The sequence below is a fragment of the Neoarius graeffei genome, chromosome 18 (genome assembly GCF_027579695.1).
Source record: "Neoarius graeffei isolate fNeoGra1 chromosome 18, fNeoGra1.pri, whole genome shotgun sequence".
NCBI classification, from domain to species: Eukaryota; Metazoa; Chordata; class Actinopteri; order Siluriformes; family Ariidae; genus Neoarius; species Neoarius graeffei.
Window position 1 is genome coordinate 8,840,324 of NC_083586.1, and position 72,089 is coordinate 8,912,412.

The 72,089-nt window shown below is 42.0% G+C and overlaps 1 long non-coding RNA gene across 1 annotated transcript; it reads right to left on the minus strand.

Annotated features, from left to right (window-relative positions):
- Positions 1-31,108: 31,108 nt before the first annotated feature.
- Positions 31,109-31,450, minus strand: LOC132866839 (uncharacterized). The gene is made up of 3 exons (XR_009650632.1): positions 31,390-31,450; positions 31,248-31,277; positions 31,109-31,137 (listed from the first exon to the last, which is right to left on the minus strand). It is a non-coding gene; the product is annotated as an uncharacterized LOC132866839 (long non-coding RNA).
- Positions 31,451-72,089: the final 40,639 nt, after the last annotated feature.

Sequence of the window (72,089 nt, forward strand, 5' to 3'; positions counted from 1 at the left end):
GGATGTATGGATGCTGTCAGTCCCCACTCTCTTGCTCACTCGAGTTTGTTGACAGTGTAGTGGCTGGCTGCTTTATGTCCTGGGGCTCCCTCATGCCTGTGTTACCTTCTGGCTCTCTCCTTTTAGTTATGCTGTCATAGTTAGTTGCCGGAGTCCCTGCTTGTACTCGGTGCAATATGTATACTGTTCCTACTTATTCAGGTGACATTGGGAATACCTAATCACCTGTGTTTTCTTTCCCTCCCCCCCACCCCAAATCTGTCCCTCTGAGTTACATGGAGTCAACAGGAAATCTTTTGGTGGAGAGGGTGGAGACCTCAACTGGCTATCGTAGCCTGCAGGGAATCGGCCGTCAGACATTCTGTCGCATGTCCCAGACCCGGTGAAATGTAACTGAATTGTCTTGGCCAGCCCTAAGGGTCCCATCTGCATCTCATCATTGCTTAGGAGTGTGCTCCCATCACCCAATCAAGCATCCAGCCAGAGCAGGTCATGATATATTTTACCATATTAACATGCCATTGTTGTCTGTTATGCCTGATGTAAAGACTCTCGTCTCTGCGAGCCTACCACACAGATTTAATACTTGTCATTTTTAGGGCATACCTAACAACGTGTTTTCTTTCTCTCTCTCTCTTCCCCCCCAATCTGTCCCTCTGAGTTACATGTTGATCCTGGGATTGAGATGCTGGCCTCTTCTGCCCCTCGGACCTGCTTGATCCATCCTGGTGCCCTGTGTCTGGTCGGAGTTTTATCACACCGCTCCTGTGAAGGACGGCCCCATGAGGACAGTTGAGGGTTATACCTGTTAAAACTGTTAATATTATAGTCAGGCTGTCTGTTGTTGCCCAAATGAGGATGGGTTCCCTTTTGAGTCTGGTTCCTCTCGAGGTTTCTTCCTCATGTCGTCTGAGGGAGTTTTTCCTTGCCACCGTCACCACAGGCTTGCTCATTGGGGATAGATTAGGGATAAAATTAGCTCATGTTTTAAGTCGTTCAAATTCTGTAAAGCTGCTTTGCGACAATGTTTATTGTTAAAAGCGCTATACAAATAAACTTGATTTGATTTGATTTTTATTCCATCAAAAAGTGTCCTGTATGTATAATAATTAAATAATATTGGCTGGCTTTGAGTGCTCTATCAGATATATTCCATTCAGCTAACATGATACTGAATGACTCGAAGACTAGTTCAATATCATGCTAGTTAAATGGAATATATCTGATAAACCATGAAAAAAGCTAGCCATTATTATTATTATTATTATTATACATACACACTCTTCATATCAGCATTCTCAAAGGCCAATGCTAGCTTAATTGTGACTCTGTGCTGTTAGTGCAGCAATCTAGTTAGCTTCCAGCTGGCGTAGCATTAGCATTAGCAAAGGCCGATGCTACCTTACCCACGACTTGGTGCTGTTAGTGCGGCAGTCCAGTTAGCTTCTCGCCGGTGTAGCAGCAGCATGAGCAAAGGCCAACGCAAGCTTATCTGTGACTCAGTGCTGTTAGCACAACAGAAAGAAAGAAAGAAAGAAAGAAAGAAAGAAAGAAAGAAAGAAAGAAAGAAAGAAAGAAAGAAAGAAAGAAAGAAAGAAATATGCACATTAATCAAAATAATTTTAATCTTGAACCAGTTCAACATTTTGACAACATGCATCCAGTCAGCAGAAAAACACTGGGAGTGACATCATCGGAGGGAAGTATCTGGAATTATCATACATACAGGACACTTTTTCCATGGAATAAAATCATGTATTCTATTCTCTTCTAGTGGGTTTATTGATGGCATGCAATATTGTTTTTATATCGCTTATCCTAAGTGTATCACACCACCCTCCCCAATGGAGAATGAGCATGCAATATTGTTATAATATTGCACGTTGTCAAGACAACAGAGTGTCACATGTCAAAGCTCATGTGAAGATCCAATGACAAAACTTTTCTGCTGTGCATGTGCAGAATCATTTCTTTGTCACCCAGGAAAGAGAGAAGACAAGGCTAATCCAGTGCTAGGTTTAAGCACTAAATAAATCAAATGAAACTAAAGATGTGCTGAACAGCTGAAAGGCTACCAAAACAGGCTACCAAAACTATATTATATATTCTTCATGCATATTTACAAGAGAAAAACATACCAACGGACATAGAAAAACTGGCAAAGAGACACATCAGAGATGTAAAATTTCCGCCCTAGCGAGTGACTGTGACAGTTTGTAAAAAAACATGGCCGCGAGGTTGGCTTCATTAAAAGCAGAAGATTTTGAGAGAATTTTGGCTGCCAGGTGGATCTGTTGTGTGTAGTTGTTGATGTTGATTTTAAAAGTAACAAAGTAAATTACATAGGGATAATAATACAACCCCGATTCCAAAAAAGTTGGGACAAAGTACAAATTGTAAATAAAAATGGAATGCAATGATGTGGAAGTTTCAAAATTCCATATTTTATTCAGAATAGAACATAGATGAAATATCAAATATTTAAACTGAGAAAATGTATCATTTAAAGAGAAAAATTAGGTGATTTTTAAATTTCATGACAACAACACATCTCAAAAAAGTTGGGACAAGGCCATGTTTGCCACTGTGAGACATTCCCTTTTCTCTTTACAACAGTCTGTAAATGTCTGGGGACTGAGGAGACAAGTTGCTCAAGTTTAGGGATAGGAATGTTAACCCATTCTTGTCTAATGTAGGATTCTAGTTGCTCAACTGTCTTAGGTCTTTTTTGTCGTATCTTCCATTTTATGATGCGCCAAATGTTTTCTATGGGTGAAAGATCTGGACTGCAGGCTGGCCAGTTCAGTACCCAGACCCTTCTTCTACGCAGCCATGATGCTGTAATTGATGCAGTATGTGGTTTGGCATTGTCATGTTGGAAAATGCAAGGTCTTCCCTGAAAGAGACGTCATCTGGATGGGAGCATATGTTGCTCTAGAACCTGGATATACCTTTCAGCATTGATGGTGCCTTTGCAGATGTGTAAGCTGCCCATGCCACACGCACTAATGCAACCCCATACCATCAGAGATGCAGGCTTCTGAACTGAGCACTGATAACAACTTGGGTCATCCTTCTCCTCTTTAGTCCGAATGACATGGCGTCCCTGATTTCCATAAAGAACTTCAAATTTTGATTCGTCTGACCACAGAACCGTTTTCCACTTTGCCACAGTCCATTTTAAATGAGCCTTGGCCCAGAGAAGATGTCTGCACTTCTGGATCATGTTTAGATACAGCTTCTTCTTTGAACTATAGAGTTTTAGCTGGCAACGGCGGATGGCACGGTGAATTGTGTTCACAGATAATGTTCTCTGGAAATATTCCTGAGCCCATTTTGTGATTTCCAATACAGAAGCATGCCTGTATGTGATGCAGTGCCGTCTAAGGGCCCGAAGATCACAGGTACCCAGTATGGTTTTCCGGCCTTGACCCTTACGCACAGAGATTCTTCCAGATTCTCTGAATCTTTTGATGATATTATGTACTGTTGATGATGATATGTTCAAACTCTTTGCAATTTTACACTGTCGAACTCCTTTCTGATATTGCTCCACTATTTGTGGGTGCAGAATTAGGGGGATTGGTGATCCTCTTCCCATCTTTACTTCTGAGAGCTGCTGCCACTCCAAGATGCTCTTTTTATACCCAGTCATGTTAATGACCTATTGCCAATTGACCTAATGAGTTGCAATTTGGTCCTCCAGCTGTTCCTTTTTGTACCTTTAACTTTTCCAGCCTCTTATTGCCCCTGTCCCAACTTTTTTGAAATGTGTTGTTGTCATGAAATTTCAAATGAGCCAATATTTGGCATGAAATTTCAAAATGTCTCATTTTTGACATTTTATATGTTGTCTATGTTCTATTGTGAATGCAACATCAGTTTTTGAGATATGTAAATTATTGCATTCCGTTTTTATTTACAATTTGTACTTTATCCCAACTTTTTTGGAATCGGGGATGTAATAATAATAATAATAATAATAATAATAATAATAATAATTTTCGGCTTGACTGTGCTAGCATTGGCCTGTGCTAACAGTACACTAGCTAGAAGGTAACCGGACTTCATTTTCAGACTGGCATTTCAGACCACAACATTGTCTTGAATACCATACACAGATCTACATAGACATGTAGAGTGGTGCTTGAAAGTTTGCAAACCCTTTAGAATTTTCTATATTTCTGCATAAATATGACCTAAAACATCATCAGATTTTTACACAAGTCCTAAAAGTAGATAAAGAGAACCCAGTTAAACAAATGAGACAAAAATATTATACTTGGTCATTCATTTATTGAGGAAAATGATCCAATATTAGATTAGATTAGATTAGATTAGATTAGATAGAACTTTATTGATCCCTTTGGGAGGGTTCCCTTAGGGAAATTAAAATTCCAGCAGCATCATTACAGGATAAACAGAGAATAGAAAATAGAGAAAACTTCTAGATAAATTAAATTAAGTATTTACATACACAAATATAAAACAGAATAAGATATAGGAAAAGAAGAAAGAAAAAGGGGGAAAAAGTGCAGCAGGAGAGGTATTGCACATTATATTGCACATTTATCTTGCACATTGTCCAGTATTGCTTTTGGTCAGGCTAGGCTAGGCTAGGCTACTGCTCCTTCCCGTCCTCTGTCCTCCTGTTACCCCTACTCCCCCCCAGAGAGGAGTTGTACAGTCTGATGGTGTGAGGGACAAAGGAGTTTTTAAGTCTGTTAGTCCTGCACTTGGGAAGGAGCATTCTGTCACTGAACAGGCTCCTCTGGTTGCTGATGATGGTGTGCAGAGGGTGACTGGCATCATCCATGATGTTCAATAGATTGTCCATAGTCCTCTTCTCTGCCACCATCACCAGAGAGTCCAGCTTCATGCCAACCACAGAGCCGGCCCGATCACAAATTGGGTGTGTGATCCAATGTTGATCCAAATGATCCAATATTACATTACAGTGAGTGGCAAGAATTCATTGTTCCATCAATGATGGCAAGCTGTCCTGGCCCAGATGTAGCAAAACAGGCCCAAACCATGATACTACCACCACTATGTTTCACAGATGGGATAAGGTTCTTATGCTGGAATGCAGTGTTTTCCTTTCTCCAAACATAACGCTTCACATTTAAACCAAAAAGTTTTATTTTTGTCTCATCCATCCACAAAACATTTTTCCAATAGCCTTCTGGGTTGTCTATGTGATCTTTAGCAAACTGCAGACATGCAGCAATATTCTTTTTGAAGAGCAGTGGCTTTCTCCTTGCAACCCTGCCATGCACACCATTGTTGTTCAGTATTCTCCTGATGGTGGACTCATGAACATTAACATTAACCAATGTGAGAGAGGCCTTCAGTTGCTTAGAAGTTACCCTGGGGTCCTTTGTGACCTCGCCGACTATGACATACCTTGGTCTTGGAGTGATCTTTGTTGGTCGACCACTCCTGGGGAAGGTAACAATGGTCTTGATAATATTTTTAGTCACAGGCAAGTGTCATAGGCTAGGACATAGGCAGCTCTTTCTTACAGAACCTGTCAGTATGCTAATGGTTAACTGTCATGCCAAAGAAACAACCCAGCTCAGTCAAGACCAGTTGGTGCTAGCGGCTCCAGGAAGCATACTCCTTCCATCATAAAGTACACATCAACGAAAATGCTGCATTCACAGCATCAGTGGTGGTGAAAGGTGCACTCGTTTGGTGTGCTAAGTGTTTAAATAATTGTCCCCCTTCCCTATGCAAACGATTAGGTGCGTACACTTAAGGGACCCAGTTATGGTCTACATTTAACTTAATGGCAGTCTTAAATGTAAACCATACTCCTTTAGGTTTAGGGATGCCTGCATAATCAAATATCTTGTTTTACTGGTGAAGTTGAACCCAAATAATTGATGGAAATTTAGTCAATTTTCAGTCAGTTCTAAGTCAGTCATACTTATTTACAACCTTTGTCATTCCTGTTTGGTCCAGATATGTTCAACTGAACCCTTCCAACCCAATTCCTTGCCACTTTTGTGTGCCATAAAAAAAAACTTGTCAATTATCACTGACATTAGGCTAATCTCCGACCAGCATTTTATTTAGTTTATTTTTTTTGACAATTGTAAACACCGATTACATATTCAAACAGTCAAGCTTATGCTGTAAAACAATAATGTAAACAAGTGTTATTTATTTATATTCTTTGTTTTCCATTCCATAACAAATTCCTGTTTTTGTGTCTCACAGAAAGGCAGTCAACACTTTAAAAGCTAATGAAGGACAAACAGCAAAGTCCAGAAATTCCCACTAAATGAACATATAGGATGGGTGGCACGGTGGTGTAGTGGTAAGCACTGTCGCCTCACAGCGAGAAGGTCCTGGGTTCAAGCACAACGGCTGATGAGGGCCTTTCTGTGTGGAGTTTGCATGCTCTCCCCATGTCCATGCGGGTTTCCTCCGGATGCTCTGGTTTCCCCCAAAGGCATGCAGGTTAGGCTAATTGGTGGCTCTAAATTGACTGTAGATGTGAGTATGAATGGTTGTCTGTGTCTATGTGTCAGCCCTGCGATAACCTGGTGACTTGTCCAGGGTGTACCCTGCCTCTTGCCCATAGTTAGCTGGGATAGGCTCCAGCTTGCTGCGACCCTGTAGAACAGGATAAGCGGCTACAGATAATGGATAGATGGATGAACATGTAGGCCAAATTGGAAGTTCATGGATGCCAGTGATGTGCATGAAGGAGCATCTACCCCAAAAAAGGTTACATCTTTTTTTTTTTATTGAAACCAAATCTAGCATCTACAGTATAAAGAAATGGTCTGTCCTCCAATTTTGAAGGAGATGAAGCTCCAAGCCACTGTAAAGACCAGGCTGAACATTGCCCTCATTAATTATTATAAAAGCAGACTGTTCCTCTGATTGTTATGTTGAATAACAGATGAAATTATCTGCAATTGTCTCCAAGATCTTAAAGAGATCAGCAGCTCTTCACTACCAAGCACAGCCAGCCTGTCACTGGCTGTCACCAGTGAGAATAGCCATGGCTGGAGTTGTCTATGTTACTCTACCTGTATCTCATTTAGGGGATACAACGTTTTTACAAAAATAAAACTGTGCTCAACTGTTTTAATGTCATCTACTATGATCTTACCAGTTGATATTTCCAAGCCTATGGTTTTGGCCAGGCTGATCGTCATGCTTCATTTCACCATTGTACAAATAAGGCTTAAACAGGTGTGTTTCAGTTGTGAAGAGCAGCTCATCCCATCAAGTTCTCTGGAACAGATGCAGATTGTTTGACCCAGTTTTCAACAAATTGATCAAGGACAGTCTGATTTCATCATAATTAATGAAAGCATTGTTCGGTCGGGTCCTTAAATTGGGTACGCAGAACCTTTATTTTTAAATAAATTTCAGAGTGCATAGTATCTCCATCATTGACTCTTGTATGCTGCATAAATGGGAATTAAAAATATATATATTTTTGAGAGTTAAAATCGACCTCAACGTTGGCATTTGAGTTGCCCTGCTGAGCTAGCCATGCCTGAGTGTGTGACATCACAGCAGGAACCGGTTTTAAGGCCGAGGCCTTTTACAGCTATAGACCAAAGTCATATAAATAAAAATTTATGGTGAAAGTAAGAAATACCATTACCAACTTGCTCAACTAAGACTGATTTGACTTCATTGATTGTGGGTTGACTCTCATTAAAACAGGATAGGTGTTTGTAAGAATCTGAGCAGGTGGGTGGAGCACAGAAGCACAACAGGCCAGAACTGAGTTTGTAAAACTCTTTATTTTCACACTTTTAAGTGTTTGCACCTCTTCCCAGACACTCAGACACACACACATCCGTCGTCTGGTTGGGGAGAGAGCTCTCTTCCACTGCTCTCTCTTTAAATAGGGCGTGGTCACTAGGGAAGACACACACAAACACAGATTAATAGACATCAGGTGCAGTGATTCTGCCACTTACCTTCCCTGACTCTGCCCTCCGGTCACAGAGTGATGCTTGACCACGCCCCCGCTGCCACAGTGTTATAACTTATGCAACATACATGTACATGCATGCATTTTCACTGATAAAACGTAAAAGGCTAATTAAATAATCAGATGAACTGAGACAATCACATTCTGAAGCAAATTAAATAATCTTATACAGTAACTTAAACACACAATACAAGTTACATGTATTAATCTAAATGCAGGTAAACAACATGTTTTTTTTATCCAAATGAGAGTCAGAGCTTACCTGTCTGTGTTCTTGCTTCTTGAAGGCCAATTGTTTTGAAACAATCTGACTTTCAGTTGTCCATTCAGTTCTCCATTCATTCACTTTTTCCACATAACGGCAAGATGGCAGTGATATCCAGTTTAGAAATAAGACGTCTGCCCCACTTATTCTCTAATTTGTCCATACGGAGTACTCCGCCATCACTGCTCAGCTCAGGCAATTACTAAAACTCGGGATGGAACGGGACATCACCAGTTTTAGCAACAACCATAGGGACGTCACTGCCCGAGTGATATGTCACATCCCGTTCCATCCCGGGTTTTAGTAACAACCCTAAGCTCACTCCAGGAAGACTGGTGCAACTGAACTTTGCTTTTAAAAAAAAAATTGATTTATTGTTAGCTTAAAACTTTTCCTGTGCCATTCTTGAGGTCTCAAGGCATTTATAAACAAAAGTGAGGCCATGGCTGTGTGTATATGCTTTAAGGAGGGGGAGCTTAGATCCAGTGGGATCTGGCCTGACTACAACTTTCATTACATCCTAATCAATCAGATTTACTAACCCCAGGTTTTAATTTTCAATAATTTTTGTCATGTTTTATATAGAGGCAAGCAAGTGGGAGAGAGTTTGACAGGGAGCTGCTGGAGAAAATAAAATTATGCCATGGATCTCTATTCCCTGCTCCTCCAACTTCAGCTGCTCCAAATTTGCCTGCCTCATCTTCTCCTGCACCACCTTTGGCTGCTCCATCTTTGCTTGCCTCACCTTCTCCTACAGCACTCTCAGCTGTTTCACCAGCCTCACCTACTCCTACACCACCGTCGGCTGCTTCACCTTCACCAGCCTCACCTTCTCCTGCTCCATCTTCGCCAAGCACGATACAGCATCTAAAGGCAGAAAATGAGGCCCTCAAAAGAGAATTAGAGAAACTGAAAACAAGTGTTGTCACTAACACATGCAGGAAAAGCAAAGGTGGGGGACTCATCATTTATGTGAACAATCACTGGTGTAACCCGGCACATATCTCCGTAAAGATAGTTTTATGTTGCCTGGACTTGGAGCTGCCAGCTGTTAGCCTGCGGCCATATTATCTGCCGAGGGAGTTCAGTCACGTGATCACCATCTGTGTTTACATCCCTCTGAGGGCAGACGCAGACGCTGCATGTGAGAGGATTCACTCTGTCACAGCAAGGCTGCAGACACAGCACCCTGAGGCATTTATCATAATTTCTGGGGACTTTAATCACGCTACTTTGGACTCTACTTTGGCTGCTTTTTACCAGGCTGTGGATTGCCCAACAAGGAACAACAGGACAATTGACTTGCTGTATGCTAATGTGAGGGATGCATACAGAGTCACACCCCTCCCCCCACTAGGGAAGTCTGACCACAACCTGGTTCTTCTACAGTCGAAGTACACCCCCCTGTTTCAAAGGCAGCCTGCAACAACTAGCTCCATCAGGAGGTGGTCCCCTGAAATGGAAGATGCCCTCAGGGACTTTTATGACATCACGGACTGGGATGTGCTGCTTAGTCCACACTGTGAGGACAGAGAGGGGCTGACACACTGTCTGATGGATTCCCTCAACTTCTGTGCAGATGTGGTCTCCCCCGCTAAGACTGTACAGTGTTACCCTAATAACAAGCCATGGGTAACACAAGAAGTCAAAGCTCTCCTCAACAGGAAGAAGGCCGCCTTCAGGAGCAGGGACAGGGAGGCGATGAAAGCAGCAGAGCAGGAGGTGAAACGCTGCATGAGGGAAGCTAAGGACAGCTACAGGAGAAAGGTGGAGTAGAAGCTGAAGGAGAACAGCATGAGGGAGGTCTGGGAAGGTGTGAAAACCATCACAGGCCACAATACAAAGACCAGAGTCATTGAGGGAACAGTGGAGAGGGCGAACAAACTGAATGACTTTTTCAATCGGTTCAACCAGCCCACATTCCCCCCACCCTCTCCCTCACTGCAGCCATCTCTCCTTCTTCCCTCAACCCACCTCCCTCCAGTCATCACAGCAGCCCCCTCCTCCCCCACCTCAACACAGACTCATCCATGCATTACTGCAGACCAGGTCAGAGGTCAACTGAGGAAGCTTCACCCCAGGAAAACAGCAGGCCCGGACAAGGTGTGTCCCCGACTACTGAAGACCTGTGCTGCTGAACTGGGTGAACCACTCCAATGCATCTTCAACCTCAGCCTGCAGCTGGGGAGACTGCCAACCCTCTGGAAGACATCATGTATCGTTCCAGTTCCCAAAAAGAATTGGCCCAGTGAGCTGAACGACTTCCGACCAGTGGCACTCACTTCACATCTGATGAAGACGTTGGAGTGACTCTTCCTCAGCCTCCTCAGACCCCAGGTACAACATGCCCAGGACTGTCTGCAGTTTGTGTACCAGGCAGGTGTCGGTGTGGAAGATGCAATCCTCTACCTGCTACACCGAGCCCACTCGCATCTGGATAAGGGAAATGGCACAGTGAGGATCCTCTTCTTGGACTTCTTGAGTGCCTTCAACACCATCCAGCCCCTATTGCTTCAAGACAAACTGAACAGGATGCGAGTGGACCCCTGCCTGGTCACCTGGATCTCCAGCTACCTCACTGACAGGCCATAGTACGTCAGGCTGAAGGACATCACATCTGACACTGTGATTAGCAGCACCGGAGCACCCCAGGGCATGGTGCTGGCCCCTCTTCTCTTCACCCTGTACACCGCGGACTTCTGCTACAACTCGGAGCTGTGTCACATTCAGAAGTTTGCCGATGACACAGCCATCATTGGGTGTATCAGTGATGACAGAGAGGAGGAGTATAGGAGCCAGGTGAGGGACTTTGCTGTGTGGTGCAACAGGAACCATCTGCAGCTCAAAACCTCGAAGACCAAGGAGCTGGTCATTGACTTTGGGAGGTCCAGACCAAGGTCACGACCAGTTCTGATCGAGGGAGTCAAGGTGGAGGCGATGGATTCCTACAAGTACCTCGGGCTGTGGCTGGTCAGCAAGCTGGACTGGACTTGCAACACCAAACACTTATACAGGAAGGGAGAGAGCAGGCTATACTTCCTTAGGAGGCTGCGGTCCTTTAACATCTGCAGGAAACTCCTGTGGATGTTCTATCAGTCTATGGTCGCCAGTGTCCTGTTTTACACCGTGGTGTGCTGGGGGGGGCAGCACATCCAAGAAGGACACATCCAGGCTGGACAAACTGATCAGGCGGGCCGGCTCTGTGGTTGGCATGAAGCTGGACTCTCTGGTGACAGTGGCAGAGAAGAGGTCTATGGACAAACTATTGAACATCATGGACGATGCCAGTCACTCTCTGCACACCATCATCAGCAACCAGAGGAGCCTGTTCAGTGACAGAATGCTCCTTCCCAAGTGCAGGATGAACAGACTCAAAAACTCCTTTGTCCCTCACTCCATCAGACTATACAACTCCTCTCTGGGGGGGAGTAGGGGTAACAGGAGGACAGAGGATGGGAAGGAGCAGTAGCCTAGCCTAACAATAAGCAATACCGGATAATGTGCAATACAGTATAATGTGCGATATACAGTGGTGCTTGAAAGTTTGTGAACCCTTTAGAATTTTCTATATTTCTGCATAAATATGACCTAAAACATCATCAGATTTTCACACAAGTCCTAAAAGTAGATAAACAGAACCCAGTTAAACAAATGAGACAAAAATATTATACTTGGTCATTTATTTATTGAGGAAAATGATCCGATATTACATATCTGTGAGTGGCAAAAATATGTGAACCTCTAGGATTAGCAGTCAATTTGAAGGTGAAATTAGAGTCAGGTGTTTTCAATCAATGGGATGACAATCAGGTGTGAGTGGGCACCCTGTTTTATTTAAAGAACAGGGATCTATCAAAGTCTGATCTTCACAACACATGTTTGTGGAAGTGCATCATGGCACGAACAAAGGAGATTTCTGAGGACCTCAGAAAAAGCATTGTTGATGCTCATCAGGCTGGAAAAGGTTACAAAACCATCTCTAAAGAGTTTGGACTCCACCAATCCACAGTCAGAGAGATTGTGTACAAATGGAGGAAATTCAAGTCCATTGTTACCCTCCCCAGGAGTGGTCGACCAACAAAGATCACTCCAAGAGTAAGGCGTGTAATAGTCGGCGAGGTCACAAAGGACCCAGGGGTAACTTCTAAGCAACTGAAGGCCTCTCTCACATTGACTAATGTTCATGTTCATGAGTCCACCACCAGGAGAACACTGAACAACAATGGTGTGCATGACAGAGTTGCAAGGAGAAAGCCACTGCTCTCCAAAAGGAACATTGCTGCTCATCTGCAGTTTGCTAAAGAGCACGTGGACAAGCCAGAAGGCTATTGGAACAATGTTTTGTGGATGGAGGAGACCAAAATAGAAATTTTGGTTTAAATGAGAAGCGTTATGTTTGGAGAAAGGAAAACACTGCATTCCAGCATAAGAACCTTATCCCATCTTTGAAACATGGTGGTGGTACTATCATGGTTTGGGCCTGTTTTGCTGCATCCGGGCCAGGACAGCTTGCCATCATTGATGGAACAATGAATTCTGAATTATACCAGCGAATTCTAAAAGAAAATGTCAGGACATCTGTCCATGAACTGAATCTCAAGAGAAGATGGGTCATGCAGCAAGACAATGACCCTAAGCACACAAGTCATTCTACCAAAGAATGGTTAAAGAAGAATAAAGTTAATGTTTTGGAATGGCCAAGTCAAAGTCCTGACCTTAATCCAATGGAAATGTTGTGGAAGGACCTGAAGCGATCAGCTCATATGAGGAAACCCACCAACATCCCAGAGTTGAAGCTGTTCTGTACGGAGGAATGGGCTAAAATTCCTCCAAGCCGGTGTGCAGGACTGATCAACAGTTACCGCAAACGTTTAGTTGCAGTTATTGCTGCACAAGGGGGTCACACCAGATACTGAAAGCAAAGGTTCACATACTTTTGCCACTCACAGATATGTAATATCGGATCATTTTCCTAAATAATTAAATGACCAAGTATAATATTTTTGTCTCATTTGTTTAACTGGGTTCTGTTTATCTACTTTTAGGACTTGTGTGAAAATCTGATGATGTTTTAGGTCATATTTATGCAGAAATATAGAAAATTCTAAAGGGTTCACAAACTTTCAAGCACCACTGTAAAGTGCAATATCTCTCCTGCTGCCGCCCCCCTTTTCTCTTTTCCCCCCTCCTTCCCCCTTCCCCATATCTTATTCTTTTTATATTTGTATATGTAAATAGTTTATTTTAATTTATCTAGAAGTTTTCTCTATTTATTTTCTCTGTTTATCTGTAATGATGCTGCTGGAATCTTAATTTCCCTGAGGGAACCCGCCCAAAGGGATCAATAAAGTTTTATCTAATCTAATCTAATCTAATCTAATCTAATCTAATCTAATCTAATCTAATCTAATCTGTCAGTTGTGTTTAATTGTACATATAATAATATATAATAATTATTGAGTAATTTTAAAGCTTGGTCTCACAATAGGAATATGAACATTATATTCCTTAAAAGTTTACCCGACTGAAAATCCTAATTTTCACTCTGTTTTGCTCTCTAGAAATGCCAAAACTCCTCTGCACAATGGAAAGGCTAGAGAAATGGCTGGAAGCCAGGGGTCAGAGCCCACAGCCACAGTCGGCATCGCCTTCCACAATACAGGAAACTGTGAATGTGATGTTTGCCATACCATTAGAGCAAGGCCTGCAAAGACCTGTAACTGTGTTAAGTGTGTGTGTTATGAACAGTAGGTGGACACTCAATTTGCAGAGATGTGTGAGCATGGACAATTGAGACCCCGCCTACTTTTAACTGTTTACCACGCTTATTTGACACATGGTTAACTGAGTATGACTGCTCTATAACTAGCACATTTTAAAAATTTATTTATTTATTTTTTTACCATGGACAAATGACCAAGTAAGTCAAATGTCGACAAAAATATTGTCAACAAAAATTTGTTGCAGAACACACATGCATGTTTCCCTTCAGATAGAAGCAGCAGGGTCACTCAGAGAGTGCAACACCTGCGCCCTGCACGTTTAAGAGTGAAATGCTCTGGCACTAATAATGCGTGCAAAATTTTTCCATTAATACACCCTTTTAGTGTCACTTAAGGTCAGAGATCATGTGACCAATGAAAAGTCAAGTCAGGTAAATTTTATTTATTTAAAAAGAGACAGTGTACAGCTCAAACATACAGTACATTCAGAGAGTATTCAGACTTCTTCGATTTTATCACATTTTATTAAGTTGCAGCTGTCATGTACCTACCTCAAATCAATGCAAATACTCCAACGGTTCTTTAGTATTCCTCTTTTTCTTTATTTTGCTAACCAAGGTAACATTGCTATATTAGCTTAGATGAACAAACGTGCTGCATTCTCCAGCTCACCTCTAGGTCTGCACATGGGCTCCCTCACGCTCTTACATACCGTATATAGCTGTAACAGAGCCAATCCAGTGTAAGGTTCAGAGGTCAACATAAAATACCATTAAAAAAAAACATAGAATACATCTTTTTTTGTCATGTGTGTATCTATACACTACACTCCTCCCCTGAAATCTGAACCCAGTACAACAAAAATTCACTTTAACATTACATTTTTTTTCACATTATCTCATAAACAAGACTGGGTTCTTACAGATTTAATCTCTCAGGCAGCTTAACCTGATGTTTTGGCCTCTGTACACCCTCTGAAACTGAAATAGGAGCACCATCACTAGAAACTCGAGGTTCACTCCTCGCAGTGGACTCTGTAACACTTGCAGGCATAGCTACACATGCATGTGACACATTTGGAATGACACACAGATCTGTAAACTCATCAGAATCATTGCACATTTCCATTTCATTGTCATTACACGTCTCCAAGTCAGTGTCAATCATCTGGTTCACCTGTCTCTTGCACACCTTTCCATACACCTTCACCAGGTATGTAACAGGACCTAGTACCTTTACAATAGTCCCAGGTACCCACTTACCACCTTCCCCTCCCCTGTGGTTTCGAACCAAAACTTTCTGTCCAGGTAGGAAGTGTCTCACCCGTGTGAGTTTATCAGCTTGCTTTGACTGCTGACTATCCTGCTTCCATTGTATTGAGTCAGTAAAACTGAGTTTTGTGAGAGACAATCTGGTTTTGAACTGACATCTCAGAAACAACTCTGCAGGTGTTTTCCCTGTCATGGACTGTGGTGTACTTCTGTAACAGAAAAGAAAATTGTGGATGCAGTGTTGTAATGTCATGCCACTATTCTGTCTCTTTTCAAGAGCCCTTTTAAGATTTTGAACCAAGTGCTCTGTAGCTCCATTAGAAGCTGGATGATATGGAGAACTCTTAATGTGCTTTACACCATTGTTTCTCAGAAATGTTTCAAACTCAGCAGACACAAATTGTGGTCGATTATCGGACACAAACTCATCTGGAAGACCCCAAGTGGCAAAATATCCCCTCAGAACCTCTATGGTCTTCTCTGTAGTTGTGCTACTCATCAGAACTACTTCTGGCCAGCGTGAATAGCTGTCAGTGACGACTAGGAAGTTGTAATTTCCTTTCTGTGCAAAATCCGTGTGTATTCTCTGCCAAGGTCGATTTGGCCAGCTCCAGTTATGCACAGGAGCTGTAGTAGGTTGGTTCCTATTTATCTGGCATGTCTGACAGTTGCTTACAAGAGATTCTATGTCTGAATCTAAGTTCGGCCACCAAAAGTGACTACGGGCTAATGCCTTCATCTTAATCATTCCCTGGTGATTTTCATGCAATTCACGTAACAGTTGTGGCCTTAACACTTCTGGTATAACCACACGAAAGCCCCACATCACACAGTCAGACTCAAATGTCAGCTCAGTGTTTCTAATAAAGCATGGCCTTAACTCTTCATCAGTCAAAAGCTTTGGCCAGCCATTCAGTGTGAAGTGCTCTACTCTCTGTAGTATTGAATCAGTCTTTGTTTGTCTGGCTATCTCTTGTGAAGAGATGGGAACTTGATCCAGAAAAGAAATCCTAAAAACAGAGCTATACTCTGCATCTGGATCATCTGTATGTAGCGGTAGATGCGACAAGGCATCTGCATTTGCATGCTGCAAAGACAGCTTGTAGTGGATGTTATACTGATAAGCTGCTAGAATTAACGACCACCTCTGCAGTCTGACTGTGGCCAGTGTAGGCATGCCGGTCTTTGGTCCCAGTATTTTAAGTAACGGTTTGTAGTCAGTCAGCAGAGTAAACTTATGTCTGTACAAATAGTCATTAAACTTTGACACATCAAATATGATGCTAAGCGCCTCTTTTTCTATTTGAGAGTAATTGACTTCAGTTTTAGTGAGCGTGCGTGATGCATATGCGATGGGCTTCTCACTGCCATTTGGAAACTGATGTGAAATCACGGCGCCAATGCCGTAAGGTGAGGCATCTCATGCCAAACTCACAGGCAATCGTGGATCATAGTGTGTTAACACTGGTGCAGCTACAAGCTACACTTTTGTATGTTCAAAGGCATCCTGGCATTTCTTAGACCAGTTCCACTCTTTGTCTTTATGCAACAGCTCAGTCATTTGCTTAATTCCACTGGTCAGGTTCGGTATAAATTTCCCATAGTAATTGAGCATGGCCAGAAAAGACCTCAATTCTGACACATTTTTAGGCACTGGTGCCTTGTCAATAGCCTCAGTTTTCTCTTTAATTGGGTGCACACCTTCGGCATCAATTACATGTCCGAGGTAGGTCACACTATTCTGAAAGAATGTGCATTTCTCTTTATTTAACCTAAGTCCACGGTCTTTGAGTCTCTGTAACATGTGCTTCAAGTTGTCTACGTGGGCATTAGTCTCTTTTCCCGTAATTAGAATATCATCAAGGTAGCATACTACCCCATCAAGCCCTTGTAAGACTTCATCCATTATGCATTGGAAAATAGCTGGCATGCTAGCAACCCCATATGGTAAGTGGTTACATATATTGAGACCTCGCTGCATGTTTATGGTGAGAAATGGCTTATTTTTCTCATTTAGTTCGAGCTGAGTATATGCCTGTGTCAAATCAAGTTTGGTAAAGTGTTTTCCACCTGCTAAAGTAGAAAATAAATCCTGCATTTTTGGCAGGAGGTATTGATCCACATCGAGCCACTGATTTATTGTCACTTTATAATCTCCACAAATATGCATGGATCCATCTCGTTTAGGAATGCACACTAGCGGCGCAGCCCATTCGCTATGTTGCACAGGGGAGATTACTCCCTGCCGCTCAAGTTCAATCAACTTTTTATCGATGGCCTCATGCAGTGCAAAAGGCATGGGCCTCGCTTTGCAAAACTTCGGTTTCGCATCGGGTAACAGTAACGCCTTTAGCGCATCCTAGCTCCACACAAAACACTGCCCTGTGCTCGGAGCACACTTGTTCCACTGGATCGGATATAGCTACGCGATTTACTTTGGACCAGTCTAAGTTTAGCATCCGAATCCAGTCACGGCCCATAAGCACAGGTGCCTTACAACAAGACACTAACAATGGTAGCAGCAATTGCTGCTTTCCACATTGTACATTCACCATAAGTTTACCCAACAAGGTTAGCAGTTGATCAGTGTAGGTTCTCAGTGTAATGTCGCAAGGCTGTAACTTCGCCCCTTTTAGTTTCGATTTGTACAAGCTCTCTGAGATAAGTGACATCGCTGCCCAGTATCTACTTCCATGTACATCCTAATCCCATTGCATTTTACCATCACCTCATACGGTTTCACATACTCACACTCAGTCTTTACAGTATACAGTCTCATATCAGTTCATTGTTCAGCCGAATCAGTCTCTGGCTCTGGTTCGCGAGCCACAGCTCCTTGGTCCATGAACTTGACCTCTGGGCCGCCTCTAGCCTGAGGCTGCTGAGCAGATGAATAGCCCGTAGGCTGCCTCTCCTGCTCCATCCCAGGGTCGGTGCGCTTGCTTCGGCAGGCACGTTCCAGATGTCCCTTCTTTCCACATCCGCGACACTGGAACTCTTTGAAACGGCAGCTCCCTGGTCCATGTCCTTTTTCTAGGCATCAGGAGCAGTCCTGGTTGCGGTCGTTAGCCTTCTCCGTCGGGGTTCGTGCAGCCCTGGGCTCTCGCAGTCTCCTCACTCCAACGTGGTCTGCTCGCAGGTGCACTGATGATTACCCCTTCTGCATACTCTCCTGTCCAGCATTCGTGCACTCAAAGTTATTCGTTATTTCAACCATCTTTTGCTATGTCAGTCCCTCGCCAATGGTGGCATTCACCAGCTTTCGACGCAGGTCGATGTTGGATGTTCTGCACACAAACTGATCATGCAGCTGCTCCTCCAGGCTCATGCCGAAATCGCATGTAGATGCTAATCCTTTCAAACTAGCAATACAGTCAGCAAAAGTCTCACCTGACTGCTGTCGGCAGCTTCGAAAAGCGAATCTTTCAGCCAGTACATTTTTCTTTGACATGTAAAATTGCCTTACATTTTTATATCTCTCCCTTTTGGACATGGAGGCTGCATGAGAGAGGCTGCGTGAGAGCGGACCGAGAGGTTGCGTGGGAGCGAGGCTGCGCGAGAGCGGGCCGAGAGGTAGTGCGGGAGAGAGGCTGCGCGAGAGCGGACCAAGAGGTTGTGCGGGAGCAAGGCTGCGCGAGAGCGGGCCGAGAGGTAGCGTGGGAACGGGCCGCGTAACAACAAACAATGCAATGCCCCCGAAGAGAGCTCCTACGATTGAGGAGATTGACGATATTAAAAAATCCCTCGACTTTTTGGGTGAAGAAATCTCTGCTGTCAGGATGCAGCAGAAGACCATCCTGGACCTGGTAGAAGAGGTCAGAGCTCTGAGGCTGCAGAACACGGAGAAGGCAAAGAGGATTGCCTTTCTCGAGAACCGAGTGGAGGAGCTGGAGCAGTACACCCGGATAAATGACATCATTGTGACCAGACTGCAGATTCAACCCCGCTCATATGCTGGAGCAGTGGCGAGAAGAGATGGAGAGGAGCAGAACTAGGAGGATGCTAACTCTGTGGAGCAACAGGTGTTAGCATTCCTGCACTCCAAGGGTATTGAGGTAAAAAGCACTAACATTGAAGCATGTCACCCTCTCCCACGGAGAAGCAACACAGGCAAACCGACTGTAATAATGAGATTTGCCAACAGAAAGCATAAGATGCAACTGTTAAAGCAAGGGAAGAAACTGAAAGGCTCAGGCATTTTTTTAAATGAGCACTTAACAAAAAAAAATTCAGACATTGCAAGAAAGGCGAGACTCCTGAGGAAACAGGGGAAAATCCAGAACACTTGGACACAAAACTGCAAGGTATTCATCAAGCTGAAGGGATCTCCAGAAGAGGCCAAGATCTTGGGCATCCGAGATACTGGGGAACTGGACAAATTCTGAGGGAGCCAATCAAAGCAATTTACAATCATGACACAAGGATTGGACACGGGACACTGGATACAAGAACTGGACACTTTCCTTTACACTGAGTACAAAACACAAGATATGGAAAATAATATTGATCCGGAAAATAATCTTTTCAGCAACATCAATATCAGCTGCCGGTATTACACTGAAAATCAATACAATGCAAAGATCAGAGACAGAAATAAGATATCAATTATTCATTTCAATACCAGAAGTCTGTATGCCAATTTCCATAAAATGAAGGAATATCTCAGTCAGTTCAATACTCCATTCAATATAATAGCCATATCAGAAACTTGGATCAACGATGAGATGGGAGTAGATTTTGAGCTGAATGGGTATGATTTAAATTATATCAATAGAAAGAACAAAAGAGGAGGGGGAGTGGCAATATATGTTGATGATAGTTTGAAATATAAAATTAATAATAAAATGACGGTAGCTGTTTATGATTGGATGGAGTGTATTACAATAGAAATATGTTGTGAAAAAATGAAAAAATATAATGGTGAGCTGTATATACAGATCTCCTGGATCAAGCATAGAAGTTTTTATAGATTGGATGGAAAGTATGTTTATAAAATCAACACAAAAGGTCATGTACATCTGTGGTGATTTTAACATCGACCTCTTAAATCATAAGAAACACAAAATGACAGAAGAGTTCATTAATTCAATGTTCAGTATGGGACTGTATCCAACTATTACCAGACCAAGCAGGATCACTTCTCACAGCACCACTTTAATAGATAATATATTTACTAATATCCTGGAAAATAATACAGAGAGTGGACTACTATTTACAGACATCAGTGACCACCTACCTATTTTTAATGTATATTACTGTAATTATAGCAAGAAAAAGGATATTAAAAATTATAAATATATAAGAGTAAAAACTGAAGAAACCATGATTGCACTAAAAAATGACTTAATGATACAGGACTGGAATGTAGTTTATAAAGAAAAAGATGTTGATAAAGCATATGAGGAATTTTTAATAATATTCAATGAACTATATAATAAAAATTGTCCTATAAAGAAATACAGTAATATACATAAATATACAAATAGTCCATGGGTCACCAAGGGGCTACAAAATGCCTGCAAAAAGAAAAATATATTATACAGACAATTCTTAAAGCATCGAACTATAGAGGCAGAGGAAAAATATAAAAAATATAAAAATAAATTAACTAATATTATGAGGATATGTAAGAAAGACTATTATAATAAATTAGTGGAGAAAAATAAAAACAATATCAAAGGTATATGGACTGTACTAAATGGTATTGTGAGAAATGGATCCAAAATCACAAATTACCCAGAGTATTACACTGAAAATGATAAGACCATAAATAATATGGAGGATGTGGTGAATGGTTTTAATCAATTCTTTGTAAATGTGGGACCAGATTTAGCAGCAAAAATAAAGGAACCCGAGACAACACAATGTGGGGAAATAGAAGATATGGGGGATAGAAATCCAAGTACAATTTTTCTAACTGCAACTGATGAGGAAGAAATTATCCAAATTGTAAGAAAATGTAAAAACAAAACCTCTGCAGAATGGAATGATATAGACATGTTAACAGTAAAGACAGTTATTGAGGGAATTGTGAAACCACTCACCCACATCTGCAATTTATCTTTTCAATCAGGTACATTTCCAGACAAAATGAAAATTGCAAAAGTGATACCATTGTTTAAAACCGGAGATAGACACCATTTCACAAACTACAGGCCTGTTTCTTTACTCCCCCAATTCTCCAAAATACTCGAAAAACTTTTTTCAGATAGACTGGACAAATTCATTGAAAAACTCCTTACAGACCTCCTTACAGACAGTCAATATGGACTCAGAACGGACAGATCAACATCGATGGCACTAATGGAACTAATAGAGGAAATCACAAAATGTATAGACAATAAAAAAATAGCAATTGGAGTATTTGTGGACCTAAAAAAAGCATTCGATACTATTGATCATAGTATATTATTAAGTAAACTAGAAAATGTGGTGTTAGGGGAGTTGGGTGGAGCTGGCTGTCAAGCTATCTAAGAAACAGGCAACAGTTTGTGCAGATAGGTGACCATAAATCTGATTTCATGAACATTACATGCGGGGTACCACAGGGGTCAATATTAGGTCCGAAATTATTCATAATATATATCAATGACATATGTACAATTTCACAAGTACTGAAATTTGTTTTGTTTGCAGATGACACCAATATTTTTTGTTCCGGTGAGAATTTGCAGCATACTTTAGAGATAATCACAACTGAAATAAATAAACTAAAACTATGGTTTGACAAAAATAAATTATCATTAAATCTAAGCAAAACAAAGATCATGTTGTTTGGGAGACACAAAATAGATTGTAATGTAGAATTGATAATAGACAATACTAAGATAGAAATGGTACAGGAAATTAAATTTCTTGGTGTGATTTTGGATCATAAAGTCTGCTGGAAACCTCATGTAGGATACGTACGAGCAAAACTGGCAAAGTGCTCGGCAATTCTGTGGAAAACAAAATATATTCTTGATTGCAAATCTTTTCATACTCTATATTATTCATTATTTTTGCCATATCTGACTTATTGTGTCGAAGTCTGGGGAAACACCTACAAAACCACTCTGCAGCCGATATGTACAATACAGAAAAGAGCAATAAGGACAATAAACAAAATAGGATACAGAAATCACACAAGCTCACTATTCATAAAATCACACATGTTGAAATTTATGGATCTGGTCAAATTCAGAACAGCACAAATAATGTACAAAGCAAGAAATAATCTATTGCCGAAAAATATACAAGGAATGTTTAGTGAGAGAGAGGGGGGATATAATCTAAGGGGAGACCTAAATTAAAAAAAAAAACAAAGGTTAGAACAAATATGAAAAGCATGTGCGTATCGAGCTGTGGGGTGACTTTATGGAACAGACTGGAGACAGAAATAAAACAAAGTGCAAATATAAATCTGTTTAAAAAAAGGTACAAAAAATATTTTTAAACACGTATATTGAAGAAGAAGTATGTTAACGGAGGATGATGAGGGATAAATAGAATAGGGTTGATTGTTATATTAGAACTAACTTAGTATATGGTATATATGGTATATATTTATTTATGGGGATAGATATCTTCATATTTACAGGGATAGGTATGTAGTAGATATTTATTTTTGTAATTATATATTTATATAGATATTTATGACGTGTGTATATATGGTATATATAGTATATATATTTTTTTTGTAATTATATATTTATATAGATATTTATGAAGTGTATATACGGAATGTAGTATATATTTAATTTTGTAATTAAATATTTATATGGATATTTATGAAGTGTATGTATATATGTATATATGTATATATGTATCTGGTATGTAGTATATATTTATTTTTGTAATTATATATTTATATAGATATTCATGAAGTGTATATGTGGTATATATTTTTATAGGTGTATTAATGTAGTTTGGATTTCAGGGTAGTTAAAAAGGGGTGGGAAATTAAAAAAAGTATTGTACTTATTCCCACTCCTTTTTCGAACAATGTGCGGTGTATTGTAATGTCTTAGTTCTTTATGTTATTTTATTTATTCTTTTTTTGTCACTTTCTCGTTTTCTTTCTTTTGTATGCACAAATAGTTACATACATTTTTATACATGTTCAAAATAAATAAATTCATTCATTCATTCATTCATTCATTCATTCAGCCTTAATTATTTTAATAAACTCACAAGAGTCATTTCACTAAACGGTTTCGGTGATATCAAGTCTTTCAACAAGGCAAAAGTCTTTGGTCCGACCACGGACAAAAATACGGCTTTTTGATGGTCTTCCTCAATCTTGTTGGCAGCCAAAATTTGCATGAGCCTTTCTTCATAGTTGTTGAAGTTCACTGCTGTTTCATTGAATTGCAGTCCAATATCGCTGCTATACAGTGCCATGGCATACGGTTGTCGTTGACTGCTAGCATCTTCCAAAAGTTAGCTAAAGTTACCTGGTTAAAATGGGAGCAACCCGCTGCACATAAAAAAAGTTGAGGTATCCCATCCTTGTTGGCAAAACTTGTCAAACTTGTCAGTGGGGCAAAAAAGTATTTAGTCAGCCACCAATTGTGCAAGTTCTCCCACTTAAAAAGATGAGAGAGGCCTGTAATTTTCATCATAGGTACACTTCAACTATGAGAGACAGAATGGGGGGAAAGAATCCAGGAAATCACATTGTAGGATTTTTAATGAATTAATTGGTAAATTCCTCAGTAAAATAAGTATTTGGTCACCTACAAACAAGCAAGATTTCTGGCTCTCACAGACCTGTAACTTCTTTAAGAGGCTCCTCTGTCCTCCACTCGTTACCTGTATTAATGGCACCTGTTTGAACCTGTTATCAGTATAAAAGACACCTGTCCACAACCTCAAACAGTCACACTCCAAACTCCACTATGGCCAAGACCAAAGAGCTGTCAAAGGACACCAGAAACAAAATTGTAGACCTGCACCAGGCTGGGAAGACTGAATCTGCAATAGGTAAGCAGCTTGGTGTGAAGAAATCAACTGTGGGAGCAATTATTAGAAAATGGAAGACATACAAGACCACTGATAATTTCCCTTGATCTGGGGCTCCATGCAAGATCTCACCCCGTGGGGTCAAAATGATCACAAGAACGGTGAGCAAAAATCCCAGAACCACACGGGGGGACCTAGTGAATGACCTGCAGAGAGCTGGGACCAAAGTAACAAAGGCTACCATCAGTAACACACTACGCCACCAGGGACTCAAATCCTGCAGTGCCAGATGTGTCCCCCTGCTTAAGCCAGTACATGTCCAGGCCCATCTGAAGTTTGCTAGAGAGCATTTGGATGATCCAGAAAAGGATTGGGAGAATGTCATATGGTCAGATGAAACCAAAATAGAACTTTTTGGTAAAAACTCAACTTGTCGTGTTTGGAGGAGAAATAATGCTGAGTTGCATCCAAAGAACACCATACCTACTGTGAAGCATGGGGGTGGGGGTGTTTTTCTGCAAAGGGACCAGGACGACTGATCTGTGTAAAGGAAAGAATGAATGGGGCCATGTATCGTGAGATTTTGAGTGAAAACCTCCTTCCATCAGCAAGGGCATTGAAGATGAAACGTGGCTGGGTCTTTCAGCATGACAATGATCCCAAACACACCACCCGGGCAATGAAGGAGTGGCTTCGTAAGAAGCATTTCAAGGTCCTGGAGTGGCCTAGCCAGTCTCCAGATCTCAACCCCATAGAAAATCTTTGGAGGGAGTTGAAAGTCCGTGTTGCCCAGTGACAGCCCCAAAACATCACTGCTCTAGAGGAGATCTGCATGGAGGAATGGGCCAAAATACCAGCAACAGTGTGTGAAAACCTTGTGAAGACTTACAGAAAACGTTTGACCTCTGTCACTGCCAACAAAGGGTATATAACAAAGTATTGAGATGAACTTTTGTTATTGACCAAATACTTATTTTCCACCAGAATTTGCAAATAAATTATTTAAAAATCAGACAATGTGATTTTCTGGATTTTTTTTTTCTCATTTTGTCTCTCATAGTTGAGGTATACCTATGATGAAAATTACAGGCCTCTCTCATTTTTTTTAAGTGGGAGAACTTGCACAATTGGTGACTGACTAAATACTTTTTTGCCCCACTGTATCTACCTAAAATCAATGCAAATTCTCCAATGGTTCTTTAGTATTGCTCTTTTTCTTTATTTTGCTAACCAAGGTTAGATGAACAAACTTAGATGAACAAACGTGCTGCATTCTCCAGCTCACCTCTAGGTCTGCACGTGGGCTCCCTCGCACTCTTACATATAGCAGTAACAGAGCCAATCCAGTCTAAGGTTCAGAGGTCAACATAAAATACCATTTTTGAAAAAACAAACAAACATAGAATACATCTTTTTTTTGTCGTGTGTATGTATACACTACAGCAGCCTCATGATTAAATAATTTAAAATTTTCTTTCATCAATCTACAGTCAATACCACATAATGACAAAGTGAAAACAGAATGTTAGAACTTTTTGCTAATTTATCAAAATGGAAAAACTGAAATATCACATTGACATAAGTATTCAGACCCTTTACTATGACACTTGAAATTTAGCTCAGGTGCCTCCCATTTCTCTGGATCATCTTTGAGCTGTTTCTCTACCTTGATTTGAGTCCACCTGTGAACTCCTTTATGGAGATGGGACCAACTTCCAGAGGGACAGCCATCACTGCAACACTCCACCAATCTGGGCTTAGTGACCAGACAGAAGCCTCTCCTCAGTGAAAGACATGATAGCCTGCTTGAAGTTGACAAAAAAAGCACCTAAAGGACTCTCAGATTGTGAGAAACAAGATTCTCTAGTCTAATGAAACCAAGATTGAACTGTTTGGTGTCAATTCTAAGTGTTATGTCTGGAGGAAACCAGACATGATGCTTAGAATTGGTTGTCCTTCTGGAAGTTTCTCCATCTCCACACAGGATCCCTGGAGCTCAGCCAGAGTGGCCATCAGATTCTTGGTCACCTCTGTTACCAAGGCTGTCTCCCCAGAATACTCAGTCAGGCTGGGCGGCCAGCTTTAGGAAAATTCCTAGTTGTTACAGACATCATCAGTTTAAAAATTATGGAGGCCACTGCGCTCTTGGGAACTTTCAATATACAGACCTTTTCAAATAATGTCCAGTTGATTGAATTTACCACAGGTAGACTCCAATCAAGGTGTAGAAACATCTGAAAGATGATCAAGAGAAATGGGAGGAATCTGAGTGTCATAGTAAAGTGTCTGACTACTTATATCAAAGTGATATTTTAGTTTTTCCTCTTTAATAAATTGGCAAAATTTTCTATCATTCTGTTTTTGCTTTGTCATTATGTGGTTTTGATTGTAGATTGATGAGGGAAAAAAATTCTTTTTTTTTTACAACTCCGATTCCAAAAAAGTTGGGACAAAGTACAAATTATAAATAAAAATGGAATGCAATTATGTGGAAGTTTCAAAATTCCATATTTTATTCAGAATAGAACATAGATGACACATCAAATGTTTAAACTGAGAAATTGTATCATTTAAAGAGAAAAATTAGGTGATTTTAAATTTCATGACAACAACACATCTCAAAAAAGTTGGGACAAGGCCATGTTTACCACTGTGAGACATCCCCTTTTATCTTTACAGCAGTCTGTAAATGTCTGGGGACTGAGGAGACAAGTTGCTCAAGTTTAGGGATAGGAATGTTAACCCATTCTTGTCTAATGTAGGATTGTAGTTGCTCAACTGTCTTAGGTCTTTTTTGTCGTATCTTCCGTTTTATGAATGAATGAATGAATGAACCCGTTATTATCACTGTTGCCAGTGAAATTGACCATCAACCTGTCCTTACAGAGGGGGAACAGGACAGGAAGACAGGGATAAAAGAAAAGGAAACACAATAATAACATGAGGAGAGATGAGGAAAAAAGACCCCCCCCCCCCCACTATGCTCCTGTCAGGAGTACAGTGTGGGAACATTTAAAAATCTCTGCACATAAGTACACAATAACACAAGTACACTTTAAAACATGGGACTTGAGGGGGGGAAAGGAGAGGGCAATTAGGGGTGGGGGTAAGGGGGGTGGGGGGAGGGGGAAGGGGAGGAGGTAGAGGTAACCCAGTGCAAGCAAGCAGCTGTCCGCTCCTGCAGCCATGAAGGCGGTGGTCATGCACCCGCTTGTCACACTGGGGATGAAAATGGCGACCACGGAAAGTTGAAGAAGGATTGCGAGGAATGTGAGAGCGTCTCCCAGCAGTGACCTTCAGGGGGAAATGTTGTCTCAGCAATGGCCTTAACCGAGGCTGGTGCTGTCTCAGGGAGCCGAATGTCAATAAGATATAAATTGTTTGGTCTTTCCAGACGCAGTCTTTGCACGTCCACACCGCTCATCCATATCTGTCCATTTCATCCATTCTGTTCAAATTGGTCTCCGAAAAACTTATTCCTTGCAAAGCCAAAAGCTTCTCCAAGATAACAACCATATTGTGGTTCAAGTTCTGAATATCCACAGTCTGAGAGCCAACAGCTTTGCCTATTGCTTCAATCATATCGGGCAGCTTTGTGGGGCTTTGAACAGCTGTCACTGTTGTCTGATTTCCTTGATATACCAGGGCAATACCTAATCCAATCAGCAAAAGTCCTGTAATCATGGTTCCGAATAGGTAGTTATCTTCAATGTCCTCCACAGAAAGAATCGTCAGGCACACGACTCGCCACTGCTCCCACGCATCTATCGCGTAACCAGCCACAAATGTTCCGGCAGGACAGCCGGGTTCCCCCGAACCCAGGCTTCTCATCGAGAAAACTGTGTCAATTTTGTTAGGAGACCAGTTTATCAATTCCATCCTTTTTTTAGTTTAGAAAGTAATGCAGGGAGAGTCTCTTCAAAAAGTACAGCAGACAAGACAAGACAAAGAAGCACAAGCAGGGAAAAAAAGGAGGGAGAGGGAGAGCAGAGAGAATGCGACCACCTTCCGTGGAAACATGGACAGGAAAAAAAAATAATGATGCACCAAATGTTTTCTATGGGTGAAAGGATCTGGACTGCAGTCTGGCCAGTTCAGTACCTGGACCCTTCTTCTACTCAGCCATGATGCTGTAATTGATGCAGTATGTGGTTTAGCATTGTCATGTAGGAAAATGCAAGGTCTTCCCTGAAAGAGACATTGTCTGGATGGGAGCTTATGTTGCTCTAGAACCTGGATATACCTTTCAGCACTGATGGTATCTTTCCAGATGTGTAAGCTGCCCATGCCACACACACTAATGCAACCCCATACCATCAGAGATGCAGGCTTCTGAACTGAGCACTGATAACAACTTGGGTCATCCTTCTCCTCTTTAGTCCAAATGACACGGTGTCCCTGATTTCCATAAAGAACTTCAAATTTTGATTCGTCTGACCACAGAACAGTTTTCCACTTTGCCACAGTCCATTTTAAATGAGCCTTGGCCCAGAGAAGACATCTGCGCTTCTGGATCATGTTTAGATACAGGTACGGCTTCTTCTTTGAACTATAAAGTTTTAGCTGGCAACGGCGGATGGCACGGTGAATTGTGTTCACAGATAATGTTCTCTGGAAATATTCCTGAGCCCATTTTGTGATTTCCAATACAGAAGCATGCCTGTATGTGATGCAGTGCCGTCTAAGGGCCCGAAGATCACGGGCACCCAGTATGGTTTTCCAGCCTTGACCCTTACGCACAGAGATTCTTCCAGATTCTCTAAATCTTTTGATGATATTATGCACTGTAGATGATGATATGTTCAAACTCTTTGCAATTTTACACTGTCAAACTCCTTTCTGATATTGCTCCACTATTTGTCGGCACAGAATTAGGGGGATTGGTGATCCTCTTCCCATATTTACTTGAGAGCCGCTGCCACTCCAAGATGCTCTTTTTATACCCAGTCATGTTAATGACCTATTGCCAATTGACCTAATGAGTTGCAATTTGGTCCTCCAGCTGTTCCTTTTTTGTACCTTTAACTTTTCCAGCCTCTTATTGCCCCTGTCCCAACTTTTTTGAGATGTGTTGCTGTCATGAAATTTCAAATGAGCCAATATTTGGCATGAAATTTCAAAATGTCTCACTTTCGACATTTGATATGTTATCTATGTTCTATTGTGAATACAATATCAGTTTTTGAGACTTGTAAATTATTGCATTCCATTTTTATTTACAATTTGTACTTTATCCCAACTTTTTTGGAATCGGGGTTGTAATTTTAGCTTAAGCCTGCAAAAAAAAAAAAAAAAGTGAAGCATCTGAATACTTTCCAAATGCACTGTAAATGTCACAGTTTGATGTAATGTATCAGGTTATAGCTTCAGCCTAATTTGTATCTGTAGTCTCTTGGTCAGAACAAAGAAGCAACACAAAAACAAACAAACAAACAAACAAACAAAAACACCCACCAGACATACAATACAAAACTACACACAAATAGCACATCACAAAATATGTGCTTGTCAAATAAAAGAGAGTCAAGAAGACAATAAGATTTTAGTGGGTGCAAGGCTGAGCAGCTTTTAGCAGACTTTTAAGTTGTTTTTGAGAGTGCTGATAGAGCTGTAGCCTCTCACATTTCCAGCAGTCCATTCCATTGATTTGTGGATATTACAGAAAAAGCTGATTAGCCAAATGCAGTATGGCTAAATGGTATGCTACAGTCTTGTAGACAATATTCTTGAGGATCTAATAGAATTTACTGAGTGAATGTAACACTCAGTTTTCAGTTTTCATGACAGCAACACATCTCAAAAAAGTTGGGACAGGGGCAATAAGAGGCTGGAAAAGTTAAAGGTACAAAAAAGGAACAGCTGGAGGACCAAATTGCAACTCATTAGGTCAATTCCCAGATAGCAAAAGGGCGTTGATTCGACGGGGAATCATCGGCATGTTCTTCGACCATACGCCGTCAAATCATCGTGGATCACCGGCGTTGATTCAACACCGCTTTGCTCATACGAGTTTGCGTTGAAACGACGTTGAAAAGTGGATGGTGGCCGACAGAGAATAGACCCCCTTTCACCCTTTATTCAACTACGGATTTCGGTCGATTTATAGTTTAATTTTCGGCGATGATTCATCCAACTTTACTTCCTGTTTTATGTACAACAGGAAGGCTACAAATTAAGCAAAACAGGCTAAATTAAACTAGCTAACAATAAAGCATTGGGGCTCTTGCCTAGGATGAACACACACATGCATACTTCAACCATGAAAGTGAAACTTAATTTATATCAATGTGTGTAGGCTACATCCTGTTTAATGTACAACAGGATATAAAAATGCATGCAACAATGCACCTCTCCTAATGTTTGTCAAGCTATCTAATGAGGCATAACTTTTAACATTTATAAGGAACAGAACACACTTGAACAAGTTCTTAGAAACATTTTATGATTTATTTATAATTTATAATTGTGGCCTATTCCTCCTGCGGCGCAGACACCTGTACATGGAAACAGAAAAACATAACCAAAATTAATTTGATGCAGCATTGATAAAGAAAGTCAGCAGTAGGCTATGGGTTTCTAAATGCCACCCTACCTCACGTCTCCTCATCCCTCCCTCTCTCTCTGGCGCCACTTCTTGATTGCGTCACTAAAAGTAGCGTGTGTGCTTGATTAGGGGCGATGTCTGGGGTGTGTCTTGTCTCCCCATCTCTCTCCTTAGGGCCCTGACCTCTTGCGCCAACCTTCCTACTTCAGCTCCCTGTTTTCCTCCCTCAGCTGGCCAAGGAGAGCGATGACTGTGCTGATGCCCATGTCTGTTAAGTAACACCAAACATTAGGACTTATTTCATATTGCTGGTCATTTATGACCAGTGATTACAGTTGATGACTCACCTAATGTTTGTCAAGCTATCTAATGAGGCATAACTTGCAACTGATTGTTCCCCTGTTGCGATGGCAGAGGTGTGGCTGAAATATCAGAGAGTACAATTTAGTTCACTTCAAGGTGCGCCTTAATTTAATTTCTGTTCTAAATTCACAATTTTCATGTTGATTGATTGATTTCCTCTTTGACTTACCATGGAAGCGGTGACATGGCTGGGGTGAATCTGAAAAATTGTATAGTCAGTTGATGAAAACGCATCTACATAGATATTTGTTTGTTGTTTTGTTTTGTTTTTTTAGTCATTTATGGCATAAATCAAGGCAATGCATAGTTACCATGGGTTAGTGGCTGGCTGTGAAGGAAAGGGCCTGGCGGGGTTTCTGACGACGGTGAATCTGAAAAATAGTAAGCAGTCAGTTGATCAAAACATATCTTCACTTACTCATTGGTATTTTAATTTCTGGCATAAATAAAGGAAATGCATAGTTACCATGAGTTAATGACTGGCTGTGAAGAAACAGGCCTGGGTGGGTGTCTGAAGACGGAAATGAAAGCATTATTATTTCAGACAACTTCTAGGTCTTTAGTAGAACAACAACAACAACAAGTGGTACAGATAGTCACCTTCATTAAGGGAGGGGAATTGCCACTCGCTGTCCAGCTAAGTGGCGTCAATAGATGGTGGCCTCCTCCCCCTACGGCTTGGTCCTGCCTCCTCCTCGCTGTCCTCCTCCAAATACCTTTTGTTTGGTCTTTAAAATAAACCCAGGACCTTACTGACACAGCTCAAAACACAAACGAAACCGTAATTGAACTTATAACTGCAAGTTGTGATTTAAAAAAGAAAACACTTTTACCGTCTTTTCCTTGGCCCCATCTCACCATCATCTGATTGCAGGTCTGCTGTAAGGCAGCCTTCCTCAAGCGATCGGGTCAGGTAACGTCTTGCTTTGGCAAAGGTGCCTGAAAGGGAAGGCAGTCTTAATGAAATTGGCTTAATGCAGTATTGAAGTATTGTCATTGGTTTAATGAAGTAGCTATGCAGCTCACCACAGGTTGCCAGCACCCTTATTTTTTGATGGAATCGCCATCCTTGTCCCAGGGGGGTGCAGTTCATGGCGGCCTTCACAGCTTTGTTTCCGCCAAAGGTTGGCCAGTAGCATCCCACTTCTCTGTCAACATCTACCACCCAGCTGGACGGCACAACTGCTGCACTCCGGTCTTGGAATTCCACAACTTTCCAAATCTGTGCCATCTATAAATAAAAAAATAAAAAAAAGTACTCCATGGAAAGGATAGTTAGTGCCTGCCATCCAGCTGGAGTACTCCAACTGTCCAGATTCCTTCTAATGCATAAGTAAAGATGTGTTTCTTTGTGTGTGTGTGTGTGTGTGTGTGTTTTTTTGTGTTTTTTTTTTCTTACCATATAGGTTTACGAATGGTGACGAAGAGGGATTGCCACAAAGGTCTCTCCATCTGGGAACAACACACATTTGCCCTGGACAACCTCAAGTCGGTCAACGTTAAGGCAGCTGTCTATGCCAAATACTCTGTAGCAGCCAATGCTTGTGGAGGGGCAAGGATAGTGGAAATATGACTCCCTCCTCTTGAATTTCATGTAAACCACAAAGACAGAGTCACCATGTTTAATTATGTTTTTCACCATTACGATTTCATTTTTAATCACTAGGCAATCATCGCCCTGCTTTGAAGAAAAACAGAAATCATTGAAATGCACTTTTTTAAATTGCTGGCCGGAACTTAAGTGTTGGGGTAATGGGCCCTCCTGGTGTGGGTGTAACAACTGTGGTTGTGTAGGTGGTGGTGGAAATAAACAAACTGGCTCCTCTGAAAGGCATTTGACAACCTGTTGTAAAGGTTGAGATGGCTTGCGTAGCATTTTTTTTAGTTTACCCAAATAATTCTCGTAAGGAAAGGATGAGATGTTGTCTAGGGAACCATACTGGCGGTACTCATGTGTCAGATGTATTGTTTGATGTACGCTAAACACAATCTCGTCTTTACCATACACCTCTCCAAAATGCTTTACAAAAGCCATTAACAATTTTTCGGAAAAACAAACCATACTTTCAGAAATATTTGGTGTGAGTAGCAAAAACATGGCCACAGAAAACAACATGAATTTTTCATAGCGATCTTGTGGAAGAATGTCCCTCAGAACTAATGGCCCACTGTAAATCATAAATTGGCGCAGCTCTGCCGCTTTCCACCTATCAATTTCGGCGAGTTCACGGGGTTTCCATGCAAATTCAGCTGGAGTATAGGGACGAAGCTGTATTAACTTTTCGGAGATGGCTTTAATGGCTCTTGTAGGCTGCCTTGTAGAGTTTTTTCCCCCTCATCCAAAAATGTATCAACTTTTTCATAACGCCAAGGCAACATAAATGCATATAATCTATTGGGAAGGCAGACACCATTTTCACCAGACCCGTCAGAGGACTTCTGTTGATGTGGTGGTCCTCATCTACCATATTTTCAAACTCCTCGTCTGACCTTAGCCTAACATCAGTCTCAGGATACGTCATTTTTTTCTGCCAAATACCAGTCTGATGGCATTTATCGCATCCGGAGTACCCATTATGGCATTTAATTTGTTTTACAAATGCTCGAGCAGGAGCATCACAAATGAAGGATGAAATGGCCACCCTCAGCTTTCTACCTCCAAATGTTACCCCATTGCAAAGCAGATCAGAGAGGTCTTTAACAAACTGCGTCAGATAATCAAACACATTGGAGGGTTTTCCAGGGCCACAAAAGATGCCAACTAAAAACGGTGTTCTGGTGTAATCGCAATCAATCAGTGCCAAAATAGGCCAAAACTGAAGCCTGGTGCTTTTGAAAATAGGGAGACCATCGATGTTAACTTGAACTCTTATTGTTTGAATAACATCTGGTAAATGGATGGTGCTTAATTTGGACAAAATTCCCTTTGCCAAGCCAAAATGGAAGTATTCCCCATTACCTACAGTCTGTAATGGTACTGCAGGCTTAGTGCCCAATAAGGTCCTAGCATCCTTGGGCAGTTCAGGGTGGCTTGTTCTCAAAATGGTCAACAGAGCAGTAATGGCAATCAAAGGCACAGAGAATGATGTAGCCCAGTGTTTTAATTTTTGGTGAAGCCCTGACTCTTCAAAAGAGTCACCATCAATATGACTGTCACTGTCACCCTCTGAAGACATGCTACTGCTGTCAGACTCTGCATCACTGCACCCTCCCAACTCAACAGAATCCCCACCATCCTCATCTAAACCCATTGATGATGCAGGCCTGGGTGATGCAATTGAAGGAGAGACTTGAGCAGCAGGATTACCCAGAGCTGACTCAAAATCGGACAGAATCTGCCTTTCTGACATTTCAGTAGCTGTCACAACACGTCTTCTTTTTGACCAATAAGAAGCCATGTTCTCTCCCCTAAAGAAATAAATGTCTGCAGTACCTTTTGAGGGAATGACGGGGTAGTGGTCTTCAGGTTCCATTGAGGTAAACATGGGGGGAACAAAGACAACAACATTTACATCATTACATTTGAAATAACCTTACACACACACACACACACACACACACACACACACAGTTCAAACAATTGTTTTATAGAAAGTTCTGTTTTAATACCAACAATGTTTTAACAATGTCTGGAGTCATGTTCTAATGGCTGCGACCCATACTGCCCTACAAAGCCAAAAGACCTTAATATCACTTAAGGTCAACATGAGTTATTGCCATTTTTGGAACAGAGGACATCAGTTGTATCATGTGATGAATTATTTCGAGTCATTTCTGTTTTTTTCTGGTAACAATAAGACGTCGTTTTTACCGTAACTTCCAAAAGCAAAGGGAAAACCAAGGCAGAAGCCTGTAATGAGTCTGATGAGTTAAGGTCTTTTGGCTTTGTAGGGCAGTATAGGCCTACAGCGTTACAAAGCCCAGCCCCCTCAAGCCGGGTATAGAGCTACTGGTTATAACCACGGCTATATACTTGATTGAAATGCTTTGTTTTCACTCCATCAAGACCACTACTTTGACTAGTTTTCGACTAAACAATGCATCTGCATGTTTATTGTATTAGTTGAGGGAATATAAGCAATTTCGTTCGTGGTACCTCAAACAAAATGGTCACTACAGAAGCGTTGGTAGCCTGGATAATCTTTAAAGTTCATGGCCGCGAGGCGCGACCCATGGCTACACAAAAGAACAGGTCAGCTCAAAACGACATGCGACCTAGGCCTATATGCTCGATTTAAACGCTAAGTTTTCACTCCAACGCTAAGTTTTCACTCCAACAAGACAAGTACTTTGACTCGTTTTTCTATTGAATAATGCATCTGCATTGTTGTTGTTTCAAATGGATACTAGTTGAGGGAAATTTCTCCAACGCGTGATATGACTGAAGTTCATCATAACTTCTTAAACTGCTTGAAATTGTATTCGAAATTCCCTTTATTAATAGTGACTGAATAATGGTATGTACCAGATGTCCAGGGATGAATGAAAATGTAGCGTGGTCCAGTGTTTTTCTCAATGTTGTTTCAATGGTCCAAGCGTAACAGCAGGCCGATCCAACCAAGTGGTGTGGGAGTTTCACGTGCACCCAGGTATATAACGAAAATGATGTCATCCAGTAAACAGCAGTGGTAATCGCACTGCATTATGGGACAGTGTGGGACATCCTACCAATGTTGAAAACTGGCTGGCAAAAGTGACGATGGTTCAACATCGTATATTCGACCTTCTCTGACGGTCGACAGATCAACCTTTACCCACGGTGATTCAACAGTGATAAATCGACCTTCTCCGACGGCGGAGAAATCGACGTTTCACGGCGCCGTTTCAGCGTTGATTTTCTGACTTACGACGGAAACCGACCATTCTGACCAAGAATCGGCGCCGTTTCAACGTCCCTCTGCTATCTGGGTTGCCAAATATAACACCAAATCATAACAGAAGTTATCTCAAGGCAGTTTTCATATAGAGCAGGTCTAGATTATACTCTTTAAAATATACAAAGATCACATATGACTTATTAGTCAAATGTGATTATCTCATCTCATCTCATCTCATCTCATTATCTCTAGCCGCTTTATCCTTCTACAGGGTCGCAGGCAAGCTGGAGCCTATCCCAGCTGACTACGGGCGAAAGGCGGGGTACACCCTGGACAAGTCCAAATGTGATTATATTAGACTATATTTGTGTTTAACAGTAACCATATGTGTATATCTACCAGTACTCTGATATGGCCAAAATAAACATTCCCTTTGTACTAGCATTGGGCCCAAACTTTGATCCTGCGACCTCGACCTTTGACTCATTCTTCTTAAAATCAAATCAGTTCTTCTTTCCTGACCCTTAACACTTCCACCAAGTTTTGTACAAATTGCATCAAAACTGTCTGTTATGTTTGTACTCACATACCGACAGACAGGAAAGAAACAATACCCCCGCTTGTGCTATCACATGCAAGGGTGTAAAAATTAGAAGTAAATATGAATTTATGTTCAACAAATATAACCTTGTAAATTTAAGTATTCATCTATTTATCCATTTGCTACACTTCAGTGATTTGTTTCACTGGATGTTTGTTCCTCCTCAATAGCTTGAAATTCACTCAGGATCATAAGTATATGTACCAGAAAATGTATGGTGGTCAGCCAGCCATGCAAACACCCCAACAACCATGGCATGGGTACTTTTGCTTTTAGTATTCAACATTGAGACCCTTTTGAAGAGCAATCTCTGAGGTATGTCAATTGTCATAGAAATGTGTGTTTTTGTTTTAGTTATCTTTAAGTTTATTATGTAGATTGGACATCATGTTTTATCTCTTTCGGTAAAATCATGCAAGGTAATTAAGGAGTCTTTTGGTTAATCCTGGCTTTTTTGCAGAGATGTGTAGTAATACAACATACCTCCAAGAAATCTCATCTCATCTCATTATCTCTAGCCGCTTTATCCTTCTACAGGGTCGCAGGCAAGCTGGAGCCTATCCCAGCTGACTACGGGCGAAAGGCGGGGTACACCCTGGACAAGTCGCCAGGTCATCACAGGGCTGACACATAGACACAGACAACCATTCACACCTACGGTCAATTTAGAGTCACCAGTTAACCTAACCTGCATGTCTTTGGACTGTGGGGGAAACCGGAGCACCCGGAGGAAACCCACGCGGACACGGGGAGAACATGCAAACTCCACACAGAAAGGCCCTCGCCGGCCCCGGGGCTCGAACCCAGGACCTTCTTGCTGTGAGGCGACAGCGCTAACCACTACACCACCGTGCCGCCCCCCTCCAAGAAATGAGCAGAATAAATAAAAAAATAGATAATTGTATCAATTTTTCTGAAAAGGGATTTCTAAGCTTTGTAAAGAAATGGTAGATACGCCCTACTGAATCATTCTTGATTAGCAAATAAAAAATTTGACCATTAGACATAGATTCTCAATTGTATTATCAGTATTGGGAATAGTCCTGCCTGTATTACAACTAAGCAAAATGACATTATGTTCAATCTAAAGGGAAATTTAGGTTAAAACGTGGATAAAATTGTCATTGATTTAAATTTGGATTAATGCCTGGTGTCAGCTGCTTTGGTTTGTGCAGTTCAAAAAACGTAGGTGTTATTTTTGACTCAGCATTAAAATTTGATAAATAAATTATGCAATAACAGCTTTTTGCATCTCAGGTCTATTGCTAAAGTAAAACCTTTTGTTTTGCATGCTTAATTTTTTGCTTGGACTTTTTTCACGTCCTTTATGTTGGTATCAGTCAGCTTTGTCTCAGTTGCAGCTCGTCCAAAATTCAGCTGCAAAGCGACTCACTGGCACCAAGAAGAGAGACCATATCTCTCTTCTCAGTGCCATACCATATATTATATCACTAGCCTCTCATCATCATCATTGTTCCCAGATCAGATGGGATATATAATCTCTGGGTCTAACCAGAGATCTCTCCCCAGTTGGATATGCCCAGAAAACCTTCAACAGTAGGTGCCAAGGCATCAGATAATCAGCTATCTGAAACACTTCAACTGGTGAGCAGTGGCTCTACTCGGAGCTCCCTATGGATGTCCAAGCTCCTCACACTCTAAGGTTGAGCCCAGACACCCTCTAGAAGGTGTAGGCACTTGAAATGGTCCATCCATCATCTGTAGCTGCTTATCCCGTGTAGGGTCACAGGCAAGCTGGAGCCTATCCCAGCTGCCTATGGGCGAGAAGCAGGGTACACCCTGGACAAGTCACCAGGTCATCGCAGGACTGACACACAGAGGCAAACAACCAGTCACACCTATGGTCAATTTAGAGCCACCAATTAGCTTGCATGTCTTTGGACTGTTGGGGGAAACTGGAGCACCTGTAGGAGAACCATGCAGACATGGGGAGAACATGCAAACATCCACAGAGAAAGGCCCTCATCAGCTGCTGGGCTTGAACCCAGAACCTTCTTGCTGTGAGGCAGTGGTGCTAACCACAACACCACCGTGCCACCTGCTTGAAATGGTGTTGTGTGAAATATGCTCTGTAAATAAATTGACTTGAATTTATTTGACTATTTACATGATCACCATTGTAATCAAGCTACTTGATTTAATAGATTTTAATTTTACTCAACTTGGTTGTCTCAAGATTTATGTTGAAAAAGGGAAGTGCATGGATGTGGAATTATATAGGATGGAAGTTCATTTTGATTTTGTTTGAAAATTTTCTCTTTCTTAGGTGGCAAGTCCAAAAAGGCAGACACTGGTGAGGAAAAAGATGCGCTGGACAGCACAAAAGTTGATGCTATAATGAGTAAGAATGCTACTTAGCTTGACTTGTGTGGATGTCCCCAAGCACAGCTACAAGCGCCTGTATTGGCAAGAATGTAGCAATAGATTACAGTGGTGCTTGAAAGTATGCGAACCCTTTAGAATTTTCTATATTTCTGCATAAATATGGCCTAAAATATCATCAGATTTTCATACAAATCCTAAAAGTAGATAAAGAGAACCCAGTTAAACAAATGAGACAACAAATATTATACTTGGTCATTTATTTATTGAGAAAAATGATCCAATATTACATATCTGTGAGTGACAAAAGTATGTGAACCTCTAGGATTAGCAGTTAATTTGAAGGTGAAATTAGAGTCAGGTGTTTTCAATCAGTGGGATGACAATCAGGTGTGAGTGGGCACCCTGTTTTATTTACAGAACAGGGATCTATCAAATGCTGTGTTCACACTTATACTGGTACGATAGTGGTATAACTGTATCGATACAAAGTATACCAGGAGTTTAGTGCATCTGTCCACACTAACAAGAAATGTTTGTGGTTTTCTTTCACGGAAGTTGAAATGCGCATGCGCGAAATGTTTCTGTGGTTACCGAGTAACTTCCTTCCAAGAATATATGGTGGATGAAACAACGTGTGTGTGCTTTTTGTTGTCAATGTACAGTCTGTATTTCTGGTGGTCATTTATTCAGTCGAATCGTATAAAATGCGCAAGGCAATTGAGAAAGAAACAAAGAAAATGAATCTCCCTTTCTCCCCCCTCCCTTTCTCCCTCTTCCCTTCTCTTCCCCTCCCTTTCTCTCCCTTTTCCCCTCTTCCTCCTTTCTTCCTCCCTCTTTCCCCCTCCCCCTCTCCCTTTCTCCCCCCTTTCTTTGCTCCATGTAGCTCCACGGTCGTTTTGAGCCATTTTGACGTTTTATTTACAGCTGGAAAGCACGGGCATTTTGTATTGTATGAATAACCCGGAAGACGTAGGAATGGTTCATTGCGCTTGAGCATTATATTTGTATCGATACAGAGCCACTTCATCTGTCCACACTACAGCGAAGCACTACAGTACCGATACTGTACCGGTACGAAACCCATACATTTGTGGGTTTCGTACCGATACAGTTATACCTCTACAGTACCGGTATAGTTGCTAGTGTGGACAGGTGTTGCGGTACAAAAGTAGTTTCGTATCGGTACAAAATCTCTAATGTGGACAGGGTATAAGTCTGATCTTCATAACACATGTTTGTGGAAGTGTATCATGGCATGAACAAAGGAGATTTCTGAGGACCTCAGAAAAAAGCATTGATGATGCTCATCAGGCTGGAAAAGGTGACAAAACTACCTCTAAGGAGTTTGGACTCCACCAATCCACAGTCAGACAGATTGTGTACAAATGGAGGAAATTCAAGACCATTGTTACCCTCCTCAGGAGTGGTCAACCAGCAAAGATCACTCCAAGAGCAAGGCGTGTCACAGTCTGCAAGGTCACAGAGGACCCCAGGGTAACTTCTAAGCAACTGAAGGCCTGTCTCACATTGATGATGATGACGATCCACTGTATTCTGCAGCTCAGTATTGCTGTCGAAACAACTTCTGGCTGCAATCAGTCTTTCTTCCTTTCATTCCACTGTGTCTTCTTCCTTGTGAGCTGCCATAGCTCTCTGAGTTTCTTTGCAGTTCTGAGATTTCCTATCCCTATGTTTTTGAGGTCTGTCCTCAGGACACTTAGTAAGTTTGTACAGTGTCTTCCTCTTCTCACCCTATACCTGCTGCATCCCACTATGGCAAAGTCCAGCGCTTTTTGTGCTGGAGTGTCTGCCGGCATTCGGAGGATATGTCCAAACATGCACCACCTGAGTTGGGTTACTTTTGTTGAGAAGTGGGATAGTATTACACATCTTGTACAGTGCCTTGTTGGAAATCTTGTGCGGCCACTGATACCCTGTGATTTTGCGCAGATGTTTTCGGTGACAGGCATCAAGTTTGTCCATGGCTGTCTTTGGCACTGCCCAGCTGTTGCAGTTTTACAGCATTATTGAGAGACAAGTTGCATTATATATTTGCAACTTTTTTTGTCAGAGGAATTTTCGATCCACGGATCCATAGCTTCCAAAAGGATCGAAAGGTGATGTTAGCCATGATGCAGCGTGCTTCTATGTCTGAGGAGCTGCAGAGTAGGGATCCAAGGATCTTACTTTTCCTCCAGCTCTCCACTCCTCGGAGGGGTTTGTTGTCCTCTCCTTTTTCCTTTGTATCCTCTAGGTAGATATGGGCGAATTCTGTCTTACCCTCATTAACAAACAGGTTTGAATCTTTCAGATTCTTGACAGCTATTGGACGGAGTCTTTGCAGTGTGTCCTTTTCCTCATCAACAAAATCCATGTCATCCACATATTCCATTTCTAGTGGCATACCTAGATCTGAAATTGGAGGGTTTGGTCTTGTAGAACTTCTCCATATGGATGACAGAGCAGAGGCAAGGTAGCAGATGAACAGCACCGGGGACAGACTGTCTCCTTGTGAGGACCCAATAGTTGTTTCAAAATCTGCTGAGCAGGTGGTGTTGACTCTAACCTTCAGCTTGGTGCCTGCAAGTAGAAATCTTACCAGTCGGAGTTCGTCTTTGTTGCACCCTGCTTGGTCTAGCACTTCCTGGATTTTGGATCTTTTGATGGTGTCGAAGGCACGGGACATATCTATACCCATCTTGTAGAAGTCCCAATGTTTGATCATTACCACAGAAACGAGCATTCGCTGGGCCCACACGATATCTGCGCAACTGTGTCCCCTCTTGAACCCACCCTGATAAGGTCCTGTAAACTTGTCAATTTTGTCCCTGATGCGATGCAGTGTAACAGTGGACAGGATTTTCCTTATGCTGTTCAGGAGGACAATAGGGCGAAGATTCGCGGGTGGACCAGGTGGTTTTTTGGGTTTGGGCAGGGCAATCAAGATTCCTTGACCAATAGATTCAATTGAATGATGATATTCAAAGGCATAATTGATGATGGATGTAATGATTGGTGATATGGCATCACTCCCATATTTATAAACTTCATTACTAACTCCATCTGGCCCTGCTGAGCGTCCAGTGTTAAGGGTCTTTATGGCATTTTTCACTTCTAGCTCTGTGATTGGTGCTTCTAGGGGTCTGGGTTCCCCTTGGAATGGCTCCAGCTGTTTGCCTTCTGGGTCTGTGGACTGTTCCTGGAACCACTCTCTGATTGCTTCCGCCTTTCCCCTGTCCATAGCAATGAATTGGCCTTCTGTGTTGTGCACTGATAGCGTTGGTTGGGGGAGTCCAACTTTAAGGGCACGGATGGCCTTGAACATCTTTCGGCATTCATCTGTGGATGAGATCTCATCTGCCAGGGTGTCTGCTCTAGCGATCTCAAGTTCCTTGAGACGTTTGTTTATTTTGCAAAGGATGTTATTACATGCTTTACGGAGGTTGCTTTTGTTTTGGCTGTGGCCTTTTTGGTAGATGCGTAGTCTCAGTGCTTTTTGCTTCTCTGATAGTTCCATTACCAAAGGGTCATCTATGTGTTTCCTGCCTCTGTTGCCTTTTAGCACTCCTAGGGTGCTGGCAGCTGACAGGTCCATGCATTTTTGCAGGGAGTTTAATGCTTTGTTGGGATTTTGCTCAATGTTTGTGTTGGCTATTTTCTTTTGCAAGCTTTTCTTATACTGTTCTTGTGTTTTGACATTGTTGAGTCTTGCTAGGTCGTACTTGACCTGGTTATTCTGACTCTGTGTTTTCTTATGGACCAGATAAATTTTGTCCATCCTATTATGTGTGACCACTGGTTTGTGATCTGAGTTGAGATCTGTGCCTCCATATGTGCAGGAGTCTTTGAGTAATGGTTTGCTCTTGGACTTACAGAGTATAAAGTCTATTTGGTTGAAGATGGCTTTTGTGGCTTTGGAACCTGCCTTGTGGTCAGCAATGTGCCCAACCCAGGTTGTTCTATGACGGGCTGGGTGCTTGAATGCTGTGTTTGTTGCAAACAGGCCATTAGCGCTGATGAAGGATGCCAATGCTTCCCCATTGCTATTTCTCTTTCCTATTCCATATGACCCTATACACATGTCTAGTTCTGCATCTTTGTCAGCTTTGCTAAGTCTCCCTAGTTTAGCATTGAAATCTCCACATACAAATAGAGACCACCTGGCTGGGACTTTGATAGCATGGCTCAGTTCATTGTAGAGTGTATCTACTAGTGACGGATTTTCTTGAGCTCTCTCTGATGTTGGGCCATATACATTGACGATTCGGCATTTTATGGTTTTGCCATTTCTAAGTGGAAGTGATAGGTCCATGGTGGCTATGTGGTCACTGATGCGTCCGTAGTTAAGTACATTGTTCAAGAGTCTTGGTCCTATCACAAACCCCAACCTGTGATGGGTTGTTTCTTTTTCTGATTTCTCCATGAGAATATGTTTTCTGTTTCTGATTCTCCATGAGAATCAATTTGTGACCAGTTTGGAGGGTTTGTTCTGAATGACTGGTTACTTTTGTCTCTTGGATACATGCAATGTCAATGTTGTAATGCTCACAGTCTGTTCCAAGTATTTGTCTCTTCATGGCTGAGGTCAAGCCTCATACATTCCATGTTGCAAAGGCAAACTGTTGAGAAGATGGCGGTGCCCGAGGGTGCCGGACACAGCTTCTCGGTTGAAGAAAGGTAGACATTGAAGAGGTTGCCCTCTTTATGTGGTTGTCAGTTCGCAATCCTTGATGACTTGGATTGACAACTGTGTTGGTACTGACGGGGAGGACCTTGTGAAGGTGTCATCATCCCTCCCCCTCTCTCACATTGGCTAATGTTAATGTTCATGAGTCCACCATCAGGAGAACACTGAACAATAATGGTGTGCATGGCAGGGTTGCAAGGAGAAAGCCACTGCTCTCCAAAAAGAACATTGCTGCTCATCTGCAGTTTGCTAAAGATCATGTGGACAAGCCAGAAGGCTATTGGGAAAAAATGTTTTGTTGATGGATGAGACCAAACTAGAAGTTTTGGTTCAAATGAGAAGCATTATGTTTAGAGAAAGGAAAACACTGCATTCCAGCATAAGAACCTTATCCCATCTGTGAAACCTGGTGGTGGTAGTATCATGGTTTGGGCCTGTTTTGCTGCATCTGGACCAGGATGGCTTGTCATCATTGATGGAATAAAGAATTATGAATTATACCAGCAAATTCTAAAGGAAAATGTTAGGACTGTCCATGAACTGAATCTGAAGAGAAGGTGGGTCATGCAGCAAGACAACGACCCTCAGCACACAAGTCATTCTACCAAAGAATGGCTAAAGAAGAATAAAGTTAATGTTTTGGAATGGCCAAGTCAAAGTCCTGACCTTAATCCAATCGAAATGTTGTGGAAGGACCTGAAGTGAGCAGTTCATGTGAGGAAACCCACCAACATCTCAGAGTTGAAGCTGTTCTGTACAGAGGAATGGGCTAAAATTCCTCCAAGCCAGTGTGCAGGACTGATCAACAGTTACCAGAAATATTTAGTTGCAGTTATTGCTGCACAAGGGGGTCACACAAGATACTAAAAGCAAAGGTTCACATACTTTTGCCACTCACAGATATGTAATATTGGATCATTTTCCTCAATAAATGAATGAGCAAGTATAATGTTTTTGTCTCAATTGTTTAACTGGGTTCTCGTTATCTACTATTAGGACTTGTGTGAAAATCTGATGTTTTAGGTCATATTTATGCAGAAATATAGAACATTCTAAAGGGTTCACAAATGTTCAAGCACCACTGTATGTATCATGACACAAGTTTCAAGATTCAGTTGGCCTCTTTTGTCAAATTTGTGTTAAATGCCAAGTAACCGTAGAACAAGTGTAAGATCACCACTGAGAATATTCTGAAATAAGATGCAATGTTTCAGATATTTGATATGGTTTATAGTTTTAACAGTTGAAGGTTAAAAAGTCATATTTGGCTGGTGTAAATTGTTTCATTTTCCCTTGGCTTTGCTAGAGTGGGTGATGTCATAATCTAGTTTGTCCTGATAGTAAAATTTGATTATAAGATTTGAAATGCAATGTTTTTGATTTATTACAGATTCAGTGATGCAGAAGTTTCCAGGCACTACCAGGGGCCAATTGGGGGTTGCAATAAACCAAAAAAAATGACGGAGTTGAGGGCATTGAAAAAAAAGCCCCACCACTATCACTGGAGCCCTGTGATGACCTGGCGACTTGTCCAGGGTGTACCCCGCCTTTCGCCAGTAGTCAGCTGGGATAGGCTCTAGCTTGCCTGTGACCCTGTAGAACAGAATAAAGTGGCAAGAGATAATGAGATGAGATGAGACTATCACTGGTGTTTGTTCCGTTTTTTTCTGTGTTTGGTCAGTCATGAAGTTTCTCTGATAATATACAGTAGTGCTTGAAAGTTTGTGAACAGTTAGAATTTTCTATATTTCTGCATACATATGACTTAAAACATCATCAGATTTGCACAAAAGTCCTAAAAGTAGATAAAGAGAACCCAGTTAAACAAATGAGACAAAAATATTATACTTGGTCATTTATTTATTGAGGAAAATGATCCAATATTACATATATGTGAGTGGCAAAAGTATGTGAAACTCAAGTATTAGCAGTTAATTTGAAGGTGAAATTAGAGTCAGGTGTTTTCAATCAATGGGATGACAATCAGGTGTGAGTGGGCACCCTGTTTTATTTAAAGAACAGGGATCTATCAAAGTCTTATCTTCACAACACATGTTTGTGGAAGTGTATCATGGCATGAACAAAGGAGATTTCTGAGGACCTCAGAAAAAGCGTTGTTGATGCTCATCAGGCTGGAAAAGGCTAAAAAACCATCTCTAAAGAGTTTGGACTCCACCAATCCACAGTCAGACAGATTGTGTACAAACAGAGGAAATTCAAGACCATTGTTACCCTCCCCAGGTGTGGTCGACCAACAAAGATCACTCCAAAAGCAAGGTGTGTAATAGTCTGCAAGGTCACAAAGGACCCCAGGGTAACTTTTAAGCAACTGAAGGCCTCTTTCATGATGGCTAATATTAATGTTCATGAGTCCACCATCAGGAGAACACTGAACAACAATGGTGTGCATGGCAGGGTTGCAAGGAGAAAGCCACTGCTCTCCAACAAGAACATTGCTGCTCATCTGCAGTTGGCTAAAGATCATGTGGACAAGCCAGAAGGCTATTGGAAAAATGTTTTGTGGATGGATAAGACCAAAATAGAACTTTTTGGTTTAAATGAGAAGTGTTATGTTTCGAGAAAGGAAAACACTGCATTCCAGCATAAGAACCTTATCCCATCTGTGAAACATGGCGGTGGTAGTATCATGGTTTGAGCCTGTTTTGCTGCATCTGGGCCAGGATGGCTTGCAATCATTGATGGAACAATGAATTCTGAATTACACCAGGGAATTCTAAAGGAAACTGTCAGGACATCTGTCCATGAACTGAATCTCAAGAGAATGTTGATGTCATGCAGAAAGACAACAACCCTAAGCACACAAGTTGTTCTACCAAAGAATGGTTAAAGAAGAATAAAGTTAATGTTTTGGAATGGCCAAGTCAAAGTCCTGACCTTAATCCAATTGAAATGTTGTGGAAGGACCTGAAGTGAGCAGTTCACGTGAGGAAACCCATCAACATCCCAGAGTTGAAGCTGTTCTGTACAGAGGAATGGGCTAAAATTCCTCCAAGCCAGTGTGCAGGACTGATCAACAGTTACTGCAACTGTTTAGTTGCAGTTATTGCTTCACAAGGGGGTCACACCAGGTACTGATAGCAAAGGTTCACATACTTTTGCCACTCATGGATATGTAATATTGGATAATTTTCCTCAATAAATGCAGTGCCTTGAAAAAGTATTCATACCCTTTGAACTTTTTCACGTTTTTCCACCTTACAACCACAAACTTAAATTTTTTTTAGTGAGATTTTATGTGATAGACCAACACAGAGTAGCACATAATTGTGAAGTGAAATGAAAATGATAAATGGTCTTCAAAATTTTAAACAAATAAAAATCTGAAAAATGTGGTGTGCATTAGTATTCAGCCCCCTGTACTCTGATACCTCTAAATACAATCCAGTACAATCAATTGCCTTCAGAAGTCATCTAATTAGTTAATAGAGTCCTACTGTGTGTAATTTACTCTCAGCATAAATACACTTGTTCTGTGAAGGCCTCAGTTGTTTGTTAGAGAACACTGAAGAACAAACCTACCAAGACATGGCCATCCACCTAAACTGACAGAGTGAGCAAGGAGAGCACTGGTCAGAGAAGCAGCCAAGAGGCCCATGATCACTCTGGAGGAGCTGCAGAAATCCACAGCTCAGGTGGGAGAATCTGTGCACAGGACAACTATAAGTCGTACACTCCACAAATCTGGCCTTTTTGGAAGAGTGGCAAGAAGAAAGCCATTGTTGAAAGACAGGCATAAGAAGTCCCATTTGCAGTTTGCCAGAAGCCATGTAGGGGACACAGCAAACATATGGAAGAAGGTGCTTTGGTCAGATGAGACCGAAGTTGAACTTTTTGGCCTAAATGCAAAGCACTATGTGTGGTGGAAAACTAACACTGCTCATCACCCTGCACACACCATCCCCACTGTGAAACATGGTGGTGGCAGCATCATGCTATGGGGATGCTTTTCTTCAGCAGGGACAGGGAAGCTGGTCAGAGTTGATGGGAAGATGGATGGAGCTAAATACAGGGCAATCCTGGAAGAAAACCTGTTGGAGGCTGCAAAAGACTTGAGACTGGGAAGGAGATTCACCTTCCAGCAAGACAATGACCCTAAACATACAGCCAGAGCTACAATGGAATGGTTTAGATCAAAGAATATTCACGTGTTAGAATGGCGCAGTCAAAGTCCAGACCCAAATCCCATTGAGCATCTGTGGCAAGACTTGAAAATTGCTGTTCACAGACGCTCTCCATCCAATCTGGCTGAGCTTGAGCTAGTTTGCAAAGAAGAATGGGCAAACATTTCAGTGTATAGATGTGCAAAGCTGGTAGAGACATACCACAAAAGACTTGCAGCTGTAATTGCAGCAAAAGGTGGCTCTACAAAGTATTGACGCAGGGGGGCTGAATATGAATGCACACCACATTTTTCAGATTTTTATTTGTTTAAAATTTTGAAGATCATTTATCATTTTCATTTCACTTCACAATTATGTGCTACTCTGTGTTGGTCTATCACATAAAATCTCACTAAAAACTTTTTAAGTTCATGGTTGTAAGGTGGAAATGTGAAAAAGTTCAAGGGGTATGAATACTTTTTCAAGGCACTGTAAATGACCAAGTATAATTGTAGCGTGTATCGAGTGTGGGTGGAGCACAGAGGACGGCAGGACAACACTTGGAGGCAGATAAGGCTATTTTATTTTCACAACTTTTCAGTCTCGGTGATCCCATATACACACACACACACACACACACACACACACACTTCGTCTGGTCCCGGGTTGCGCTCCCTCTCCTCTCTCTCTGCCTCCTTAAATAGGGAGCGGTTACTGGGAAAACACACAAACACAGGTTAATTGCTGTCAGGTGTAGCGATTCTGCCACTCACCTTCCCTGGCTCCACCCTCCTGTCACAGACCGGCGCTTGACCACGCCCCCACTGCCACATACCCCCACCACCCGACTCAGGCCGGGCGCCCGTCCGGCCTGCAGCCGACTCCCCCCCCTTTGACAGGAGAGGAAGTCCGCCACGACCATCTGCGCCCCCGGCCTGTGGACCACGACCACCTTGAAGTTGAAGGGTTTGAGTGCCAGATACCAATGGGTGATCCGCGCGTTGGCATCCTTCATGCAGTGGAGCCACTGGAGGGGCGCGTGGTCTGAACAGAGGGTGAACGAGCGCCCCAGCAGGTAGTAACGGAGGGCGAGGACCGCCCACTTGATTGCCAGGCACTCTTTCTCAATTGTGCTGTAGCGCCCCTCACGCACTGACAGCTTCCGGCTGATGTATAGGACCGGGCGGTCCTCCCCCTCCACCTGCTGGGACAAAACGGCCCCCAGCCCTCTGTCCGACGCATCGGTCTGCAACAAAAAAGGGAGAGAGAAGTCAGGGGAGTGTAAAAGTGGCCCCCCACACAGTGCAGCCTTTACCTCAGAGAAAGCCCGCTGGCACTGCTCCGTCCACTGGACCGGATCTGGCGCCCCCTTTTTAGTGAGGTCAGTCAGCGGGCTGGTGACGTCCGAATAATTAGGTATAAACCTATGATAGTAGCCAGCCAGCCCCAGGAACTGTCTCACCCCCTTTTTGGTCTTGGGCCTCAGGCAGGCCGCAATCACTGCTGTCTTATTAATTTGGGGACGCACCTGCCCGTTGCCCAAGTGGAAGCCCAGATACCATACTTCCACCCGCCCAATCGCACACTTCTTCAGGTTGGCAGTGAGTTCCGCCCACCTCAGCGACCTAAGGACGGCCCTCAGGTGTTGTAGGTGCCGCTGCCAATCATTACTATAAATGATGATATCGTCTAGGTAAGCGGCCGCATAGGTGGCGTGGGGCCGGAGGACCCGGTCCATCAGCCGCTGAAACATAGCGGGTGCCCCAAACAGCCCAAATGGAAGTGTGACGAACTGGTGTAAGCCAAACGGTGTGGAAAAGGCCGTTTTTTCCCGGTATAATGGAGTCAAGGGGATCTGCCAATATCCCTTCGTCAAATCCAGTGTCGAGTAAAAGCGAGCCGTGCCTAGTCGATCGATCAGCTCATCAATACGAGGCATTGGGTACGCGTCGAATTTAGACACCGAGTTGACTTTTCTATAGTCCACACAGAACCGGACCGAGCTGTCGGCCTTGGGAACCAAGACCACCGGGCTGCTCCAGTCACTGTGGGACTCCTCGACGATGCCCATTTCGAGCATGGCCTGAAGTTCTTCCCGAACCACTTTTTTTTTTTGTGTTCAGGTAATCTATAAGGACGGCTACGCACTACCACCCCCGGGGGCGTCTCTATGTGGTGTTCTATGAGGTTAGTGTGACCGGGCAGGGGCGAGAACACATCCGAAAACTCGGCCTGCAACTGGGCGACCTCCATGAGTTGGGTCGGGGAGAGGTGGTCTCCACAGGGGACCGGAGAGGTACGTGATGCCAATGACCTTTTTTGGACCTCCGGCCCCAGCTCCGCCTTCTCCAGAACTACCGACACCAACGCCTCGGGGACCTCCTCGTTCCAGAGTTTCAGCAGATTGAGGTGGTAGATCTGTAGTGCCCCCTCCCTGTCCATTCGCCTAACCTCATAGTCGACGTCCCCAACTCACCATGTGACCTCAAACGGTCCTTGCCACTTGGCGATTAATTTGGAGCTCGACGTGGGCAACAGGACGAGTACCTTATCTCCCGGAGTGAACTCTCTAAGGCGCGTGCCCTTGTTGTACAGGCGGGCTTGCCGTTCCTGGGCCTGCCGCAAATTCTCCTGAGTTAGGTGGGTGAGCGTGTGGAGTTTTGCGCGCAGATCCATAATGTACTGAATTTCGTTTTTGCTCTGTGAAGGTCCCTCCTCCCAATTTTCCCGCAGTACATCTAAGATGCCGCGCAGCTTACGCCCATATAATAATTCGAACGGGGAGAACCCCGTGGAGGCTTGGGGGACCTCTCGCACTGCAAACAACAAGGGTTCGAGCCACTTATCCCAGTTACGTGCGTCCTCACTTACGAATTTTTTGATAATGTTTTTGAGGGTGCGATTGAACCATTCAACTAAACCGTCCGTCTGTGGGTGATAAACACTGGTGCGGATCGGCTTAATACCCAGTAGCCCATACAGTTTGCTCAGTGTTCGTGACATAAACGAGGTGCCTTGGTCAGTCAGAATCTCTTTCGGGATTCCAACCCGGGAGATGACGTGGAAGAGGGCCTCCACAATACTGCGTGCTGAGATATTGTGAAGAGGCACCGCTTCCGGGTATTGCGTTGCATAGTCCACCAGAACCAATATAAAGTGGTACCCTCGTGTTGACTGATCTAATGGCCCGACGAGATCCATCCCAATTCTTTCAAACGGGGTCTCGATTAATGGTAGGGGGCGCAAGGGCGCTTTTGGGATGGCCGCTGGATTTACTAACTGGCATTCGCGGCACACCGTACGCCACTTACGGACGTCGCCGCGAATCCCCGGCAAATAGAATCAGGCCATTATCCGGGCGAGTGTTTTATCCTGCCCGAGGTGTCCAGCCATGGGATTAAAGTGAGCCGCCTGGAATACCAATTCCCAGCGGCTCTTTGGAATTAACAATTGGGTGACTCGCTCTTTCGTCTGAGTGTCCTGCGTCACTCGGTATAACCTATCCTTCAAAATGGAAAAATAGGGGAAGGACGGGGTGGCGTTCGGCTGGAGCGTCTGACCATCGATTACTCTCAATTGGTCAAACGTGTGTCGCAGAGTCTCATCTCGCGATTGTTCCAGTGGGAAATCTGCAAGGGATTCCCCAATAGAAAGAGGAGGGGCCAGTGGCTCCTCACTCTGTTGCGGAGATGACGTAGACGGTTCTGTGACCGCAGCTCCAGCCAAAGCGACACCGGGACCCTCCCCTGTCAACCGGCAGGACCCACTCTTTACTAGGCGTGCCATTAAACCCCGAAATCCTGGCCAATCAGTCCCCAAGATCAAAGAGTGGGTAAGGCGAGGATTAACCGCCGCCTTCACTATCGATTTTTCCCCTCTGAAATGTATGTGGACCGACACCAACGGGTAGCTGTGAATATCCCCGTGCACACACAACACCTTCATCCCTTGTGCTCCCCCCAATGCCTCGTCTTGCACCAGGCTTTGGTGGATCGAGGTCTGATTGCAACCTGAATCCACCAACGCCTGATATGTAGCCCCTTGTACACTTACCGGTATGCGATACGCTCCGGCCCGATCGAGGGCAGCCTCTGGCGCGTCGGGGATCCGCCCCACCGCCCCCACCTCCATCGCTGCACACTGTTGCTGCAGGTGGCCCGGTTCCCCGCAGCGCCAGCAAACCGGCCCGGGCCTTCCCTCTGCAGCTGTGCTCTGAGGCTCACTCACCTGAGGGGGGGAGAGACAGACACAGAAGGGAGAAATGGGAGGGCACCATGGGTGCGGTGGGCCGGCTGGGGTGGAGCCAGCCCCCGCCTCCGCGGTGGGGGAATGGGGCGAGGACGGGACATGGGAGGAGGGGGGGAGAAAGAGAGAGAGAAGAGGAGAGAGAAGATGATGTCATCCGCTGTCCTGCCACCGGAACAGCCGCCAGATGATCTTCCGCCAGTCCCATGGCCTGATCCAGCGACGCTGGGCGGTGGCACTGGACCCACTCTGCGGTTCCGGCTGGTAAGCGGGCGATGAACTGTTCCAGCACCACCTGATCGATGATTCCCTCGGCGTCGTGATCTTCGGCCCTCAGCCACCGCCAGCAAGCATCCCGGAGCTGCTGGCCGAACGCAAACGGGCTGCCTACTTCCTCCATCCGCAGCACGCGGAAGCGCTGGCGCTGCTTCTCCGGCGTGCGCCCCACGCGCTGGAGGACAGCCTGGCGAAGGTCGGCGTAGGCCAGCCTGCGATCGGCGGGGAGCTGTAGTGCAGCCAGCTGCGCCTCTCCCGTCAGGAGGGGGAGGAGGCGCGCCGCGCGCTGCTCCATCGGCCACCCCGAGGCTTCGGCGACCTGCTCAAACAATGTAATGAAAGCCTCGGGGTCGTCCTGCGGGCCCATCTTGGTCAAGGTGAGGGGAGACGGGCCTGCGGCTGGGGCACTGGTGGACCCCGCCGATGCGAGGAGACGCCGGAACGCCTCTCGATCTTCCTGCTGGGCCAGCACCAGGGCTTCGAAGTGGCACTCCTGCTCCTTTCGGAGCGTGACAAGTGCCTGGTGCTGGCTCTGCTGAGCCGTGGCGAGGGCGTGGACCAAGTCCGCGAACAGGGAGGATTCCATGGGGCTGCTGCGTTGGTGCTCCACCTTAATCCCGGGTTTCGGCACCACTGTAGCGCGTATCGAGTGTGGGTGGAGCACAGAGGATGGCAGGACAACGCTTGGAGGCAGATAAGGCTATTTTATTTTCACAACTTTTCAGTCTCGGTGATCCCATATACACACACACACACACACACACACACACACACTTCGTCTGGTCCCGGTTTCCGCTCCCTCTCCTCTCTCTCTGCCTCCTTAAATAGGGAGCGGTTACTGGGAAAACACACACAAACACAGGTTAATTGCCGTTAGGTGTAGCGATTCTGCTTTCCCTGGCTCCACCCTCCTGTCACAGACCGGCGCTTGACCACACCCCCGCTGCCACAATAATATTTTTGTCTCATTTGTTTAACTGGGTTCTCTTTATCTACATTTAGGGTTTGTGTGAAAATCTGATGATGTTTTAGGTCATATTTATTCAGAAATATAGAAAATTCTAAAGGGTTCACAAACTTTCAAGCACCACTGTAGCACACTGAGATGTAGTATATTTTTTTCTCTTTAAATAAAGACTGTTTAAATAAAATAAAGATGTATTACTGTTTTTTAGCTAAATGCAGCATTTAACATTTCAGGCTGAAGGCATTTTAGAGACATTGTACTACAACGCTGTAGGTACAAATGTATATAACCTGTATTAAAAGATTATATATGTAACAGTTTAGTGAATAGATGTTGCATTTACATACACCATACATTTCCCATATTTGTGTAATTTATATCCTACATCAATGCAAAATATTTTGTTTGCGCAATTCATATACATAATATCAGTGCAAGAACATATATGTGATAGACATTTAGGAACATGTATTTTACATCCATACATGTATGTAAAATACATAGCCCATACAAATATGTATGTTTAAGTATGTATATTTTTTATTATACTTTTGACATATGTAATTTATATATACTGTATATACAGTGCCCTCCACAATTATTAGCACCCCTCATTAAGGTATGTTCTTAGGCTTCTAATAAATTCATTTTTTTTTCAATAATATAGGAAAACAATGCAAAAAAAGAGAAAAATCCAACCTTTAATTCAAGTGCATTTATTCAGTGGGAAAAAAAATCCCACATTAAGAAATAATTATTTTACATGAAATCATGTGTGCCACAATTATTGGCACCCCTAATGTTAATGCTTTGTACAGCTCCCTTTTGCTAACAAGACAGCACTTAATATTCTCCTATAACATTTCACAAGATGGGAGAATACAGAGAGAGGGATATTCAGCCATTCCTCTTTGCACAATCTCTCTAAATCATCCAGAGTTCTGGGTCCTCTCCTATGCACTCTCCTCTTCAGCTCACCCCATAGGTTTTCAATTGGGTTGAGGTCTGGGGACTGAGATGGCCATGGGAGGAGCTTGATTTTGTGTCTGCTGAACCATTTTTGTGTAGATTTGGCCACATGTTTAGGGTCATTATCTTGCTGAAAGACCCAGTGACGACCCATCTTCAACTTTCGGGCAGAGGCCACCAGATTTTGATTTAAAATGTCCTGGTATTTCAAAGAGTTCATGATGCCATGCACCCTAACACCCGGGACCTTTGGAAGAGAAACAGGCCCACAGCATCACCAATCCTTCCCCATACTTCACAGTGGGCATGAGGTGCTTATCCGCATACTCATCTTTTGTGTTACGCCAGACCCACTTAGATTGTTTGTTGCCAAAAAGCTCTATCTTGGTCTCATCTGACCAAAGCACACGGTCCCAGTTGAAGTCCCAGTACCACTTACCGAACTCCAGACGTTTACGTTTATGCTTGTAAGTGAGAAAAGGCTTTTTCCATGCATGCCTCCCAAACAGCTTGTTGGCATGTAGATAGCTCCTGATGGTTGTTATGGAAACTTTGTGACCCCAAGATGCTACTCTTTGATGCAACTCTCTAACAGATAGCTTTGGAGAACTTTTTACTTCTCTTACCATCCTCCTCACTGTGTGTGGTGGCAAGATAAACTTGCATCCTCGCCCAGTCTTGTTTGCCACTGTTCCAGTTGTTTTAAACTTCTTGATGATTCCTCTGACTGTAGATATGGACAGGTGTAGGTGAGTGGCTATTTTCTTGTAGCCATTGCCTGACTTATGAAGGTTGACACACATCTGCCTTATTTGAATGGTGTGTTCTCTTGTCTTTCCCATGTTGAAGAGTGGATAAGAGAAATAGGCCTCTGTGTCACATCATATTTATACCCCAGGGAAACAGGATGTGATGAATTACTTATTAAAGGTTCCTAGATACTCTGATCAAGTACAGTAGAAATGACAGAAATACTTCAATTACATTTATTTTCTAGGAATTGTTGTGGGTACCAATAATTGTAGAACAGGTGATTTTATGAAAAATAATTATTTCTTAGTCAGGGATTTTTTTTATTCACTTGAGTTAAGGGTTACATTTTTCTACAATTTTCAATGTGAGATTATGCTTCTGCAATAAAAATTGAATTTATTTTAAGGCTTTTAACACATGTTAACCAGGGGTGCCAATAATTGTGGAGGGTGCTGTGTGTGTGTGTGTGTGTGTGTGTGTGTGTATAATTTAGAAAATCTAAGACTATATGACGTACATATGTACATGTCATATAATCTGAGATTTTAAAATTATATATATAATTTATAAAATCTAAGATTATCTCATCTCATCTCATTATCTCTAGCCGCTTTATCCTTCTACAGGGTCGCAGGCAAGCTGGAGCCTATCCCAGCTGACTACGGGCGAAAGGCGGGGTACACCCTGGACAAGTTGCCAGGTCATCACAGGGCCGACACATAGACACAGACAACCATTCACGCTCACATTCACACCTACGGTCAATTTAGAGCAGGGGTCACCAAACTTTTTTCTCTGGGGGCCACATTGTCATTCCTGACTGTGATGGGGGGCCGGGGTCAGGTCAGCTATAGAACATAGAATTGTATGACCCAGACAAATATGACCACCAGCAGGCCTCATTGTGTAGTAGAGATTACTAGCCTGGCACAGCCATCCACACTACTATATCCCCACTACTATATCCACACTTGATTCCTGGCACATATTTGTTTATCTTTACTAGTGGTTTGCAAAAGTAGTAATCAAGCCTTCACACTTTGTTTTAATTTGAAATACCACAGATATGTATTTATTTTCTAATAAAAATAACATCAAAACTGTCAAGGTAAGAAACATCTGCTTAGTTGAGGCGATTGACACTGGCAAAGGTGAGTGAAAAATTATAAATTGTAGGTAGGCCTGTTGATATTATTAATAATATTAATAATAATTGTGTGCAGCACTTAATAAAGGTCAAATAAATAGGCCTATAAAATAAATACATTTTAAAAAACAGTGAAATTATAAAAATATGAGCAATAGCTCACAGCAGTTGTGCTGTGTCCTGCACGTCATTGCTCTCATCCATGGTCAAAGCAAAAAACTCGAATTCTGACACTTTCTCATTCAGCTGGTCATACACGTTGTCCCCCAAATCTTCGGTTCGCCTGGTCATAGTAGGTGCAGAGAGACTCACCGAGTTGAGTGCATCCTTCTTGTCGGGACACACCTCCTCGGCCACAGCAAGCATGCATACTTTAACAAAGTCCCCATCAGTAAACGGCTTTCCATGGGTAGCTAGTAGTTGAGCTACCTTATAGATAGCTCAGACAGCAGCCTGGTTGATCTGGGTTTGACGAAGGAATACATTCTGTTGTGCAGCCAGTCCGCATTTCATCCTCCGAATCCTGTCTTCTCTTGTTTGCCCTCGCAAACTAGCATACTCTTTGTGGCGGGTTTTGTAGTGACGACGCAGATTATATTCTTTGAAAACCAACAGACTTTCTTTACATACAAGACAAACTGCACAGTCCTTACGCTGAACAAAAAAAAATCGGTGGTCCACTGTTCTTTAAAAACTCTGCACTCTCTGTCAGCTTTTCGCTGACTGCTAGCCATTTTGCTGTCCTGAACACTGACAGTTCTCTGCGCGTGCGCTGCCTGTCACTGCTTGATCGCGAGCATATGACGAAAATTCGGAAAATATGAATAGTTCATTTTAGAACTAAATATCAATTTTAATTGAAAAAATCAACAAAATACAAGATGCAGACATGTTATTTGCCAAAAAGCAATTTAAAAAAATAGGCCATGATCACTTTTGGGGATTGCCTCATAGGGCCGGTTCAAGTGGTGAGGGGCGGAGGGGCTGGGGGGCCGGTCAAAAGGGGGTGGCGGGCTGGAGTCAGCCCGCGGGCCGTAGTTTGATGACCCCTGATTTAGAGTCACCAGTTAACCTAACCTGCATGTCTTTGGACTGTGGGGGAAACCGGAGCACCCAGAGGAAACACACATGGACACGGGGAGAACATGCAAACTCTGCACAGAAAGGCCCTCGCCGGCCATGGGGCTTGAACCCGGACCTTCTTGCTGTGAGGCGACAGCGCTAACCACTACACCACCGTGCCACCCGTAGAATTTGTATGTGACACATTTATATAGATACATATATGTCAATGTATAAATACTTACATAAATTACATATGTCAAAACTATAATAAAAATATATATACATACCTAAGCATACATATTTGTATGGACTAGATATACATGTCAATATATGGAATTTTTCCCATTTCTAGTACGTGATATACCCATCCATCCATTATCTGCAGCTGCTTTTCCTGTTCAACAGGGTCGCAGGCAAGCTGGACCCTATCCCAGCTGACTGACGTGGGGTACAACCATATATATATATATATATATATATACACAAAACCCCGATTCCAAAAAAGTTGGGACAAAGTACAAATTGTAAATAAAAACAGAATGCAATAATTTACAAATATCAAAAATTGACACTGTATTCACAATAGAACATAGACAACATATCAAATGTCGAAAGTGAGACATTTTGAAATTTCATGCCAAATATTGGCTCATTTGAAATTTCATGACAGCAACACATCTCAAAAAAGTTGGAACAGGGGCAATATAGGCTGAAATAGTTAAAGGTACAAAAAAGGAACAGCTGGAGGACCAAATTGCAACTCATTAGGTCAATTGGCAATAGGTCATTAACATGACTGGGTATAAAAAGAGCATCTTGGAGTGGCAGCAGCTCTCAGAAGTAAAGATGGGAAGAGGATCACCAATCCCCCTAATTTGTGGTTGGTAGAAGAGAGCAACTGGACTTGCTTGAAAAGTCTTGAAGACGTTTAGCCTCTCGTCCGAAAGGCATCCTCAGTTCTGTCTGTCTAATAGGGAGTGACTCCCTATTAGACAGACAGAACTGAGGATGCCTTTCGGATGAGAGGCGAAACGTCTTCAAGACTTTTCAAGCAAGTCCAGTTGCTCTCTTCTACGAACCACAGATTACTATGTACCTGGACGACTGAGTATCTTCACAGATATAAATCCCCCTAATTCTGCACCAACAAATAGTGGTGCAATATCAGAAAGGAGTTTGACAGTGTAAAATTGCAAAGAGTTTGAACATATCATCATCTCCAGTGCATAATATCATCAAAAGATTCAGAGAATCTGGAAGAATCTCTGTGCATAAGGGTCAAGGCTGGAAAACCATACTGGGTGCCCTTGATCTTCGGGCCCTTAGACGGCACTGCATCACATACAGGCATGCTTCTGTATTGGAAATCACAAAATGGGCTCAGGAATATTTCCAGAGAACATTATTTGTGAACACAATTCACCGTGCCATCCGCCGTTGCCAGCTAAAACTCTATAGTTCAAAGAAGAAGCCATATCTAAACATGATCCAGAAGCGCAGACTTCTTCTCTGGGCCAAGGCTCATTTAAAATGGACTGTGGCAAAGTGGAAAACTGTTCTGTGGTCAGACATAATAATAATAATAATAATAATAATAATAATAATAATAATAATAATAAGTTAAATTTATATAGCGCCTTTCAAGAAACCCAAGGACGCTTTACAATTATAGACAAAAAAATAAAAAATAAATAAATAAAAATAATTAAAACAAATAAATAAATAAAAAGTAAAAAGTCCACCGAGTAGGGGTCAGGATGTAATTCCCGTGGTGTAGCAGCCACAGTCCCACCAAAGGGCGCTCGAAAACGAGTCCCACATCTCCAGCACCGCCACCGTGACGCCGTTAGCAACATCGCTCAATACCACGCCATGGATCCACAAAGCAAACACAGAAGCTCCGCCACGCAGAGCGCTGGTGTGTCCCAAACCGCCTGCACAGCCGCTGCGACGCCACCGAGCAACATCGCTCGGAACATCATGCCAAGCATTAAAGCACAGAGCGCTGGACAACCACGAAGTAAAATGAGCAACAGGCTGACTGCAGTCCATAGCTGGGAGCACAGGCATCACCCACAGTGAACCAAGGCCTGGAGGGAACCGACGCCCAAAACTGGGTCTGGAGCTACACCACAACCAGCGGACAAAACACTCAAACAAACATCAAACTACACAAACAGAGAAAAAATAAATAAATAAATGAAAATAGAAAAAGAAAGAAAATAAAAATAAAATAAAAAAAGCTCTGGTGAGAAGCGGCAGCCAGAACGCGCATGACGTACTCTCAACCGGAAATAGAAACGAAAAATCAAAAGACGAATCAAAAGTTGAAGTTCTTTACGGAAATCAGGGACGCCGTGTCATTCGGATTAAAGAGGAGAAGTACGACCCAAGTTGTTATCAGCACTCAGTTCAGAAGCCTGCATCTCTGATGGTATGGGGTTGCATTAGTGTGTGTGGCATGGGCAGCTTACACATCTGGAAAGACACCATCAATGCTGAAAGGTATATCCAGGTTCTACAGCAACATATGCTCCCATCCAGACGACGTCTCTTTCAGGGAAGACCTTGCATTTTCCAACATGACAATGCCAAACCACATACTGCATCAATTACAGCATCATGACTGCGTAGAAAAAGGGTCTGGGTACTGAACTGGCCAGCCTGCAGTCCAGATCTTTCACCCATAGAAAACATTTGGCGCATCATAAAATGGAAGATACGACAAAAAAGACCTAAGACAGTTGAGCAACTAGAATCCTACATTAGACAAGAATGGGTTAACATTCCTATCCCTAAACTTGAGCAACTTGTCTCCTCAGTCCCCAGATGTTTACAGACTGTTGTAAAGAGAAAAGGGGATGTCTCACAGTGGTAAACATGGCCTTGTCCCAACTTTTTTGAGATGTGTAGTTGTCATGAAATTTAAAATCACCTAATTTTTCTCTTTAAATGAGACATTTCCTCAGTTTAAACATTTGATATGTCATCTATGTTCTATTCTGAATAAAATATGGAATTTTGAAACTTCCACATCATTGCATTCCGTTTTTATTTACAATTTGTACTTTGTCCCAACTTTTTTGGAATCGGGGTTGTATATATATGTGTGTGTGTGTGTGTGTTTACCTCTTATGTACATATAGTTCATGTATGTAAATTCAACATGTGTACATATATTACATTTGCATATGGGGAGGGGGGCACCTGCAGAGTCATCTGTCATTTCCGTAATGACACATTCATTCTTTCACCTTGCGGATTTTCTTTCCTGAACATTTAAACCCCCCCTTTTAATGAGAGGAATTCATCATTAAATGCTTTGCTGCCAAAGAGGACATTAAAAGTTATATATTAAAATATATGTCTCGAAAAATTCTGATGAATTAATGAAAGCAATCAGGCTGCACACACACATGGTCATATAACAGAAATAAACATTCATAATATTAGAATAATGGACATTTATAATAATAGCAGGGTTTTGTTGTTGATGTTTTTTTTTGTCATGGCGATATAATCGATGGTTTATGAAACAAATAGTAAATTATTTAAAAATAAGACCTGGTTTGGATTAATACAATTAAGTGTGATTATTGAATCTGATCTCTCTCTCTCCCTCTCTTACACACACACACACACACACAATATGTTTGTTAAATGCAGCATGTTTCTCTCAAGGAAAACAGGTGCTCTTTTACAGATTAAACAAAAGAATGTGTGTTGCATGATTGTGTATATGTAAATGTGTTTCTGAGCAGAGTAAGAGTTTGGGCCTATTTATATTTTCATGCATACATTTGTACTTGGGTGTAAAATTGCATTACAGGTGTTCCTGTATTTTTATGCATGCTTTTGTGAACATGTTTGACTGTCTAAAACTTTGTGTGTGCGCATGTTTGTGTGTGCCAAAATTTGCCACACTGTTTATATAAACTACTGACCATGTGCCAGTAATTATTGTGAACTGCAACAAACAACATTGTGCAAGTTATTACAAGTATATATACAAACACATATATCTTTTTAAAAATAATACAGTATCTAATTTTCTTCCTTGTACAATCTGCCTAACAAGTTCCATCAAACAAAATCATGAGACCATCGCAACAGATATGGATACCTGTCATGGGTGGAAGGTTGCTGCTTTGGGTCTCTCTCTCTCTCTCTTTTTTTTTTGGGTGGGGGGAGTGGTTAAATAGTTGAGAAGTGCATCCACAACCATGCAACTATGTTATTGAACTTTAGTACATAAACAGATAATCTTCAACAAGCCAAATAAAAAGGCCATCATCACCAGTTTTGGTGAAGTTTTGTGTTTTGTGTAACTTATGTGAACTTCTAGATCAATAGTACCTTTAACTGATGCTGACACATACAACCCCGATTCCAAAAAAGTTGGGACAAAGTACAAATTGTAAATAAAAATGGAATGCAATAATTTACAAATCTCAAAAACTGATATTGTATTCACAATAGAACATAGACAACATATCAAATGTCGAAAGTGAGACATTTTGAAATGTCATGCCAAATATTGGCTCATTTGAAATTTCATGACAGCAACATATCTCAAAAAAGTTGGGACAGGGGCAGTAAGAGGCTGGAAAAGTTAAAGGTGCAAAAAAAGAACAGCTGGAGGACCAAATTGCAACTCATTAGGTCAATTGGCAATAGGTCATTAACATGACTAGGTATAAAAAGAGCATCTTGGAGTGGCAGCGGCTCTCAGAAGTAAATATGGGAAGAGGATCACCAATCCCCCTAATTCTGCACCGACAAATAGTGGAGCAATATCAGAAAGGAGTTCGACAGTGTAAAATTGTAAAGAGTTTGAACATATCATCATCTACAGTGCATAATATCATCAAAAGATTCAGAGAATCTGGAAGAATCTTTGTGTGTAAGGGTCAAGACTGGAAAACCATACTGGGTGCCAGTGATCTTTGGGCCCTTAGACGGCACTGCATCACATACAGGCATGCTTCTGTATTGGAAATCACAAAATGGGCTCAGGAATATTTCCAGAGAACATTATCTATGAACACAATTCACCGTGCCATCCGCCGTTGCCAGCTAAAACTTTATAGTTCAAAGAAGAAGCCGTACCTGTATCTAAACATGATCCAGAAGCGCAGATGTCTTCTCTGGGCCAAGGCTCATTTAAAATGGACTGTGGCAAAGTGGAAAACTGTTCTGTGGTCAGACGAATCAAAATTTGAAGTTCTTTATGGAAATCAGGGACACCGTGTCATTCGGACTAAAGAGGAGAAGGACGACCCAAGTTGTTATCAGCGCTCAGTTCAGAAGCCTGCATCTCTGATGGTATGGGGTTGCATTAGTGCGTGTGGCATGGGCAGCTTACACATCTGGAAAAACACCATCAGTGCTGAAAGGTATATCCAGGTTCTAGAGCAACATAAGCTCCCATCCAGACAATGTCTCTTTCAGGGAAGACCTTGCATTTTCCTACATGACAATGCCAAACCACATACTGCATCAATTACAGCATCATGGCTGAGTAGAAGAAGGGTCCAGGTACTGAACTGGCCAGACTGCAGTCCAGATCCTTTCACCCATAGAAAACATTTGACATAGTTCAAAGAAGAAGCCGTATCTATGATCCAGAAGCGCAGACGTCTTCTCTGGGCCAAGGCTCATTTAAAATGGACTGTGGCAAAGTGGAAAACTGTTCTGTAGTCAGACGAATCAAAATTTGAAGTTCTTTATGGAAATCAGGGACGCCGTGTCATTCGGACTAAAGAGGAGAAGGACGACCCAAGTTGTTATCAGCATTGCTGCTGGTGGACAAATCTCTATATGGTACAGGGCCCAATTACCTCTCTGATATGTTGCAGCGGCCTAACCAAATCAGATCTACCAGATCGCAACAGAAAAATTTACTATTAAAACCTGTTGTTAAAACAAAGTATGGTGAAGCAGCTTTTAGCTACTATGCAGTGCAGCTATGGAACCAACTCCCAGAGGACATCAAAAATGCTCCTGCTGTTGGCAGCTTCAAATCTAGGTTAAAGACCAAGCTGTTTTCAGATGCTTTTTGTTAAATAATTAATATTGTCTTCTATACATGTTTTTATAATCTGTACTTTTACAGTTTCTGCATGTTTCAAATTTTACTTAACTTTTATTCTATTTTATTCTGCTGTTTTTTTGTTTTTTTTTCTCTCCCCCTATTTGAACTTCTACTTCATTTTATTATTTTATTTCTACTATTGTTTAATTCTTATTATAGTTTTCCCATTTATTTTATGTAATTTTATTCTCTATTGTTTACTGTTTTGCTTTTACTTCTGTAAAGCACATTGAACTGCCACTGTGTATGAAATGTGCTATATAAATAAACTTGCCTTGCCTTGCCTAGCACTCAGTTCAGAAGCCTGCATCTCTGATGGTATGGGGTTGCATTAGTGTGTGTGGCATGGGCAGCTTACACATCTGGAAAGACACCATCAATGCTGAAAGGTATATCCAGGTTCTACAGCAACATATGCTCCCATCCAGATGACGTCTCTTTCAGGGAAGACCTTGCATTTTCCAACATGACAATGCCAAACCACATACTGCATCAATTACAGCATCATGACTGCGTAGAAGAAGGGTCCGGGTACTGAACTGGCCAGCCTGCAGTCCAGATCTTTCACCCATAGAAAACATTTGGCACATCATAAAATGGAAGATATGACAAAAAAGACCTAAGACAGTTGAGCAACTACAATCCTACATTAGACAAGAATGGGTTAACATTCCTATCCCTAAACTTGAGCAACTTGTCTCCTAAGTCCCCAGACGTTTACAGACTGTTGTAAAGAGAAAAGGGGATGTCTCACAGTGGTAAACATGGCCTTGTCCCAACTTTTTTGAGATGTGTTGTTGTCATGAAATTTAAAATCACCTAATTTTTTCTCTTTAAATGATAAATTTTCTCAGTTTAAACATTTGATGTCATATATGTTCTATTCTGAATCAAATATGGAATTTTGAAACTTCCACATCATTGCATTCCGTTTTTATTTACAATTTGTACTTTTTCACAACTTTTTTGGAATCGGGGTTGTATGTGTCAGCTTTGCAGGCTATGCAATCTGGATTCCATTGATACCGACTGAGACAAAAACACAGGATTTTTTTTTGTAATTCATCTGTGAATTTACATTTGCATTTGGGCATGTTTTAAGCTGTTCAGACAGCACTTTCCCCTCGCTCTACATTCATGGCTGAAGTGCCCTTGAGCAAGGCACCTCACCCCCAAGTGCTCCCTGGGCACTGCAGCACAGCTTCCCACTGCTCTGGATATGTGTGCTCACATTTGCAGAAAAGAATTTAATTGTGCTCTCATGTACATGTGACAAATCAAAAATTAAAATTCCCCAAAATTCCCCCAGGAACTCCCCTCCCCCCTTTTGTGCCACTGTCAACAGCAAGCTGCTGCTCTGTCTCTTGGTTGTTGCTCTGGTGCTGGAAGTAATAACTGAGGCATCATTTGACCTTTGTTTGCATGAAGGCCATGTACATGACTGACCAATAATGGTGTGCAAGAAGGCGGGACCTAAAGAGAACGGTGAAAGCAATGCAAAAATGCACACAATGAATGGAGACTGGAGAAAGAAAAAGCCAAATCCCAGACATTTTTTGGTGATTTAGAAATCCTGGCCAGACGCAATTTTTAGGTCCCAAAAAGAGGATGTATGATTACCCTCAACAAAATGCAAAAATGAGATGAGATGATTGAAATAAGAAAAAAAAGAGAGCAAACTATATTTTTGCATCATTCAAATTTATATCATGGCTTATTGTTACATACGCACTGCTCTTAAAATCTATATTAGTTCTAACTTTATTTTAATCAGTGGCTATTCTGTGTTGTTAGCAACATTAGCATTTCCAAACTATTTCTACAAAATCACAGAAAATATAAAAACTGTTATCATTACAAACACACTGGTATTCAATTTTATTTTAATACTGGTGTATAAATAGTATAATTCTGATTATTGGCTAAATAATCATGCTAATTGCTACCATAACTGAAATTACCCTGCTTTTTATCTTTTAGCATTTCCTACTCAAGGGCTACTGTCTGTTTGTTTAAGTAAATTAGAAATTTTAATTAATTAATTAATTAATTAATTAATTAATTAATTAAGTTATCCCTTAAACAGAAACATGCTCAGATCTGCTTACTTGAAGATGAGAGTTTGAGTTTGAGCTCCATTTTTCAGTCTGACATTTTCATCCTGTGACATCGGCCATGATTCAGCAGTTTGTCAGTATGTCAGCAAGGCATCAACTTCACGCTAACTGCTGTAACATCCACTTTCAAATCCCCTAACATTTTTAATTCATCAGTACCCCTTTTTTGCTGTCTCTCTGGACCAAGGTCACAAATATCATGACATTATTTAGTTTGATTTTTCAGAGTACCACATGATAGTATAGCTTTTTTTAAAGTTTAATAATAATTAAAATAGGTTCAAATATCAGAATATTTGTTTGTAATGCACATAAAACTTGGTTTACAGGTTACTTTTCATTCTTTGTTCTTCAATAATTAAGTCCAAAGGAGTATTTCCTGATTGGCTGAGAGCCAATTGTTTACATTCATTATGATAATTTTAGGTGTTTTCAAACATGTGAATGAGACACAGTTATAGAAGCAAATATAATCATGCTATCTGTTATCACCCAGATGATGATGGGTTCCCTTCTGAGTCTGGTTCCTCTTAAGGTTTCTTCATGTCATCTGAGGGAGTTTTTCCTTGCCACTGTTGCCACAGGCTTGCTCATCAGGGATAAATATTTATTTGGCATAAAATTAGTTCATATATTTAAAGTCTTTATTTTTCTGTAAAGCTGCCTTGCAACAATGTCTAATGTTAAAAGTGCTATACAAATGAACTGACTTGACTTGTAGTTGGATATGACAATGGCATATTTTAATTGATCAGTCCATTGTTGCCATCCAGGTGGCACTGTAACCAATCAGGCTACAGTTCCTGCCCAAAGAGTCACTGCCACCAATCAGACCACAGTTCTCACCCAAAGTGTCACTTTAACCAATTGGACCACAGTTCCCACCCAAAGAATCATTGTAACCAATCAGACCACAGTTTCTGCCAAAAGAGTCACTGTAACCAATCAGTACACAGTTCCCACCCAAAGAATCATTGTCACCAATCAGACCACAGTTCCTGCCCAAATGGTCTCATCTCATTATCTCTAGCCGCTTTATCCTTCTACAGGGTCGCAGGCAAGCTGGAGCCTATCCCAGCTGACTACAGGCAAAAGGCGGGGTACACCCTGGACAAGTCGCCAGGTCATCACAGGGCTGACACATAGACACAGACAACCATTCACACTCACATTCACACCTACGGTCAATTTAGAGTCACCAGTTAACCTAACCTGCATGTCTTTGGACTGTGGGGGAAACCGGAGCACCCGGAGGAAACCCACGCGGACACGGGGAGAACATGCAAACTCCACACAGAAAGGCCCTCGCCGGCCATGGGGCTTGAACCCGGACCTTCTTGCTGTGAGGCGACAGCGCTAACCACTACACCACCGTGCCGCTCCTGCCCAAATGGTCATTGTAACTAATCAAACCACTGTTCCCACCCAAAGTCACTGTAACCAATCAGACCACAGTTCCCATCCAAACAATCACTGCAATCAGACCACAGTCCCTGACATAAGAGTGACTTGAACCGATTAGAACTACAGTCCCCACCCAAAGTGTCATTGTAGACCTCAGTTCCGTCTAAAGAGTAACTGTTTACACAAACAGACAACAGTTCCTACCAAAACAGTCACTGTAATCAATCACACCACAGTTCCTGCCCAAAAGGTAATTGTAACCAATCAGACAGCAGTTCCTGCCAAAAGAGTCACTGCAACCAGACTACAGTTTCCACTCAAAGTGTCACTGTAACCAATCAGGAGTGGGTTTCCCAAAAGCCTCTTAATGCTAAGAGCATCTTAACTAGGAGAGAGAGTGTTCATTGTGCTGCTTGCGCTACCATTTAACGATGATCTTTGTGCTATGATGCTTTTGGGAAACTCATGCCAGAGCAGTTCCCACCCAAAGAATCACTGCAACAAATTGAACCACAATTCCTGAAAAAGGAATCACATGAAAAATCAGACCACCATTTTTAACCAAAATATAACTGTAACCAACCAGACTATAGTCCCCACCCAAAGAGTAACTGGAATCAGAATCACTTTTATTGCCAGGTATGTGGACACACATGAGGAATTTGACTCCGGTTTCACTTAGCTCTCATAGTACAAAAACAGATAAAAAGTGTATACACAAAACAAACAAACAAACAAAAAGGTGCAATAGGTGCATAGTGCAAACTAATCCAGGTAAGTCAAGTATGAAATAGATAAATAAATATAAAATATACAGTGTGCACAGAATGACAGCATGAGTGTGCAGATATTTTACAAGAGATATTACTGATATATGAATCTGGATTTTAGCTGTTCATCACAGAAAGGATTTTCCCTTTTGGTGCAATATGGTGTATAGTGGTGCTATGATCAGTAACTGATGGTAACTGATCAGACCACAGTTCCTGCCAAAATAATCACTCTAACCAATCAGATGAGACTTCCCCCTCAAAGTCACTGTAACCAATCAAACCATAGTTCGCACCTAAAATGCAAATGTAATCAATCAGACCTCCGTTCTCATCCAAAGAGTGACTGTAAACATTCAGACTATAGCTCCTGCCAAAATAGTCACTATAACTAATCTAATCACTGTTTCCACCCAAAGTCACTGTAACCAATCAGACCACAATTCCTGCCTAAAGTGTCACTGTAACCAAACAGACCACTGTTCCCAAACAAAGTGGTTGTAATCAATCAGACCACAGTTTCCACGCAAAGTGATTGTAAAAAAATCAGACCAGTTCCTACCCAAAGAGTGACTGTAAACAACCAGATCACAGTTCATGCCAAAATAGTCACTATACCTAATCAGACCACTCTTCCCACCTACAGTCACTGTAACCAATTAGACCACTGTTCCCACCCAAAGAGTCACTGTAACAAATGAGAGCCATAAGATTCATGTTAACCAACCAGACTATGGTTTCCACCCAAAGTGTCACTGTAACCAGTCAGACCACAGTTCCTGCCAAGAGTCACTGTAATCAATCAGACCACTGTTCCAACCCAAAATGCAACTGTAATCAATCAGACCCACGTTCCCTCCTAAAGAGTGACTGTAACCAGTCAGACCACAGTTCATGCTAAAATAGTCACTGTAACCAATCAGATCACTGTTTCCAGCCAAAGTCATTGTAACCATTCAGACCACCATTCCCACCCAAAGAATCATTGAAACCAATCAGACCACAGTTCCCATCCAAACAATTACTGCCAAAAGAGTGACTATAATCAATTAGAACAATAGTTTCCAACTGCAAATGTAACCAATCAGTCTGCAATTCCCACCCAAAAAAGTAACAGTAACCAGTCAGACTGCAATTCATGCCCAAAGTGTTACTGTAACCAAACAACAGTTACACCCAAAATTCCAGTTAAAAAACAAAACAAAAAACAGTTCCTGTCCAAAATATCACTTTAATCAAACAATCTGCACTTTCCAGCGAAGTGGCACTGTAACCAATCAGACACAGTTCCTGCCAATTCCTACCAAATGTTACTGTAACCATTCAGATGGCAGTTCCTGTCCAAAATGCCTCTCTAGCCAAATGCAAATATGTTTTTAACTTAAGATTTAAGGGTAGACTGCCTTTCAGATTTTTCAAGTTAAGTTCATAAAAAGAATTTTCCCTGACACCCAATTATTTTTGTTTAGTGGACCGAAAGCTACTGAATTCAAATCACAGACTTCCAATTTTATTAGTTTTTTTTAAACAGAACAATTAATGAATTTAGGGCCACGTGACCCTAAATTCTCTGCTATTTTTTCTTGCTTCACCATGACCCAATTCAAAATACTATGTCATGCATCACGTGGTGGGATTTTCCCATTTGCACAAGGCATTGTGGGATACAAATTTGAAACAGGAGAGAAAAATGGAGGATGTGAGTGTGCAAATGAAATGTAAAAGACTGACTACAGTAACGGAAACGAGAAGAAAGGATGCTATGTTGTGAAGGAAAGGAAATGCAGGACCAAATTAATAAATATCGGCGGTCAGTGAGCACCTCGGTGTGATCAGCTGTTCGTTTAGTGACAAAATGATGTGACTGTCAGTGCATGGTCAAGGTAAACCTGTAGATGGCAGTAATGCAACACTGGATGCCAGCTGCTGTAAAACCCAAAAGAAGAAGAAAAAGAAGAGAAGAAAGTACACCTGTGCATGAGCACACGGACTTCCTCTGTCTGCTTTATTGTGCAAAGAGAGCAATTTCATGCACATAATTTGCTAGGGAATCCCCTCAAATTAAATAACTTCCCAGCCACAGAAGGGCCTGTTTTTTTTTTTTTTTTGAGATATTAGAGAAATAAACATGTTTTGCAATGACCAAATTTCAGAGGGAACTAAATTTCACTGATTTTATGAAATTGAAATGCTGTCCAGCTTTAAACTTGACAAATAGATAGATAGATAGATAGATAGATAGATAGATAGATAGATAGATAGATAGATAGATAGATAGATATTCTTTCAGTTTCCTGTCTCTCTGTTTGTGAGGAAGAAAATCTAGCTGAGTTTGTGTTTCTTCTTTCCCATGAATCCCTTGAACGAACACCCATGAAGTCTTGTTGATGGCTTATTTGCATATTGGATGCAAGCAGGAAGTGGCTCTGAAAAAAAAAAAAAAGGCTGCCTGGGTCTTTGCTTGAGCCCTTGCATGCAACCTACTCTAATGCTAAACCGCAGCAAATGTTAAAACGAGCATTTCATTTGCATTTGGTGTTGCTTAGTGAGGCTACAGTATGCTTTTTTTTTTTTTAAATCATGCTCACAACCACAGGAAACAAGAAACAGACTAAGATTTTCTCTCACGTTGCTTCCTCTCAGAGACGAATCAAACATGTGGGATTGATTTCCTTTCAGTGAATGAGCTAAATAAAGAAAAGTTAGTGTGTAAGGTTTTCTAGCTTTCTAGCATTATTCAACATGTGTACTGTTGATTATTATTAGAAAAATTATCAGTGATCTTTAGAAAATGATTAGCTTCTGGTTGAATATTAGCCTTTCTGTAAACATAAAAGTTTAGATGGAGTGTTATGTTTTTAATTTAGGCTCTTAAACATCAGAAAATGAGACACAGCTTGTGATTTTAGTTTCTGTTTCTTGTGGATGGATTTTAAATTAATATAACAAATAAAAGATCTGGGATTGATATTTTGGCCCTGCAATGATCTGGCGACTTGTCCAGGGTGTACCCTGTCTCTCGCCCATATTCAGCTGGGATAGGCTCCAGCTTGCCTGTGACCCTGTACAGGACAAGCGGCTACAGAAAATGGATGGATGGATGGATGGATGGATATTTTCTTCACCTTGTGATTGAAATTAAGATTTCTTTGATGCATTTTTGGCTTTGGGCTTTTCAGGCTAACCATTAGGGTTGGCATTTAATTTTATAATAACATTATTTGTGAGCAAAAAACCTGAGATACTTAAATATGTTCCCACTCTCACCTATGGTCATGAGCTATGAGTAGTGACCGAAAGAATGAGATCACAGATACAAGTGGCAGGGTGGCTGGGCTCTCCCTTAGAGACAGGGTGAGAAGCTTGGTCATTCAGGAGAGACTTGGAGTAGAACTGCTGCTCCTCCACATCGAAAGGAGTCAGTTGAGATGGTTCGGGCACCTTGTTAGGATGCCCCCTGGACGCCTCCCAAGGGAGGTTTTCTGGGCATGCCCCACCAGGAGGAGACCCTGGGGCAGACCCAGGACACGCTGGAAAGATTACATCTCTCGGCTGGCCTGGGAACGCCTTGGTATTCCCCTGGAAGAGCTCATAGAGGTGGCCAGGGAGAGTGAAGTCTGGGCTGCTCTGCTTAGGCTGCTACCCCCGCGACCTGGATCCGGATAAGTGGTAGAAGATGGATGGATGGGCATTATTTGTGATCCATATTTTAAAATGTCTTCTTAAAATTGACTCGGTATTATTCACACTTAGCAAACCTCTTTGCAAAATTATCCCTGTTTGAACCAAAATGCTAGCTTCCAGCCAAGCAACATTTTCATTCTAGCTCAAGTTCTTTTAATCATACCACCAAAAATGAATAAGAAAATAATAAAATTTCTAAAACAAACAAGTACCCTCTCGCATACAGTGCTCTATAGCTTGAGTCTAATGCTCAGCGCTTACCTGAATATTTTAAAAACTTTTATCCATCAGAAAATGAAACACATCATAATTTCCTACTGATTTCTTGTCTTCTCATTTAAGAAACTGGCCACTTTAATAGGAACTTGTTGTTGATTCTAAGATTCCTGTTTTTGGCTGCAGGAGTGGAACCCAATGTGTTCTTCTGCTGTTGCATGCTGAGATGTTTTTCTGCTCACCACAGTTGTAAAGAGTGATTACATACATTAGTGACTATATCTTTCCTGGCAGCTCAAACCAATCTGGCCATTTTCCTCTGACCTCTCTTATCAAAAACATGTTTCAACCCACAGAACTGTTGCTTGCTCAATGTTATTTGTTTTCCACACCATTCTGTGTAAACTCTAGAGACCGTTGTGTGTGAAAACCCATGGAGATCAGCAGTTTCTGAAATACAACCCTGATTCCAAAAAAGTTGGGACAAAGTACACATTGTAAATAAAAACAGAATGCAATAATTTACAAATCTCAAAAACTGATATTGTATTCACAATAGACCCCTTCGCAGTAAATGTCATTCATACGTAAGAGGAAATTGCGCGCGCAGCCTGGACCCAAAAAAGACTCAGTGATGGTAGAGACGAGAAGAAACATTTGGAAGAAATGCCTAGTTGTTGTATTGTTGGGTGTCAGAATCGTAGCAGTGATGGGGTTAAAATGTACAGAATT